Below are 56,978 nucleotides of genomic sequence, written 5' to 3'. Positions count from 1 at the left end.
GCATTGTCCCTGGCTGACTACTGGCAGGGCATGTAACCCATTGCCACATTCTTCTTCAGGTAGGGCAAGGGACAGCCACTGGTCACAGTACTAATCATGGGACCCTCGATGCTCAGGTGGGACTGTGAGCCCACATCCGGGCCCCGTCATATGTCAATGCCACATTCCTCCACTGCACTTTCCCTTCAGCTGGGGAGCAGTGACCTTGGCTCTGGGGAAGTCTATAGCAGCTTGGTGGCACTTCCCCAAATATCCCACTGAGGCTGCTCTTCACAGGGGTAGTGTGTTCACCAGTGTCACTCCCATATACGCAGAGGCCTGCCTCCAGGCCCACACTGCCAGCCCTGCCAGCTTTGCCTCTGGGTTTTCCAGAAGAGCTGATGCCCTGTGAGCCCCCGCTGCTGGCACCGAGATGTCCATGCCATCCTCTTCTGTGCAGCCGCAGTGGGTAAGGCTGCAGCCAGACATGTCAAATACCTCCATCACAGCACTAGTCACAAGGGCAGTTTCCTGAGGTCAGCTGCCACGCCAGCCTCTAGCACCTGAACCACAGGGAGGCCTTGCAGGGGTGGCAGGGCAGTATCCGCTACCTCCGGCCCCACATCTCTGCCCTGGCTCTGAAGTTCTCTGACCTTGTCCTCCATGAAGGCCAAGTCTTTTTCCCAGCAGCCAGTGCTGGTCATCACATACAGGTGCCCCTCAGAAGTGCTGGCCACAATCAAGTCATCTAAGATGTCTCCAGCCTCATTGGTAAACAGCAGCAGTGTCCCCTGGTTTGGCCTTAGCTCTGCAGTAACTCCAGCCACTAGACTTTGCATCAGTTTCACCGGGTCACCACCACATATCTGGGTCTATGTGCAATTAAGCAGATGACACAAGGCTGGAGGGAATGCCTGCAGGAGAAAACCCCGATGGGCCACGATGCTCACAGCCCACTGCATTGTCACCTCTGACGGGTGCAGATGGTGTACAGAGGCCACCACTCTGCCACACACGCTGGGAGATGCAGTTCTTAGAATATTTAAACACCAGCAAAAACTACAGTTATTAAAGGGAAAATTTAATGCATGGGAGATGGGGAACTCTCCTCTAGACTTTCTTTCAACAGCTGCCCAATGAGCATTTTTTTCTTTAAAAAAATTATTTCAGCTCTTTTTTTTAACCCCCATTTATTCCTTTATGTAGGAAGACTGATAGTTAAATGTCTAAAAGACAGACAACAGATAAAGAGCAAGAGAAAAGTAATTTTTTTTAAATCTGGCATCACAGGCTTAATCATGTAAAGTTTCAAAATGACCCCAGCAGCCATCTGACCCTGTTCCTGCAGTTATCTAGTGGAAGGGTAGTGTCAAGAGTGATAGTTAAAGTGTAAGAGTATTCACCTGAGGTTTCCTTCCTAAAATAAAGTGGAGGCCAGACACAGTGGCTCACACCTGTAATGCCAGAGCTTTGGGAGGCCAAGACAGGATGATCCCTTGAGGTCAGGGGTTCAAGACCAACCTGAACACATAGCAAGACCTCATCTCTACAAAAATTTAAAAATTAGCTGAGTGAGGTGATGCATGCCTGTAGTCCTAGCTACTCGGGAGGCTGAGGCGGGAAGATCGCTTGAGCTCAGGAGTTTGAGGTTACAGTGAGCTACGATCGCTTCACTGTACTCCAACCTGGGCAACAGAGTGAGACTCTGTCTTTTTTTAAAAAAACAATTAATAAATTAATTAAAGCAATAAAATAAAGTGAAGATTCAAAGTCCCATGATCTACCGGTCATTGGGAGAAACAGATAATAGGGAAATGATAATATCTGGCACTCACAGAGTTCTACTTACTATGTGCCAGGTGCTGTCCTGAGCACTTTACATCTGCCAACTCATTATTCAGATGAGGAAACTAAAAGAGTCTTTGCTTTCAACCATAGTTATATTGCCTTTTCACAGGCAAGGCAATTGCAGTTATATTGCCATTTTTTTTTTTTTTTTTGAGAAGGAGTTTTTGCTTTTGTTGCCCAGCCTGGAGTGCAGTGGCACAATCTCAGCTCACTGCAACCTCCGCCTCCCAGGTTCAAGTGATTCTCCTGCCTCACCCTCCCAAGTAGCTGGGATTACAGTCATGTGCCACCACGTCCGACCAATTTTTGTATTTTTAGTAGAGATGGGGTTTCTCTATGTTGGTCAGGCTGGTCTCAAACTCAAGACCTCAGGTGATCCGCCCACCTTGCCTCCCAAAGTCCTGGGATTACAGGCGTGAGCCACCACTCGGCCTATATTGCAATTTTCAATTGCATCTGCGATCAGATGCAAAGGAATTGCTAAAGACTCAGTAGTTGAAGGGTATATTCTGAGCCAGGACCAAAGCAAAAAAAAACTACTTTCATTTATAATAAGGGCCCAGACGGGGGAAGTAGACATCTCAAACAGTGTGGTATGAGAGCAGTATAGGATGGCAAAAAGAGGATCCAGGCCATTCTGGAAATAGTTCCCAGACCACAGAAGTTAATTGTTACTGTCAGTGCCTTAGAAAGGAAGAAGTAGCTACTGACATTAGGACTCTAGAATTGGGTAAAATTCAGAACAGGTGCAGTCATTCTTTACTTCTTTTGTCATCTTCATGAAATCCTGAATTAAGAAATTACTCTGGGAATATTTATATGTTGATACCTGCACAAAATAGACCCTACCTGATAATAATCATCTCTATTCTGGTGCCTAGTTTTCTATATTTCCTGGGTGCATGTGTGTGTGTGTGTACATATGTGTTTGTATGTGCATGTGTGTGTATTTGCATGCATGTGTATATGTGCACGTGTGTGTATGCACATGTGTGTGCATTCACATGCATGTGTATAAGTGCATGCGTGTGTGTGTGTGTGTGTCTGTGTGTGTGAATGTTTTCAACATGCATCAAGGGCCTGGACAATAAGTTTGTTTGTTATTTTTTTTTTCTATTTTTGAGATGGAGTCACGCTCTGTCGCCAGGCTGGAGTGCAGTGCAGTGGCACAATCTTGGCTCGCTGCAACCTCTGCCTCCCAGGTTCAAGCCATTCTCCTGCCTCAGCCTCCCAAGTAGCTGGGACTACAGGTACACACCACCATGCCCAGCTAATTTTTGTATTTTTAGTAGAGATGGGGTTTCACCATGTTGGCTAGGATGGTCTTAATCTCTTGACCTCGTGATCTGCCCGCCTCAGCCTCCTAAAGTGCTGGGATTACAAGTGTGAGCCACTGCTCCCGGCTGTGTTTGTTACTTTTAATCTAGAGATAGTAATTCAGCCTTTGAAGTCCCCTAACCAGGAGTATAATCTCCAGGATAGGTTTGAAATGTTTTTCTCAGGTCTCCATGTTCCAGAGGACCTATTACAATTGCTTTGACTATTGCTATCTCGATGTACTAGTTGTTAATATACTTTCAAAACGATAGAAATACTTTTTAGTTGACAAAATGTATGGTGTTTAAAATATATGGATTAGCCAGGCACAGTGGCATGTGTGTGTGATTCTACTCAGGAGGCTGAGGTGGGAGGATTTCTTGAGCACAGGCATTTTTTGTTTATTTGTTTGTTTTTGTTTTGTAGAGATGGCATCTTGCTATGTTACCCAGGCTGGTCTCAAACTCCTGGCCTCTAGCAATCCTCCTACCTTGGCCTCCCAAAACGCTGGGCTTATAGGAATGAACTACCATGCCTAGCCAAGCCCAGAAGTTTGAGTCCTGTCTGGGCAACATTGCAAGACCTCATCTCTAAAAAAATAAATAAACTTAGGCCAGGAATGGTGGCTCACACGTGTAATCTCAGCACTTTGGGAGGCCAAGGCAGGTGGATCACGAGGTCAGGAATTCAAGACCAGCCTGGCCAAGATGGTAAAACCCCATCTCTACTAAAACTATAAAAATTAGCCAGGTGTGGTGGCAGGTGCCAGTAATCCCAGCTATTTGGGAGCCTGAGCCAGGGGAATCACTTCAACCTGGGCAGCAGAGGTTGCAGTGAGCTGAGATCATGCCACTGCACTCCAGCCTGGGCAACAGAGTAAGACTCCGTCTCAAAAAATAAAAATAAATAAATAAGTAAACAAATTTAAAAAATAAAATATGTGGATGAATTAGCAATACTGTAGAAGAATCTGTGCCCTTATATGTATAGGAGTGCATAAAATTTATGAGCCCAGCGGCCTATCTATATCTTTTGGAGTGGTCTTAGTGGCTCAGGTTCTGATTTGGACCCGAAGATTCTGCTACCTATTCTGAATTGTAAGTGAGCTTAACTTGCCCCTAGAATATTATTGCATCTGCCTTAATTCTTTCATGCAAGATACCTGGTAGTGTGCCAATTATGGAGACAAGTGGTTTTCAACCAAATAGTCCATTCTTCCCTTCTTCCTAGGTGCTTGGCTACACCACTCAGCTTACGTAACAGATAGCTGTAGTCCTGTGGCTAAGTTTCACCTGATGGCATGTGAGTAGAAGAATGTATACCTGGATTTTTGGGCTTACACCTTAAGAACATGAATGTGCTTCTTCTGAGTTCTTGTTCCCTTCTTGCCATTTGGTTGGCTAAAACCTTGCTATGCAGACAGCAAAAGACCCAGAGAGTGGTGCAGAATCATGTTGGAAGGAACCTGAGCCCCTGAGTGGCTCATGAAGCAGATGACCCGCCACCTTGGAACATTCACCTCGGGCTGTTGCTTTAAACAACTGTGTTATTATTACAGCAGCTTTTCCTCATCTCAGCTGTTACAGTGACGAAAGGACTGAGCTGAGCTTGTAAGAACAGGATGCCTTCTTGCTAATAATGACAGAAGTAGCAGAATTCCATCTAGGGCTGGATACTAGGGTAACATGCCAACGTTTAATGGGTTTGTGGGGACAACAACACAAAGGCCTACCCTACCTCTTACATTTAGAGGCCTTCAACATCTCCCAATAAGAATCTAACAGGTGTTTTAAAATACAGGCTTTGTTCACAGCTAATATTATACACTACAGTGAAAATGGAAAGCCTTTCTTCTAAGATCAGAACAAGGCAAAGATGTCCATTCTTGCCACCTCTATTCAACATAGTATTGGAAATCCTAGCTACGGCAGTTAGACAAGAGGAAGAAATAAAAGACATCCCCCAAATAAGAAAGCAAGAAGTTAAATTACACCTGTTTGCGAATAACATGTCCGTATATATAGAAAACCCCAGAGACTCCACCAAAAAACTGTTAGGATAAACAAATATAGTAAAGTTGTAGGATCCAAAATCAACACACAGAAATCAGTACACTGAAAACTATAAAAAATTCATTTAGAAGAAGACACAAATACATGGAAGGATATCTCATGCTCATGGACTGGAAGGATCAAAGTTGTTAAAATGCCCACATTACCCAGTGATCTACACAATGGAATACTATTCATCTACGTCTGGGTGCCTGAGACCCCAGAATTATCTGCCCAAATCACCTGTTTACAGGCCTCTTTCCTGATTAATTCCTCCCAGGGGCAGACTGCACAGCTGGAGTACACAACCCTAGTGGCTAGGGATGCCCAGGGGACACATATGTTATGAGGTGGGCGTGGTTAGAACTTAGCTATGCAGCACTAGGTGTCCACACATATCCACAAGGCCCTTTGCAGTGTAGGATGTGTCATAGGTAGAAGTAAGAGAGGAACTGTCTACAGACCAGGCATGGGCAGCCAGGGAGCCAGCTATCGCCATCATTGGGAGACCCCAAGGAGTCTGAGAATTCTAAACATGCACCTGCCCTTCCAGGTCATTATAAAAATATGTTTGTCAGGAATTGAGGGTAGAACATATTTTATTTAACAGTTTGTTATAAATATTTTGACCTGGCTGAGCACTGTGGCTCACACCTGTAATCCCAGCATTTTGGGAGGCCGAGGCAGGCAAGTCACTTGAGGTCAGGAGTTCAAGACCAGCCTGGCCAACATGGTGAAAGCCTGGCTCTACTAAAAATACAAAAAAAAAAAAAAAATAGCTGGGCATGGTGGTGGGCACCTGTAATCCCAGTTACTCAGGAAGCTGAGGCAGGAGAATCACTTGAACACGGGAGGCAGAGGTTGTAGTGAGCCGAGATTGTGCCACTGCACTCCAGCCTGGGTGACAAAGCAAGACTCCATCTCAAAATAAATAAATATTCAGACCAATGTTATGTTGACTTCTAGGTCTCTTGCCCCAGACCTAGAGGTGTTGAGGGAAACAGGCTCTCTGAGGAAAGATGACATTGGTGAGCCCTGGTTTATAGCATTTGCCAATTTATGTGATATAAATACCCATCGATGATTTCCCACTATCCACATGATGTCACTGAAAACGTGGAATTGACGCAATTGGCTCTCCTGAGCCAGTATGAACAGGCCAAAACTCATAAATATTATGGACTAGTGTCTTAGTCTGTTCTTGCAGCTAACAAAACACCTGAGACTGGGTAATTTATAACAATGTGCATTTACTACTCACAGCTCTGGAAACTGGGGAGTCCAAGATCAAAGCACCAGCAGGTTCCGTGTCTATTGAAGGCTCAGTCTCAGCTTCCAAGTTGGAGCCTTGAATACTGTGTCTTCACGTGGTGGAAGGCAGAAGAGCAAAAGGGGCAAATACTGTGTGAAGGCTTTTTTATAAGGTTTAAATCCCATTCACAAGAACAGAGCCCCCATGACTTAATCACTTCCTGAAGGACACACCCCTTGATATTCTATATTGGTGATTAAGTTTCAACATATTATTTTGGGGCACACATTCAGACCATAGCCACTGGACTGGCCCTACATTCTACCCTCTTGCTTGCTTCTTCTCTTCTTAATCAACTTTTTCTCTTCCCTTCTTTTCCACCTCTTTTCCTCTCAGGAACAACATGGCTTCTTCTCCAGAATGATGCACAGTAATTCTGTAACTATCTTCTGTTGCTTGAGTCTGACCTCGGTCTTACCCTTTACCCTCACTGGCTTTTGAAAGGACTTCTTTTTAGGATTCCAGGAATATTTTCATTAATACATAATAATTATACAAATTATAGAAATGAGTGATATTTTGATACATGCATACAATGTATAATGATCAAATCAGAGTATTAGGATATCCATCACTTCAAACATTTATCATTTCTTTGTGTTGGGAAGATTTCAAATATTCTAGCTATTTTGAAATATATGATAAATTATTGTTAACTATAGTAACTTTACTCTGCTGTCAAATACCAGAACTTATTCCTTCTGTCGAGCTGTATCTTTGAATCCATTAACCAACTTCTCTTCATCCCCCTGCCCACTACCCTCCTCAGCCTTCAGTAACTGTCATTCTATTCTCTACCTTCGTGACATCACCTTTTTTATTCCCACATATGGATGAGAACATGTGATATTTGTCTTTGTGTGTTTGGCTTATTTTATTTAACATAATGACCTTCAGTTCCATTCATTTTGCTGTAGATGATGAGATTTCTTTTTTTTTTTTAATGACCAAATAGTATTTCATTGTGTGTGTGTGTGTATGTGTGTGTGTATACATACATATATTTACATCCTTGGTGCCTTTGTCAAAATCAGTTTGCTGTAAATACGTAGATGTATTTCCGGGTTCTCTATTCCAATCCATTGTTCTATATGTTTATGTGTATACCAGTAGCACATTGTTTTGGCTGCCATAGCTTTGTAGTATATTTTGAAGTCAGGTAGTGTGATACCTCCAGCATGATTTTTGTTCAGTATTGCTTTGGCTATTCAGAGTCTTCTGTGGTTCCATACCAATTTTAGGGGTTTTTTTTTCTATTTCTGAAAAGAATGTTGTGGTATTTTGATAAGAATTGCATTGACTCTGTAGATTGCTTTGGTAGTATGGTCATTTTAACAATATTAATTTTTCTGATCCGTGAGCATGGTATGTTGTTCTGTTTCTGTGTCCTCTTCAATTTCTTTCTTCAGTATTTTATAGTTATCCTTGTAGAAGTCTTTTACCTCCTCAGTTAACTTTATTCCTAGGTATGTTATTTATTTCTTTCTTTAGCTATTATAAATGGGATAGCTTTTTTTTTTTTAGTTTAAAATACATTTTATTTTTAGACAACCTGACATAGTTTTCTTGAAAATAGTGCCTCCACTCCAAGTAAATCATAGTCAAAGTAAATGAAGAGCTCAAGATTATATCAGTCCCATCCATCTTAAGTACTGGTGGTGTATGGATGACAAGCAACAGTGAGTTATGATGACAGGTGATAGATCCATAATAATTGCAAATTTGTTAACACTTTCCATTTCTTTTTCTTCTTTTTTTTTTTTTTAAGATGGGGTTTCACCATGATGGCCAGGCTGGTCTTGAACTCCTGACCTCAGGTGATCCATCCACCTTGGCCTCCCAAAGTGCTAGGATTACAGGTGTGAGCCACCGTGCCTGGCGACGCTTTCCATTTCTAAATCATCCTTAAAGAAAATCATATATAGAGTCACATCACCCTCATGGTAGTTCAGTAGGGCAACCATGCCATCCGGATTCATGTTTTCACCTATAAAGGACTGCAGTTTTTGAAATTAGCAAGGGTGTGCTTGATCAGTTCTGAAGCCTCTGTCACTGAAGGTTTTACTCTTTCTGGTCTCTATTTTCAAAATTTGCCTTTGATTGATTTCATGTAACCTTTGATGTACTTTTTGTAGGCTTCTTTTTTGAAGCTGGTTTTCTGTAAGTGAAGTTCCTGACAATATCAACACTAGTAATTACTGTGCTTTAGGTACCTTTGCTCTCGGGGCCTCAGCAGAGTCATTTCCACCAATAAGCACGTCATCAATGTTACCCTGTGTGCTACTGACCATCTTTCCTTCCACCACCAGGCATAGCCAGTCTCCAATCTCCTAAATCTTGTAAATGTTGGAGAACATACTGTAGCTGATGACGTCTGGGTAGATAATCACGACAGCAGCTAAAGGGAGACCATGGTGGTGCTAACTTAGCAGGAGCCTGGAGCTCAGAGGAAGTGCAGGGTAGCCAGAGTGGCCCTGGGTGGGGAACTGGGCGGAAATGCGGGCTTGCTTTCTTGATTTCTTTTTAGTCAGTTAATTAATGATATCTAGAAACACTACTGATTTTTGTATATTGGTTTTGTATCCTTCAACTTTGCTGGATTTAGTTATCATTTCTAGGAGTTTTTTGGTAGAGTCTTTAGATTTTTCTAGGTATAAGACCATGTCTTCTGTAAAGAAGGACACTTTCACTTCTTTTCCAACTTGGATGCCTTTATTTCTTCCTCTTTTCCTAATCGATCTGGCTAGGATTTCCAGCACTATGTTGAATAAGAATAGTAAAGGTGAGTATCATTGCCTTACTCCATTGCTTAGAAGAAAGGCTTTCAGCTTTTCTCCAGTTGGTATGATGTTAGCTGTGGGTTTGTCATATATGGCCTTTATTATTTTGAGATATGCTTCTTTTATGCCTAACTTGTTGAAAATTTTTATCATGAAGGATGTTGAATCTTATCAAATGCTTTTTCTGTGTTTATTGAGATGATCATATGGTTTTTGTCCTTCCTTCAGTTAATGTAATGTATCACATTTATTGATTTGCTTACGTTGAACCATTTTTTGCATTCCTGGGATAAATCCCACTTGATCATGTTGTATTATATTTTTGATGTGTTGTTAGATTTAGTTTGCTGGTATTTTGATGAGGATTTTTACATCTATGTTTCCGAGTGATATTTTTCTCTCTTTTTTTGTTGTATCCTTCTCTGGTTTTAGTATCAGGTAATGCTGGCCTTACAGAATGAGTTAGAAAGATTTTCCTCCCTTTTAATTTTTTGGAATGATTTTAGAAGAATTGGTGTTAGTTCTTTATAAGCTTGATAGAATTCAGCAATAAAGTGGTCCAGTTCTGGGCTTTTCTTTGTGGGGAGGCTTTTTAGTACTGATTTAATCTCATTATTTGTCTGTTCGGGTTTTCTATTTCTTCCTGGTTCAATCTTAGAAGGTGTTGTGTTTCCTGGTATTTAATCAATTTCCTCTTGGTTTTCTGGTTTTTGAGCATATAGTTGTTCATAGTTCTCTCTGAGGACCTTTTGTATTTCTGCGCTATCTGTTGTAATGTCTCCTTTTCCACTTCGGATTATGTTTCTTTGGATCTTATCTATTCTTTTCTTGGTTAATCTAGCTAGCAGTTTATGTTTTGTTTATCTTTGCAAAGAACCAACTTTTTGTTTCGTTGATCTTTTGTCTCTCTCGTTATTTATCATTGTGGTTTGGTGGTTTTCTGTAGTGGTAACATTTGATTCCCTTCTCATTCTCATTTGCGTGTCTGCTATGCCAGTGAGTTTTATATTCTTGTGTATTTTCTTGATGGTAGACATTATCCTTTCACTTCCAGATGTAGGACTGTCTTAAACATTTCCTGTAGGACTGGTCTAGTGGTGATGATTTCCCTTAGTTTAAAGTACTTCTTTTAAACAAACACTTTTCTCTAGAGAATTTCTTAGTGAATCTAAATGTCCTCCAGCTTGTTCCATTGCAAATTGGCTTATATAATTTGGTCTGAAGATAATTTATCTTAGTGAAGATGATGAACTCCAAACAAAGAAGATGTTAAGAGGCCTTTGAAACTATAAAGCTGTCCCACTGCTGTTGTCCCAATTTATCAACCCTTTGCAAATTATGTATGAGTCAACACTACTGCTTACCTGGCTTCTACTTTCTGAGTTAACAGTTAAATAAATGAGTCCAACTTGGAGAAAATCAATTTTCATTTTCTTTTGCAGTTGTCATCTGCAGCAGGACCTCGAGTACTGCCTCTGAGCCTAGGTTCTAAAAGCTAGTTTAAAATTTCCTATTTAAGTTTGTCTGCTGAATATTTTGTGACTAATTCCCTACTTCTCTCATCCTGCAGGGATACTATGTGGATACTTTAACTTCTTGGAATTTTTTAAAGATTGGTGTTATTTTGGTAATAATAGTTGTTTTTATTTTGGTGAATATTTAACTTTTGTCAGGTCTTCATTAGACTTAAACTAGTTGACTTCAATATTAATGGAATGCTTTTAACAGTCAAGAAAATAAAAATAGGCTGAGCGTGATAGCTCATGCCTGGAATCTTAGGATTTTGGGAGACCAAGGCAGGAGGTTTGTATGAGCTCAGAAATTTGAGGCCAGCCTGGGCAACATGGCAAAACCCCATCTTTACTAACAATACAAAAATTAGCCAGGCATGGTGCCATGTGCCTGTAGTCCCAGCTACGCAAGAGGCTGACTATTGCTTGTGCCTGGGAGATTGACGCTATAGTGAGCCAAGATCATGCCACTGTACTCCAGCCTAGGTGACAGAGTGAGTGAGACCCTGTCTCAAAAAACAAAAAGAAAAACAAGCCAAAAACAAACAAATAAATAAAATAAAAACAAATATAAAATTCTAAAATAGTCCTACAGCTCATATTTTAAATGTAAGTCAATAATAAAGTTTCTGTGAACTGTTACCCCTTTGGAAAGAGTTCTTCTTGTGAATATAGGTTTCTTAGTGTATACATCAAGAATAGACAATAAGACAGTTTGTTTCTGCCATCCCAAGCTACCTGAGATAAAAGCCTATGTTTTCTAAAATTTAGTTGCTGGCAAGGAATTTGTCTTATCATACTTCTTCAGAATTTGTTTTCCTAGGCCAGTCGTGCCTGTAATCTCAGCACTTTGGGAGACCAAAGTGGGAGTATCACTTGAGCCCAGGAGTTCAAGCCCAGCCTGGGCAACACAGCAAGATTCTGTCTTTAATGTTTTTTTTAAATAAAAAAATAAAAATAGGTTGCACATATTGATCTCAGTTTGTGTTAGGTGCATATACACAAAAAAATAGTTTCTTCATTTTATTAAAGCCTAATTTTTGTATCATTTCTAGTAATGTAGACACCAACATAAACACTTGATATCAGTCTGTCCTGACAATTACAAATCAACATATCCAGTACTTAAAATTACTATTAAATGAATGTAGGATTGTCAAGTCTTTATTAGAAGTAGTAAGTAAAACATAGGGATTGGTTTAATTTTTCAATACTTGTAATTTTGAAAACAGTAAATAATATTCTATTCCTGCCAATTAGCATAGTCTTTAGCCTGATACACAATTTCGATATATATTATCATTTTAATTGTAAACCCCCTGGAGACAGCAGCTATGTTTATATTTTATTAGTCATCGTACTTAAGGAGTCCCAAAGCTCTCTATTCCTAGTTCATATTTTCTTTTGTTTGTGTGTTTGTTTGTTTGTTTGTTTTTTGGACAAAGGTTAAGAGGAAGCTTTCTTTTTTGCTTAAAGGTTTGTATGCTGGCAGATAGTTAATGGTACAGAAATCCCAGCTTTATTTGGGGGAACAAGAGAGAATACAAGCCGTAGAGGTCTTATTGACAGAAGTGGCAAACAAAGTAGGGGACAATCTTTCATAGCCTCATAAAATTATAGCCCCCAAATGCAATCTAGTGAAATCCACATTCTGTTTCTGAGAAGGTTTTCACAAAGAGCTAATACTAAAGAATTGGGGTTACAGAATATGGTATTATCCATGCCAAATATAAACACATGGACATCTTTATTGGAGGATAAATTTCTTCTACTCAAAGACATCTTAAAGATTTCTATCTCCCAGTCATTATTCTTTCCCGCAATCCCCTCCCAATAATTAGTCCAGAGATAGGTCTGGGTTCCCATGATGGCAGGCTGTTCAAATATCTCAAGATGTCTCACCATGTCATGAATGACACCTTAATCACAGTCTTCAAAGCAGGGGACACAGTGAGAATAAGGATGCCATGTTTCCTGATCTCAAAACAGACTTGAGACTTAAAAGCATGGAAATGACACTTCTGTGAATTACCACTTGGTGCCTGTTCATTTTCTCTTCTGAGCAAAGTCCTCTCTTGTGAAATTCTTATACTTTGCACAGAATATTCAGAATTTCTAGACCTCATTATTGAAGATTTCTTTTGCCATCACAGTCACAAATAAGATTTGTGTTCCTGAGATCAAAGACAGGTCTCACAATGGGTCCCCAGCTCTACTACCAGGACACCAACAGTTGTTCTTGGTCTATCTTATATCAGCAATCTTTGAAATTCATTAGATGAGATCCTTGGTCCTTTGTCACATTAGTCATCCCCAGCACAGGTTAAACCTCAGATTTCTCAACTCTTAAGTGTCCTTGCCCTCAGGGAGGGTGATAGGATGTGGTGTTTCTTTCCAATGTTTTAGGACACATTCACAGCAAAACATGTCCACATTCTGTTGGAATCATTTTGGTCAAATAGTGTGAACAAATCAGCCCTTCCTGATATCTGGTGGATCTGAGGCAACCATGTTCTTTGTACGATGTCTGTAGTCAAAGATCAGAAAATCAACCCTGAACCACAGACCTTGGTAGTTCACAACTATTTTTAAATCATCTCTTACTGCCCTCTTCCTCTTCCTTATCAATGAAGAAATGGTGGAAGTTTTCTGGAGCAGAAGCCATAAGCTAATGAAATGTCATGAGGCTGAACACACTAATGTTAAGGTCTGTGGGCTTTACATACACAGTTCCAAAAGTCTATCATCTCAGAGCATTAGCATCCGGCTTTATTTTTTTTTTATTTTTATTTTTTTTTGTAGAGATGGGGTTTCACCATGTTTGCCAGGCTAGTCTTGAACTCCTGGTCTCAAGTGATCCGCCTGTCTCGGCCTCCCAAAGTGCCATGAACCACTGCACCTGGTCAAGTGTGTCTCTCTCTAAATAACTCTCCTCCCTTTTTTATTCCTCTTCCACATCATCCTGTTTGCAAGATACATTTCATTTCGCAGCACTTCTCCCAAACACTTGTCATCTTCCCTTTGGGAGTCTCTGTCCAGGGAATTTTATTATTTAGGAAAACTCTTTGGACGTGTCTTATCAAAGTCTGATATATATCTAATAATGTCCAACTCTTCCTATCATGAACTCTAGAATAACCTGGTCACTTTTTTTTTTTTTAAAAGATGGAGTTTCACCATATTGGTCAGGCTGGTCTCGAACTCCTGACCTCAGGTGATCTGCCCACCTCAGCCTCCCAAAGTGCTGTGAGCCAGACCGTGCCCGGCCTAACCTGGTCACTTTTTCCCATGGGTGTCTGCCACTTCTACTTCTCAGACCGGTTCCTTCTTGTGGCCAGCATTTGGTACTTACTTCCTTCATTTTCTGTGAAAACTGTCATTTAGTTAAAAAAAAAAATACTGATACCCTGGAGCATGGTATTTGTAGATAAAAAGGACCTCAGAGATCAGCCCCTCTCACTCGTTATATGAGGCATATAAAGTCCTAAGGATGAGATGTTGGCCCAAGGTCATGTAGTTAATAAATATCATGTCTATCAGGTCACTTTGTATGATTGGGCAGGATGTTTATTACCAAAAAGCAACCAGCTGAGGGGTGAGTAGGGACTGAAATCCAGTCTGTGCTCCTCTTGCCTTTCCAAGCTGTGATCCCGCTTAGGGCTGTATGCCACCCTCCACTGCCAGAGAAAAAGGCCTCGCTGTAATTTTCATAAAGGCACTATTTGGCTAACAGTGATGCTAATCCATATGTAAACTTTTCTTCTAATTATTTCAAACCTAAGTACTTGTTAGAAAAAAGTTAATTCGGAAGAAATTTTGCATTTGTATTATAAAGGAATTAGTATCCTGTAAGTTTTATGCTCCTAACAGTTCATACTACATCTTTTTCAAATGCTGTTTGTGAATTCTTAAGCAATCTTGGCATTCACAGATTGGGTTGTTTGTTTGTTTGTTTGTTTTTTAAAGATGGGGTTTCATCATGTTGGCCAGACTGGTCTTGAACTCCTGACCTCAGGTGATCCATTCGCCTCTGCCTTCCAAAATGCTGGGATTCAGATGTGAGCCACCGTGCCCAGCCTTGTTTGTTTGTTTGTTTGTTTGTGAGACAGGATCTCACTATGTTGCCCAGGCTGGTCTCGAACTCCTGGACTCAAGCAGTTCTCCCACCTCAGCCTCCCAAAGTGCTGAGATTACAGGCATGAGCCACTATGCCTGGCCAGATTTTATCATTTTTGCTTCACATCCTCAAATTATGGAGGTGGGGTACACATCCAGGCCAGGGTCTCGGGATCCAGGACTCTGCTTGGGAATGAGAAGGGCTGGCCCAGGGGTATAGGGTGAAACCAAAGAGAGACTTAGGCCCCCACCCACATAAGGGCAGCTTTCTGTCTGATATAAAGGACCTAGTCCAAGGAGACAAGAACTTAATCCCAAGGGTAAAGTCTGGAGTAGAAGACAGGACAGAGAGAGTAGTTCAGAGGCAGAGCCTGGAAAGATTTCCTGAGACAAAGATTTCCTGGGAAGTGTTCTTTAGCATGGGCCTCCTTGTGCTTTGGATAAAACTGGAAAGTTCAAAAGGCCTAGTCAGCCTGCAGAGCTCCGAGTCGATTCAACAATGCCACTGGAGGTCAAGAGGAGGCGATGACATCAGAGACCAACGCCCTGGTTTCAGTGGGACAAAACACTGCAACCAGAGCCCAGCAAGTGCCCACTGGGCCAAACAAAAGCCCACTGTGAACCAGTCACAGCCCCACCAATGCCAGGTGAGTGCATAAACTTTGCCTCTCCCAGAGGCCACCTTGGCTAAGGGAAGGAGAGAGAAGAAAATGCCTAAAACACTGAGCACTTCCCCAAAAGAGATTAGGTCAACCCCAAAGTAGGCTCTGGCTACCTTTACTTGGAAAGTTTATGTTCGGTCATCTACCTTCGCTTCATCACACCATCTCCTCATCAGAGGAAATGGGGCTTTCTGGACAAGAAGAGAATAGTTACAGAAAACAAAAAGGCCACCTACATGTTCAAGCTTTGAGTTCAACTTAACCCCATTACATCTGGTCCCCGACTCCCAGAGGCCATGCTTTGCACATTATTCAGAAGTTACAGAGTTCAAATATAAACTGTAGATGAGTCTTTTGATGTCCTTGATGTTGGCTTTTATGAATAGAAAATGGTTATTCAGAGGTTATTTAGCTTTACAAATTAATATTTAATTGCTTCTGGATTCCCAAAGAAAAAAAATTCTTTTTAATTTAAAAAAGAAATAAAAATTATTATTTAATTCACTAAAGTTACAACTTAAAAATTTCATTTACCTTAAGATTTAAGTTCAACTTAGAATTCTTGCTGTTCTTTCATAAATATAGCAAATTTAAAAACCTCTTGAAGGGCCTAAATATTGTTTGATTCCATTAACAAATGCTATTAAATAAACTCCTTAAAACCTCTTTTTTTTTTTTTTTTTCCCAAGATGGGGTTTCACCATGTTGGTCAGGTTGGTCTTGAACTCCCGACCTCAGGTGATCCGCCCACCCTGGCCTCCAAAGTGCTTGGATTACAGGCGTGAGCCACCGCACCCGGCCTCCTTAAAACCTCTTAAGGTGCACTTATAAATTTAACGTAATTTATTTTCTTAATATCAATAATTATTTAATGTCAAAACTTTCCTGGGAGCCCAAATAATGCATATAGTTCTAGTAGATCAAACATATAAATATGGTGATTTTTAAGTTCTTAAGAGATCTTAGTAAGAATCTGACTTAACATGTAAGTCGCTTACTCCCTTTGGTGTTTAAATAGGAAACAAAAGACTGATCTCTAGTTTCAACAGACCAAATCTTCTTAAACATTACAACTACTTACATTACATAATGTGCAGGTTCTGCATTAACAGAAAAATGTTAATACCATAGGTAATATCCTCTTAAACATGTCTACTCCTAAATCTAAATGTTCCCAAGGTTGAAATATGATTACCCACCGTATTAGTTTGCAAGAACTGCTATAACAAAATACCAAAACTGAGTGGCTTAAACAACAGAAATTTATTTTCTTGTAGTTCTAGAGTCTGGAAAGTCCAAGGAGTCAGCTGGTTTGATTTCTTCTGAGGCTTCTCTTCTTGGCTTGCAGAGAGCAGCCTTCTCACTGTGTCCTCAAGTGGTCTTTCTTCTGTGTATGTACAACCCTGGTGCCTATTTTTGTATCCAAATATCCTCTTTTTCTTTCTTTTTTTTCAGCTGGGGCCTTGCTCTGCTGCCCAGGCTGGAGTGCAGTGGTGCAATCATGGCTCACCGCAGCCTCAACCTCCAGGGCTCAAGCGATCCTACCCACTCAGGTTCCTCAGGTGTACACTACCATGTCCAGCTAATTTTTGTATTTTTTATAGAGATGGGGTTGGATGTTGCCCAGGCAGGTCTCAAACTCCTGACCTCAAATAATTCTCCTACCTCAGCCTCCTAAAGTGTTGGGATTACAAGCATGAGCCACCACCCCCAGCCCAAATTTCTTCTTATTATAAGGACACCAGTTACATTGGATAAGGGCTCACCCTAATGGCCTAATTTTAATTCAGTCACCTCTTTAAAGGCCCAATCTCCAGTCCAGGGATGATAGCTCATACCTGCAATTCCAGCACTTTGGGAGGCTGAGGTGGGCAGATCACCTGAGGTTATGAGTTCGAGACCAGCCTGACCAACATAGTAAAACCCCATATTTACTAAAAATACAAAAATAGCCTGCCATGGTGGCGTGCATCTGTAATCCCAGCTACTTGAGAGGCTGAGTGGGGAGGATCTCTTGAACCTGGGAGGCAGGGGTTGCAGTGAGCCAAGATTGCACCACCGCACTCCAGCCTGGTCAACAGAGTAAGATGCCATCTCAAAATAAATGAAAAACAATAAAAAATAAATAAAGGACTTATCTCCAAATAAAGTCCCATTCTGAGATACTGGAAGTTTGGGCTCCAGCCTAGAGATTTGGAGGGGGAGACACAATTCAGCCCATAACATTCACCAGGGAGACAACTGTGCCAACCCAACAATTTGAGAGATGCCTTTCCAGGACAATGCCTCACTAGGACTTGTCCAATGACTGAATGTTGTTGGTGACCTTGATGGAACATACTGAACCCTCCTTAGAGTGACCCTCTTGGGGTGGTCTTGTAGCTCTTAGAGTCCACATAGTCTACATCTCTATTTCTTACCTTTGCCTCATTACGGAGGACCACACCCCAACCCAGTTGGCTGGGTCAGCATCCCTATTTCTGCAAATCTTTAATATAATGTCTTTAATATAATGTCTAGCTCTGAAGACCATGAGCTAGATGGAATTTTGCAGTTTTTCCATATCCTTCTTTCCTGGTAGAATAACAAAACTCTTTTAGATATTAAATTTATTTCTTTCAAACTTTTTATTCTAATAAAAGCTGAAAGAACAATACAAATGAAGACCCATATAGCCTCTGCTCAGATTCAATGGTTGTTAACATTTGACCATATTTGCTTTCTCTTTCTCTCTCTCTCTGTCTCTTTTTCTCTCTCTGTCTCTCTCTCTGTCTGTGTGTATGTGTGTGTGTGTGTGTCTGTCTGTCTTTCTGTCTGTTTGTGTTTGGGTGAGCCTTTTGAAAGTACATTGCAGAAATTGGCTGGATGTGGTGGTTCAGGCCTGTAATACCTGCACTTTGGGAGGCCAAGGTACACAGATCACAGGGTCAGGAGATCGAAACCATCCTGGCCAACATGGTGAAACCCCATTTCTACTAAAAATACAAAAATTAGCTGGGCGTAGTGGCACCTGCCTGTAATACCAGCTACTTGGGAGGCTGAGGCAGGAGAATCACTTGAACCCAGGAGGTAGAGGTTGCAGTGAGCCAAGATCATACCGCTGCACTCCAGCATGGACAACAGAGCAAGATTCCATCTCAAAAAAAAAAAAAAACAAAGAAAGAAACAAAGTACATTGCAGAAATCAGGACACTTCACCTTTAAATATTAATACATTTATCTCCCAGAAATGTAGACAGTCTCCTACACAAACTATACCATTTTTATACCTAAAAAATTAATAGCAATTTGATAATTTCATCTAATTTACAGTTTCTATTCAAATTTCACAAATCCCACAAATGTCTCTTATAGGTGTATTTTTCCAGAACAGTATCCCATCACACATTTGCATTTGGTTATTATATCTCTTTAGTTCCCCTGCTTTTTTCCCCATAAGATTGGAATGCTCCATTACATGTTAAGGACGCTGTGAGCACTTGGTTAAGATGATGAGTTCCAGGTCTTTCTATAGTAACAGTTATTTTCTCTTTACAATTAGTGAACAATCTGTGGAGTGATTCTTTGTCACCATGGGGAAAGAGAAAGATAATAGATAGATCCTGCAAAAGTTCTTTAGTTTTCTTTACAAAAATAGCAAAATAATTTATTGAGACTTTCTAAATGTTAACATCTGCATTTTATTATACATAACTCAAGGTACTATTTCTCAAATTTGGATAAATATGTCCCCAGAAATATGCTGTAGAAGGCTGAGTTAGGCAAAGTGCACAAGACTGATCAGAACTTACAGGAATGGGCCGGGCGCGGTAGCTCACGCCAGTAATCCCAGCACTCTGGGAGGCCGAGGCAGGCGGATCACCTGAGGTCAGGAGTTCAAGACCAGCCTGACCAACATGGTGAAACCCCATCTTAAAAAAAAACAACTTACAGGAATGATTTTATGTGGTGATATTAACACAATGTAAGAACACTTTCATGCTGAGACAACTGCAGATATAATAGTGGAGTAAAATGTAAAATCCACACATATTTTTTTAAATGAAGCATACAAATTCAAAGAAAATTTGAGCTTAGGGAGTTTAAAATAGCCTGCTTTGAACTATTTCCCCTAACCTCCCCCAGAAGTGCTTTCTACTTTTCTGTCCTCAAAGGTATGTCCATAGGAAAGTGTGAGAAGTGCTGGCATTAGAGTACGTATCTGTATTTTGTCCCTGAAAAACTGGTGGGAACCTTTCTTCTGGAGTATCTGAAGGAATCGCCCCTGTTCCCATGTAAGCTACTCCAATTCTGCTGAAACCCCTCTTCATCACTTTTCAGGGGCGCTTCTGTCAAGCTATTCTGGGCTCATGTCAAATGCACTCGGATGGCTTTCTTGGTTCCTAGTCCTTATTATTATTTGCAGTTTGTTCTTGGTCTTTCTTAATGCAATTGTTCAATGTTTGACTTAAGTATCCTTTATAAGTTGATTTTTCACAAAGTTTTCTCCCTTCAATACTCACTAGACAATGTAAGCAGCCTGTTGTCTCTGGCATCCAGGAATCGCACTTTGCTGTAACGTATGCTTTTCCTTTATCAGCCTTCCCTGTCCTTGCACCCAGCAGAGCACCAATCCAGGAACACACGGTACAGCAAGCTGCCATTGTTGGGGTCATCTGCCCCTTTGGGAAGGGAGCTTAATTGGGCTTCAAAATGAAAATGTATTTCCCTTACTTACAACGCCTTAACCAGTGCTGAATTACCCGACAGTCAGACAAAGTATGCATTTGACCACTGTTAAAGGTAAACCAAGGCACAATAAAATTTTAGAGTTTATTTGAGCAAATGTGATTTGTGAATCAGGAAACACCAAATCAAAGCTGGTTTGGAACAAAGCACATCCCTTTACAGTTGAAAAAAAAAAAAAGCTGATTTGGGCTCTGCCAAGGGAATGCAAAAGGAAGTCTTTTATAGCTCGCACATGAAGGTAAAGTGTCTTAGTTTTGTGTTGCTTCATAGAATACCACAGACTGAGTAATTAATTTAAAGAGAAAAGAAATTTATTTCTCACAGTTCTGGAAATTAGGAAATCCAATATCAAGGTGTCAGCATCTAGCCAGGGCCGTCTTGCTGCATCACCCCATGGCAGAGGGTAGAAGGGCAAGCAAGCCAACTTACAACCTCAAGCATTAATCCATTCACGAGGGTGGAGCCCTCCTAGTTCAGTCATCTCCCAAAGGTTCCACCTCTCAATACTGTTGTGCTGGGGATTAAGTTTCCTACAAATGATCTTGGGGGAACACATTCAAATCATAGCATAAAGTGAAGGAAATATTTGATTGGTTATAGTTATACAGTTGTCTTATTTGGCCTTTGCCGCTGGAAATTTCCTAGAGCCCTGTAAATTAGTTGGTGGCTTCTGATTGGTTGAACTTAAGTTTCATTTTATGTTAATGTAGACATTTACAAGAAATAACCTCAAGCTAAATTTCACCTACATTTGCAAATCAGGCATGGTCACCATTGCCTCAGCTTTGTTTGCTCAGGAAGTCTTCAAGCCTGGTCTCTATTTTAATTTTTAACACCAGTAATAAAGCAGAAGGATCCTAAAATTATTTTTTGTGAGATAATTAAACACTCCCTCAAAACATAAAGTTTGTCAGCCTAGGCAAAGTAAGAGCTTTGTCTGACCACCTTATACTTACGTATGATTTGATGTAGTTTTAATTTTTAATTACATAGCGGGGGAAGAAGGGAGAAGTCACCTCTTCAGTGCTCAAGGTCTCTACTGGTCTTAGTGGGTCTCTGGGCCACGCATGTCCCAACAGCACTGCCAGGCATCCTCCCCTTGCTGGCAACAGCTCAGGTCCACCCTGGCATGATCACGCTCTGGTGTGCACTGAAACCATTAGAAAAGCCACAAGTTTGGGAACATATCTACATTTCCCTCATTGTAATCCTTTGTCAGAAACAGACTTGTGGTCTATTACCTTTGGGGTTACCATGGTTAGGTACTTCTAACAATGAGAACTAAGCTCAGAGTTCATGGTCACCCTTGTTCCTGACCATGGAGAAGGGAGTATGGCAGTGGCTGAGAATTCAGCTCTGGAACAGTGTTCCAAACTGAATCTAGAACCTTGGATGGGGGAAGAAATATATCTTTGTCTTCACTAACCTTAAAATAAAATTTAGCATTTTGTTTCATTATGAGTGTAGAAACCCCAGTAGTTTTAACGAAACTAATGACTTTTCACTAGTACAAATCACAGATATTTTCAGAGCCAGTTCAGTTGTTAGACATGCCTTGAAATATTATTTCACTCACTACTACTTCAAAATTACTGAAGTTTTTAGACTCCCGATCGGTACACAGTCTTCTTATAATTAATGCTATTGAGCAATTATCAGCCTATTTCTCCCATGTTCTGTATGGCTCATTCAGAGATATACACTGTTTCTCTGTAATTCCATATCTACAAAGTTCTCTGTCCATTTATTTAAGAAGAGAAAGCTAAGTACATCTGGAGACACTTAAAACTCTTTCAGCAACTATTTTCCATCATAACATCATTAAAGTGGAACCATGAATTCACAGTCATGTTCTTTTACTATAAGTTGTATTGGTTTGAAACCAGCCTGGCCAACATGGTGAAACCCCGTCTCTATCAAAAAATATAAAAATTAGTTGGGCATGGTGGCACGTGTCTATACTTCCAGCTATTCAGGAGGTTGAGACAGGAGAATTTCTTGAACCCGGAAGGCGGAGCTTGCAGTGAGTTGAGATTGTGCCACTACACTCCAGCCTGGGCAACAAAGCAAAGCTCCATCTCAAAAAAAAATAAAAAGAACAGAAAAGAAAGAAAAAGAAAATTGGAGTTGAACATAAAAAGTCTTAGATAATCCTGGTGTTCCTTGAGAGAAGCCTTGAAAAATGAGATATGAAAGCTGTCATTTCATTTGCAACAAAATATCTTTGTGAAACAAAATTTTTAATACTTGTAATTATCAAAACAAAAAATAAAATAGACTGAATATCTACAATGACAGGCATACTGCATTGTTGTTTTAAAATGTAGGTTTTCGTATGATTTAGGTATGGCAAGGCCAGCAGATCAGGAGATGACTGCCATTGACAAGACAGTTGGTTATTGCCGCGTCCTTTTCCAACCATATTGCGTGACGAGGTCCAGATGTGGAGAAGAGGGTTTCAAGGAAAGCTTCTTCTGGGAAAAGGACGAGGTATGGGGATTAATTTTCTTGGGTATGTGGGAGAATTCTTGGGAGTTGTTTGCCTAATTTACTTTCTTGCTAATCAGAAAATTAATTATTCAGCTAATGTAACACTGAAAAAACCCTCTCCAACAAACACACGACCACCGAATGTCCAGAACGCGTCATAGCATCCTAGATGTACTAGGAAAAAAATTTAACCCCGAAAATACCATTAAGCAATTTATGTTAAATTTACAACAGACAGAAATTCTATAGAAAAAAAGTCACTCCCTCACCCATCCTAAGAATGGAAAAACAAGTGAAGAAGCATGAGTACAAAAATCTACTCCCCACCGTTTAAGGACCACCAAGGGTAGCTTATAAAAGACATGAAATATTGTGGTACCCCCCCTAAGGGAGCCAATGTTAACAGCAAAGTAATTAGGTTCCCAGAACCACCCCTACCCTACACAGGAGTTTATAATAAAAATGGAATAGGAATGATCAACAAAGATGGTATCCAGGTTCCCTATTACACATTAAACTTTATGGAATGCTTAGCACGATCAGGACCCCCCTAGTGCTTGTGCACTAAAGAACAGAATCTATCCATCCTGAAACAAATAAAAAAATACTTTAAGAAGTGCTGCCAAGGAAAAGGAGACCTGTATAAAAAATGAAACAAGACATAAAAAATTTGGGACAGAATAAAAAACACAAAGTGTGGTCAAGGATACACTAAGTTCAGCTTGACATCAGTGTCTATCACCTGATAGATCATGCACTCAATACTCCTTTAATCAAGACCATAAAAGTTACACATTAACGTAGAAATAGGACAAAACAGTAATTAAAAAATTCTTTCCCAGAATTATCTTTGAAACAAATTATTCTGATGAACTTTCTATAAATCAGTAAAACATAAATGATTTTTGTCTACTTAATGTCTAATTCTGTAACCACAAAAGTCTGATGAACTAAATAGCTTTCTGCTTAACCTGTATCTAAGCCAAAAATAAAAGTATAAAAAATCACTGTTACTCGCAATAAATTGGAGCAGATTTCACATAGCCTCCGAGTTCGTGTAGCTCTGCTGCTGCCCGTCGCCAACGCCTAGCCCACCTCAGGGACCCTGTGGACTCTGCTGCGGCTGGACCGCAGCAGGTTATACTCACAGACCCCAAGAGAAGAGGATGTACCATGCCATAGGGGTGCTGAGGGGTGTGACCTGTACAACACCGGGGTCAGTCAGGAGGCAGAGACAGGGGAAAACCTGGGCAAGAGCCTTCTGTGGTCTCCTCAAGAAGGAACAGAGTGGGCAGCAGGGTAAGTAGGCTCCGCATTGGCTGGCTTGAATAATTTCAGTGGGCTCTGGGGTGGAGGGACTGTCTCTAGTTGTCTGGGGCCAGGTACCAGGCCCTGGGATGATTAGGGCAGGCAGACAGTGGCCTAGAGTGTAAGAAAGCAATAAATGAGGTGATTGAGGCCAGGTACAGTGGTGCACACCTGTAATCCCAGCACTTTGGGAGGCCGGCGACGGGCAGATCACTTGAGCTCCAGGAGTTCATGACCAGCCTGGGCAACATGGCAAAACCCCATCTCTACTAAAAATACAGAAATTAGCCAGGCGTGCAGTGAGCTTAAATCACTCCACTGCACTCCAGCCTGGGTGATAGAGTGAGATGCTATCTCAGAAAAAAGGAGGTGATCGAGGTACGGGCTTTGGACTAGCTGGTTTGCATATGAAACACACGCTCCCAGGTGGGTGAATCATTTATCATCTCTAGGTATTGGCTAGCCCTGGGAACGGCCATCTCTCTAGAGTCACAAGGCCCGGATGTCAAATGTCAAATACAGAAACTAGAAAATGTGGTTATTACACTTGACAAAGTTTGTCCCACTTTCTAATCTTCTTATTCAAGTCAAGGAACAATAACCTTCATGCCAATATGTCTTAAAATATAAAATCTAACTTTAATTTGTCTGTATTTCAGACATGCCTTCTCACTAAGACCACATATATATCCCAAATTTATTTTATTTTAATAGGTTGACATTTATTGCTGCATAGCAAATTACTGCAATGCAAGAAATTAAAAACAGCAAACATTTATTATGGGTTTGGAAGGCCGACGCAGCTTAGCCAGGTGGTTCTGAGTCCAGTTGTGTCATGGCTGTAACAAGGTGTCAGCCAGGGCCTCGGTTCTCTAAGGCTGCACAAAGTTGGGGTCTGCTTCCAAACTCTCTCACATGGTTGCTGGAAGGCCTCAGGTCTTAGACACGGGGACCTCTCCACCTTACAGCTGCCTTAGGATGTGGCAACTGGCTTCTCCCAGTGGGAGCAACTCAAGAGAAAGCATTCAATAAGCCACAATTGACCAGGTGCAGTGCCTCATGCCTGTAATCCCAGCACTTCAGGAGGCTGAGGCGGGTGGATTGCCTGAGGTAAGGAGTTTGAGACCAGTCTGGCCAACATGGTGAAACCCTGTCTCTACTAAAAATGCAAAAAAAGTAGCCAGGCGTGGTAGCATGCGCCTGTAATCCCAGCACTTTGGGAGGCCGAGGCGGGTGGATCACTTGAGGCCAGGAGTTCATAGACCAGTCTGGCCAACACAGAAAAATCCCATGTCTACCAAAAATACAAAAATTAGCCAGGCATGGTGGCACATGCCTGTAGTCCCAGCTACTTGGGAGTCTGAAGCAGGAGAATCTCTTGAACCTGAGAGGCAGAGGTTGCAGTGAGCTGAGATCATACTACTGCATGCCAGCCTGGGCAACAGAGAATTGCTTTTCTTTGTACTATGTATTTTATTTTTTGCATTTCAAGATTAAATTCTGAGAAGGGGTCCAAAGGGTTCACCAGCTGTATATAACACAGATAAAGAGTCCCTACTCCAGTAATAGACAGATTTGGGTCCAAACCTTGCTCCACCCACTAGCCATGTGGACCTTGAACAATAACTTCACCTTTGCAGGCATCAGTTGCTCCAACAATGAAATGGACATAGTAAGAGCATGTATTGTAGACTTGTTGTAAGGGTTAAATGAGGTCAGGCAAAACATTAACATTCTGCCCAATTATATTAACAAATGGTAGTTACTATCAATTTAGAAAAGAGTGTGCCTAAATTTTACATGTATGCATAGTGTTCTACTTCACATAATTATAGAAGCCTGGTGTCACGTTTATTAGTGGTTGGGTTCTACTCTTTCTTCCATTGTATATTTTAAATATCTTAACAGATGTGATGAAACTCAACGTGTCTGTACCTGCTCCCTTACCAAAAGCACCAAATAGGCCGGATGTGGTAGCTCACACCTGTAATCCCAGCACTTTGGAAGGCCAAGGCAGGAGGATCACTAGAGGTCAGGAGTTGGAGATCAGCCCAGCCAACATGGTGAAACCCTGTCTCTACTAAAAATACAAAAATTAGCCGGGCGTAGTGGTGTGCACCTGTAATCGCAGCTACTTGGGAGACTGAGGCAGGAATATCACTTAGACCCAGGAGGTGGAGGTTGCAGTGACCCAAGATCACACCACTGCACTACAGCCTGGGCAACAGAGCAACACTCTGTCTCAAAAAAACAAAACAAAATTGAAAAATGCACAACAAAAAATACCAAGTATTATTATATCCAGATGTATTATATTAACACAAACGACATTTTTTTATTTTGATTTCATCCAATTTTATTTTATTTTTATTTTTATGCCTACTAGGATAGCTATTTTTTTTTTTTTTTTTTTTTGAGACGGAGTTTCGCTCTTGTTACCCAGGCTGGAGTGCAATGGCGCGATCTCGGCTCACCACAACCTCCGCCTCCTGGGTTCAGGCAATTCTCCTGCCTCAGCCTCCTGAGTAGCTGGGATTACAGGCACGCGCCACCATGCCCAGCTAATTTTTTGTATTTTTAGTAGAGACGGGGTTTCACCATGTTGCCCAGGATGGTCTTGATCTCTTGACCTCGTGATCCACACGCCTCGGCCTCCCAAAGTGCTGGGATTACAGGCTTGAGCCACCGCACCCGGCAGATAGCTATTTTTTTAATTGCATTTTAGGTTTTGGGGTACATGTGAAGAACATGCAAGATTGTTGCATAGGTACACACACGGCAGTGTGATTGGCTGCCTTCCTCCCCATCACCTATATCTGGCATTTCTCCCCATGCCATCTCTCCCCAACTCCCCACCCCCTGTTGTCCCTTCCCTATATCCCCCTAACAGACCCCAGTGTGTGATGCTCTCTTTCCTGTGTCCATGTGTTCTCATTGTTCAACACCCACCTATGAGTGAGAACATGCGGTGTTTGATTTTCTGTTCTTGTGTCAGTTTGCCGAGAATGATGGTTTCCAGGTTCATCCATGTCCCTAAAAAGGACATGAACTCATCATTTTTGATGGCTGCATAGTATTCCATGGTGTATATGTGCCACATTTTCCCTGTCCAGTCTATATCATCGATGGGCATTTGGGTTGGTTCCAGGTCTTTGCTATTGTAAACAACACAAATGACATTAGCATAAGAACCAAATACTGGGCCAAAACGTCCATAGGGAGGAAATGCATAATCCAGCAACTTTCTCACTGACAAACTCTCAGGCCTGCTGGTTTGCATTTTCAATACATAGGTCACCTGTTACACAGTATGCAGGTGACTATCGTGAAAGATAAGTTGGACTGGAAAAAGATTAAAACCGTTTCTTCTAGCCACCTACTTCTGAGCAGGGGTTCGTTCCTGCTGATGCAGTATAAAAAGGAAGAGGCGGAGAAGGACTGCAGTTACTCTGTTATCACGTGACCTGTGTTTGTGATCACGTTTGACAGAGGGCTTGTGCTATCCAGGAATCTGGTGACCATTCAGGGGCAGCGTGGACACCTGAGAGTCAGGAATAGCTTGCTGCCTCCATTTGTTAGCTTCTGTGAGTCTGGAGACCAGGAAGGCAGGATCTGGAATGGGCGAATGCAGCGTTCTCTCATAGTTTGTGTCGGGTCCAGCCCGCAGACCCTGACCCAGCGAGACATGAACAAATGCACTCAGACACAGCTATCCAGTGAATGAGCAGGCTAGGGGACCAGGCCACTCACAGAAACCAAGGAGGGTACTGTAAAGAGTCAGCAGCCACCGCCCCCAACAAGCCAGCCCCCGTGGGCCTTTAGTACAGATTTAACGACAAAGGCCTAAAGCAAACACCATTTGTGGGTAATAACTTTGCTGACCCCCCAGTAGAGAACAGTTTTGCCCACAGATGTTCAAAGGTCGGTCTGGGGACCACATAAGTAAACAAGCTCTTTAGATAAACTCCCCTACATTCCTTTGTATCTGCTCTATAGCTATCTGCTCAAGAAATGAGATTTAGGCTGCCTTCAGCCATAACTTCTTTCCCAAGGCTTTTGCAAAAACCTCCTAGCCTTCCAAGAAGGTTTGCATCCTTTTCCTGTAATTTCTTCCACCACCCTTACTGAACTCCTACAATTCTGACTTGGAGTCTGGACATAGATAGAAACTGCTGGTTCCACTTGCTAGAGAGCCTCTACCCCAGGTGACCTCTTTCACCCTGTTACCACCAGCACACAAAGGAGGCTATTATTAATATAAATGAGGGGACAGCATCTGTTGCCAGAGAGATTTAGTTAGTCCCCAGCTGGGACCGTGCCACGGGCACATTGCGTGTTAGTTGTGATTTCCCAGAAACAATGAGGGAAGACCGAAAACACGTTGTTCCTCCATAGCCCAGCCCTCCCCTGAAACCTCACTCTCAATTCCCAGTTAGTTTTTCAAAGCAGTACTACAGAATTTGATCTGAAATATCTTGATTAGTACTGGAATTAAAATGAAGCAAATTTACATGGGATCTCTTGGTACTATTTCTTAACAACTGCATATGAATCTATAATTACCTCAAAATAAAAAGTTTAATTTTAAAAAATCAAGCTGCTCAGAATTTACTGTGATAGGAGGAAAGAAAGAAACTAAAAAGGATGAGGAGGGGGAAGAGGAGGAGGGGGAGGGGGAGGAGGAGGGAGAGGGGGAGGAGGAGGAGGGGGAGGAGAAGGAGGAAGAGAGGGGGAGGAGGAGGGGGGGAGGAGGAGGGGGGGGAGGAGGAGGGAGGGGGGAGGAGGAGGAGGGAGGGGGGAGGAGGAGGAGGGAGGGGGGAGGAGGAGGGGGAGGAGGAGAGAAAGAAAGCCCTATTCTGAAAATCAATTTTCTTTTTTTTCTTAAATGGATTTCCTCAATCAAGCTATACCTATGCCAGTGATGTTCTATGCCTGGTGGAAGGTTGTGGAACAGAAATGACACCTGCTCCTTTCCCCTCCTTTCCCCTAACCAATCTGACCAGATCCTTAATAGCAACTGTAAAGAGTATCTCTGGTGTTATAAACGAGAGCTAGTCAAGGCTGCATGCAGTGGCTGACGCCTGTCATCCCAGAAGTTTGGGAGGCTGAGACCGGAGGATCAGTTGTGCCCAGGAGTTTGAGACCAGCCTAGGTAACATAGGGAGACCCCTCTCTATAAAAAAAATTTTTTTAATTATCCAGACGTGTTGGTATGCACCCATAGTCCCAGCTACTTAGGAGACTGAGGCAGGAGGATCACGTGAGCCTGGGAGGTGGAGGCTGCAGTGAGCTATGATTGTACCACTGCACTCTAGCCTGGGTGACAGAATGAGACCCTGTCTCAAAAAAAACAAAAATAAAGAGAGCTGGTCAGAGTTGCTGCCTCCCCTCCAGAAAGAAGGACAGAGAGGAAGATACACATTTCGTGATAAAAACCTTTTAGACTTCTAAATTTTACAGTGTAGATATATGTTACCTAGTCCCAAAATATTATTCCTCAAATCTTACATACCCTTTAAAGTTCTAATTCAAACGAGGCCTTCTTGATTAAGGCTTTCCCATTTTACCACTTAAGAATTCACCATTAGCAGAGGAGAAGTGCTAAAGCCTGACTGCCAGTAGAAAAACCTGAGAGCTTCTTAAAAAATGCCCAAGCTTGGCCGGGCGCGGTGGCTCACGCCTGTAATCCCAGCACTTTGGGAGGCCGAGGCGGGTGGATCATGAGGTCAAGAGATCGAGACCATCCTGGTCAACATGGTGAAACCCCGTCTCTACTAAAAATACAGAAAATTAGCTGGGCATGGTGGCGCGTGCCTGTAATCCCAGCTACTCAGGAGGCTGAGGCAGGAGAATTGCCTGAACCCAGGAGGCGGAGGTTGCGGTGAGCCGAGATCGCGCCATTGCACTCCAGCCTGGGTAACAAGAGCAAAACTCCGTCTCAAAGAAGAAAAAAAAAATGCCCAAGCTCAGTGCCCTCCCCAGACCAGCAGACTGAGAATCTTGTGCAGCAGGAGGTCAATCAGGGGATTTTTCAAAGCTCCTCAGGTAATGTTAGTAGGTACTGGGGGCTGAGAACTTTTGCCCTCACCCTTTATGGAGCCCATATTTAAGCATTCACCCTACGAGTAAACTGAGTAATTGATTAAAAAGTGAAATACACTTTCACACTTTTTATCTCATTTTGTCTCTACAACAATTCGTGAACTGGGCATCATTTTCCCACTGCACAGAGGAGGAAGAGGAGAGTTGAGCTAGAAGTTACCAAGGGTCCCTGTGAGATCTTCAGTTCTGCACTTCCTTATAGTTGATCATCTCCCCTGAGATTAGCAGATTTTGCTCTCCCCACCCAGAGGCTAGCACAGCACCTTTCATTCAAGTAGTTCAACCACAATTACCAACACAGTGAAAAAGTCAGTAGCTCAGCAGGGCACCAGGAAGACACTCCCAGTGACAGAGAGGCCCACAGCCTGGTTCAACTTCCTCACAGGTTTCTCACATTATGGATAATAGTTTATCTTCCTGTTTCTCTCACTTCTTGTTTACCCCTTTCAAAACCACCTCAGTTGCATGTTTGAAATGTACTTTCCCAAGCCTCAGGTTAATCAGGATCCCAGGGGGTGTTCAAGGATATCTTGGGTGTATGTGTGTATCTGTGGGAAAATATACATAAAATTCACCATCTTAGCCCATTTCGTGTGTGGTTTAAGCAACAAGTATTTTCTCACAGTTCTGGAGGTGGAAGTCTGCAATCAGAGCATCAGCATGGTCAGGTGAGGGTCCTCTTCCCAGCTGGCAGGGGCTCACCATCTAAGGTGTCCTCACTTGGCCTATATTTGGCCTTTGCAGAAGACAGGCAGATCTGGAGAATGAGAGATTGTTATAAATTTAATCAGGTGGTGGCCTCAATTGTAACTGCTATTCCTGATGTGGGTTCATTCTGGAGCAAATCAGCCCGTCCCCTGATGCCTAGCAGGCAGCTATTGGTAGGTGAAGTCTTTCTTCTCCATCTCTGCATCTTGTGGCTCACTAACATGCACCTGAGCCCGGTATGCCAGGGCCATGTGCTGCGCCAGTGGGTGGGCTTCCAGCGAGGAACAGAGAGGGGGCACACACCTTTGGGGAGGAGAAAGGGGGCATGGAGGGCGTCTAGTGGCACCATGTCAGGACCCCCCTACTGCACCCATGCCTTGGAGTGGGCCCACCTGCCCAGGACTCATCTTTTTTTTTTTTCTTTTTTAAATTACTTTTTTTTTTTTTTTTTTTAAATAGAGACAGGGTTTCACCATGTTGGCCAGTCTGGTCTTGAGCTCCTTACCTCGTGATCCACCCACCTCGGCCTCCCAAAGTGCTGGGATTACAGGCGTGGGCCACCGCACCTAGCCACCCAGGACCCATCTTAACCATTTTTAAGTGCACCGTTCAGTGGCACTAAACACATTCACATGTTGTGCCATCAGCACCACCATCTGTCTCCAGAACTTTTTAATCTTCCCATACTGAAACGCTTATTAAACAACTTCCCATTCCCCTCTCCTGCAGCCCCTGTTAACCACCATTCCACTTGCTGTTTCTAGGAGTTTGACTTCTTTATTAGATTGATGCAAAAGTCATTGTGGTTCCAACATTTTAAAAATGGCAAAAGCTGCAATTACTTTTTTTTTTTTAAATGGAGTCTTGTTCTTGTGGCCCAGGCTGCAGTGTAATAGTGCAATCTCGGCTCACTGCAACCTCCACCTCCCAGGTTCAAGCAATTCTCCTGCCTCAGCCTCCCGAGTGGCTGGGCTTACAGGCACCCACAACCACGCCCAGCTAATTTTTGTATTTTTTAGTGGAGATGGGGTTTCTCCATGTTGGTCAAGATGGTGTGGAACTCCTGACCTCAAGTGATCCGCCCACCTTGGCCTCCTAAAGTGCTGGGATTACAGCCATAAGCCACTGTGCCGAGCAGGCAATTACTTTTGCACCAACCTAATGGATACCTCATATAGTGGAATCATGCAGTATTTGTCTTTTCTGACTAGCTTACTTTACTTAGCACAGTGTCCCCAAGATGCATCCATGTTGTAGCATATGACAAGATTTCCTTTTTTTTTTTTTTGTACTGATGGGATTTTGCCATGTTGCACAGACTGGTCTAGAACTCCTGGGCTCAAGTGATCTGCCCACCTTGGCTTCCCAAAGTGCTGGGACTACAGGCATGAGCCACCACGCCTGGCCAGATTTCCTTTTTTTTTAAGGCTGAATAACATTTCATTGTATGTATATACCACATTTTCTTTATCCATTCATCCATCAATGGACTTTTAGTCATTTCCACCTCTTGGCTTTTGTGAATAATGCTGCAATGAACATGGGTATACAAATATCTCTTTGAGATTCTGTTTTCAATTCTTTTAGGGAAATACCCAGAAGTGGGATTGATGGATCATACCCTAATTTTATGTTTGTTTTCTGAGGAACCTCCATCATGGCTATACCTTTTTACATTCCTAACAATAATACAATGTAAAAAAGAAAAAAAAAATTCTTTTACTTTGAAAAGTAAAAAAAAGTACTAGAAATTGCTAAATTTCTTTATTAGCTCTAACACTTTACTTTTCTCCACATCCTTGCCAACGGTTGTTATTTTATGTTTGTTTTTTTATAGTGGTCATCCTAACATGTATCAGGTGATATCTCATTGTGGGTTTGATTTGAATTTCCCTAATGCTTAGCAACGAATCTTTTTATGGGTTCTGTGGCCCTTTGTATATCATCTTTGAATAAATGTCTATCCAAGTCCTTTGCCTTTTTTTTTTTTTTTTTGGACAAAGTTTTGTTCTTGTTGCCCAGGCTGGAGTGCAATGGTATGATCTCTGCTCATTGCAACTTCCGCCTCTTGGGTTCAAGCGATTCAACCTCAGCCTCCCGAGTAACTGGAATTACAGGCATGTGCCACATGCCCAGCTAATTTTGTTTTGTTAGTAGAGCTGAGGTTTCTCCATGTTAGTCAGGCTGGTCTCAAACTCCTGACCTCAGGTAATCCACCTGCCTCTGCCTCCCAAAGTGCTGGGATTACAAGCATCAGCCACCATACCCAGCCTGCCTATTTTTTAATCGAATTATTTGTTTTTATGTGGTTGAGTTGTAGGAGTTTTTTAATATATTTTGGATATTAACTTATCAGATCTATGTTTGCAGATATTTCTTCCCATTCTGTGGGTTGCCTTTCCACTCTGTTGATTGTTTCCTTTCCTGCACAGAGTTTTTTTTTTTTTTTTTTACTTTGAAATTACTTTAATTTAGAAATAGAAAACGTCTTGAAAGGAGAAAAAAAACCAGAAAACATACAGGCAAATTTGTATTCTGCGAGCTTCTCACACCCTCACACTTGTTCACCAGCCTCTAAGATGAAAAACTCTCTTCCAAAATATATTCAGCCACCAACAATGATGTTATTAATAGGAATATGGATCAATTTCACAAAGAAGCCAATGAATCCCGTTATGGCAAATCCTATTGCTGTTGCCATGGCAATCTTCTGGAATTCTTTTCTATCAGGTTTAGTGCATCTTTTCACCAGCCGAATGGAGTCCTTTACAAACTGCTGACTTAGCTCAACAAACTGCATTACCTGATCCATGACTGCCTACCCAACCTCCACCCAAAACGCCAGGGACATGTAGCACTGGAGCGGACTGATGGAGGCCCACCGGAACCCTGCACAGAGTTTTTTGCAGCCCCATTTGTCTATTTTTGCTTTTGTCACCTGTGCTTTTGGTGTCATATGCTAGACATCATTGCCAAATCCAATGTCATGAAGATTTCCTCCTATTTTTTTTGTATGAGTTTTATAGCTTCAGGTCTTATATTTAGGTCTTAAATACATTTTCCATTAATTTTTGTATATTCAAGAGTCCAATTTCATTATTTTGCAGGTGGATACCCAGTTTTCCCAGCTCCATTTGTTGAGAAACTATCCTTTCCCCATTGTGTCTTGACACTCTTGCCAAAGATCATTCGATGATACACATGAGAGTTTATTTCTGGGCTCCCTATTCTGTCCCATTGGTCTATATACCTGTTTTTATGTCAGTGACATTCTGTTTTAATTACTCTAGCTCTGCAATGCTTTAAAATCAGCAAGTGTGAGCCTTCCAGCTTTGTTTTCCTTTCTCAAGATTGTTTTGGCTATTTTTGAGATTTTATATGGATTTTAGTATTTTTTCTATTTCTGTAAAGAATAATTCGGAATCTTTGATAAGCATTGTATTGGATCTGTAGATTGCTTTGTGTCGTATGGATATTTTAATGCTTCCAATTCATGAACATGAAATGTGTTTCTGTTTATTTGTGTCTTCTTTAATTTCATTTAGCAGTGTTTTATAGTTTACTGTATGTCTTTCATTTTCTTGGGTATTTTATTTCTTTCACGCTATTGTAAATGGGATTGTTTTATTAATTGTTTTCAGATTACTCATTCTCAGTCTTTAAAAATGCAGTTGATTTTTGTGTGTTGAATTTGTATTGTCCAACTTTGCTAAATTTATTAGTTCAGTTTTTTACTTTTCTGGAATAGTTCCGGTTTTCTACATACAAGGTTATATTATTTGCAAACAGATATAATTTTTTTCTTCCTTTCTGATTTGAGTGCTTTTTATTTCTTTTTCTTGCCTAATTGTTTGGGCTTCTACTACCAATAGTAGGTTGATTAGAAATGTAGAAAATGGACATTCTTGTTTCTAATCTTAGAAAGAAAGCCTTCAGTTTTTCACCGTTGAGTATTATTATTAGCTATAGCCTTTATTTTGTTGAGATAATTTCCTTCCATTCCTAATTTGTTGAATGAGACACAGCTGAGTCTGTCCCTGCTCCTGTACCTGTTCTCAGAAAGAGCCAGCTATGGGTGAAGAGACAGTGTGGAGAGAGGCACACCAAAAAGCTCACAGACTTCAGAGGTTTCTAGTGCTGAGTGGTCAAGTGTCCTGGTCTGTTTATCACTTCCTCTATCAAGCCCTTTCTCAGAAATCACTGTCCTCCCTTATTCAAGGGGAGGAAAAAGAGAGTGAACAACGTTCCAAGTGCTTACATGCATTATCTCAATGAAGCCTCACTAAGTATTACTATCCCCATTTGATAGATGAGAGAACTGAGGCTCATAAAGTTTAAGTAACTTGCACAATCAGTGTCAAATAATTGGACAATTAAAAGTGGTGGAGACTGGACCCCGAAAGGAATCTTTCTAGATGTAATACCCAGGTTCTTCCCACCGTAGCTACCTTTCTTATTCATTCAACAAATGCCTACTATGTGCCTTTCCCTGTGCTAGGAGCTCCGAGAACTATAAGGAGAAGCAAGATATGGCACCTATATTTAAGGAAACCACTAAGAGAGGATATAGATGCCAAATCTGTAATTATAACAGATGGAAAAAAGTGCAAAGCAGGGATTCTAGGGTATAAGTCGAGAGTGCTCACCCAAAGCAACGTCCAGTTCTGCAAGCTCCATTTATGGTAAGTGCCCTATACAGGTGTACCAATTTTAATATTTTATACTGTATTTTTATTGTACTTTTCCTATGTTTAAATACATAGATACTATTGTGTTACAGTTGCCAACAGTATTCAGTACAGTAACATGCTGTATAGGTTTATACCTAGGAGAAACAGGCTATACCATATAGCCTAGGTGTGTAGTAGGCTGTGCTATCTAGGTTTGTGTAAGTGAACTCTATGATGTTCACACAAGGATGAGATTGCTCACCAATGCATTTCTCAGAATGTGTCCCTGTTGCTAAATGATGCATGACTATATTATCATCATTATTATTCTCTGATCAAACTCTCCAACACCTTCCACTCTGACTCAGATAAAAGCTGAAGTCTTTACAATGGCCTATGAAACCCAACATCAGGGGTGTCCAATCTTTTGGCTTCCCTGGGCTACACGGGAAGAAGAATTGTCTTGGGCCACACATAAAATACACTAACACTAACGACAGCTGATGAGCTAAAAAAAAAAAAAAAAAAAAAAATCTCGTAATGTTTTTAAAAAGTTTATGTATTTGTGTTGGCCACATTCAAAGCCATCCTGGACTGCATGAGGCCCGGGGGTTCCCACAGGTTGGACAAGCTTGCCCTACATGTTCTGCCCCCAGTTATCTCCTGCTTCTTTCGCTCGTGTTCTGTCTACTCAAGCCATCCTGACCACTTTGCTCTTGCTTGAAAGTGCCAGGCATGCTTCTACCTCAGGACCTTTGCACTTGCAGTACTTTTACGTGGAGGGCTCTTTCCCAGGTCTCTGCCTGGCTCAACTGCATAATTCCTCCGCATTTCTGCTCAAATGTCACTTTCCTTGTGTAAGGCCGGTTGCCTCACCTGGGGCTCGGACACACCCGCTCCCCTCGTGGGGAGTTCGGACACGCCCCCCTCCCTCGTGGGGAGCTCGGACACGCCCCCTCCCTCGCGGGAGCTCGGACACGCCCCCTTCCCTCTCCGGGAGCTTGAACACACACACCGCCCCCCCCGGGAGCCCGGGGAAAAAGCCCCACTCCCTACTTACTATTTTGTCCTATTCAGGCCCCACTCCATGCCTGCCATTTTGTCTTCTGCAGGCCCCACCCCGTGCCTGCCATTTTGTCTTCCTGCCTACTATTTTGTCCTATCTGGGCCCCACTCCCTGCCTACTATTTTGTCCTATCTGGGCCCCACTCCCCTCCATTTTGTTCCATCCGGGCCCTACTCCCCTCCATCTTGTCCCACTTACCTGGGGAACAACCAATCAGACGCCTCCACTCCCTATAAAACCCCGTGCCTGAGCGGAGTCGGTGCCACTTCCCTGGCCCCCCTTGTCCAGACTGTGGAACCTCACCCGGGAGCCTAAATAAATTCCTTCGCATTGGATTATCTTCGTGCTGGCCTCAGTTTCTTCATTTTAAACGCGGCAAGAACCCAAGAACAAACCTTACACCCTGACTACCCTATCAAAAATTGCAAACCACCCCACTCCAATACTTCCCTATTGCATTTTTCTCCATATTTTCTATTACCACCTAATATGCCATATAATTAGTTTTCCTATTTATCTGTTTCCCTCACTTAAGCTCTACCAGGGTGGAATTTTATTTGCTTCTGTAACCCCAGTATCTACAACAGTGCCTGATACAGAGTAGGGGCTCGATAACTGTTTATTCATTATATCAGTTAATTAATGAATAAATGGCAAGTCTGCACTGACACTCCAACATCTCTGGGTTTATTAAATGTCTCTCATAATTGTGGTGATTATGATTTCTGTATTGACAGACATGCAATTCATCCATTATGTACAATATGCAAACAGTCTGTTGGAGACAGATACACAGTGACATATGAGACACGGCAGTCCCTTGTCTCCAAGAAGCTGTGGTTTGACCAGAAACAGAATATCTGAAATTGAGACAGTTCCCATAAGTCCGGAAACCATGGTTCCCATTGTCTCAGACTGTAGTCTTTGCCATGTCTTAATAACCAAATGTCTGGTCCAGCGGTCCACTGAGCATGTTGCCCATTCTGGGCCTGAGAACATCTAGTGAAGACGGCTAAAGTTCATGTAATTCAGTGAAATTAATAATAGTTAATTAACCATCAGATACACCATGCAAATATCTGAACAAACCTGCTCCCTGGTTTTAATGGAGAAGTGGGTTCTTGCCTCTATTACTGTTAACTTTTGCAATTGTGTCTTGCTAACACTTTCCTGTCAATTTTTCCCATGATTGTGTCAATTTAGGGGAAGAGAGCGAAATTGACATTATTTTCTCAAAATTTGCATCAAGTCAAATGGCACTTTTTCCCCCACAAACAGGACCATACTTGTCCTTTCCCTTGCTTAAAGTAGCAATAACATAGTAAGTGATAGCTCAGGTGTTACTTCCCTGCCCAGGTGTTCATTCTAATTTTTGCACCAAAACGAGTGTAAACAGAAACCTCATAGAGGGTGTATTTCACACTGTGCAAATACTAAAACTGGTTTCAGCTGGTATGGGTAGGGACCAGACGTGCTACCCACAATTCAGTTGAATCCACCTGTGCAATAACAAAATCCTCCCACAGAACAAAACCAACTTGACTGTGTCTGGCTGCAGTCAATAGCATGTAAGAGCAGGGTCCTGAAGCTTTGTTTTCAGAAGGGAAATTCTTGTTTGTCACACCCTCCACCACCCCTATCCCCACCCACACCTCAGCCTAGGCAGGGTTCTTGAGTTTCACTCTCCCAAAGCACCCCTTTGCAAACCTAGCATGTCTGTAGTTGTGTGTTCGTTTGTGATTATCTGCCTTCCCTCACTACAGTATCAGCTCAGTAAGGGACTATTTTCACACTTGTTGCAGGATTCAAATGCCTTGCTCAGTAAGTGCGCAATACACATGTGCATTGATGAGTGACTGACAACCTTCTAGCTGTCCCAAATGTATAGGGAAGAGGACCACTGAATTTAACCAGAACACCCACATCCCATCGAACTCTGCCCGCTTCTAGCTTTGTGACTCTGGAAGTCCCCTAGCCTCTCTGAGCTTCTACTTCTTCATCTGCAAAATAAAAATGATAATGATATTCTCCTCAGAGGCATTTCTAAGGAGTAAATGAGACTATGACTTCTAAGCGCTTAGGCATTCAGTGGACATGAGCCAGATTCATTTAAATGGTAAACATGTTAAGCACTAATGTTATAAAATAACTGTATGGTGGAAAATAAGATGAGATTTTAAAATTGAGGATATGGTCATCTATATATTTGCAATTTAAAATGAGTTTGAGGAAAAAAAGGATACCCATAAGCATGTAGGAAATTGCCGAAGTAGCCTGAAATAAACACGTATTTATTATCTGCTTTATCTTTTCTGGACTACTTTGCTGTAAATGCCTTGTGCCAGAGATCCTGCTTTATTTTCGAGTGCCGAATCCATCCTACACAGTCAATACACATTAACTAAATGGATGACCACCTGATCTGTATCCTCTCTACATTTCCTCCAGCTGTTGAACTGCCCACTCCTTCAAGCACACGGTATTTGACTAATACCTGGAAATTAAGTTGCTTTACCTGGATCCAGTCTTATGATGTTTATGAATCCACTCCTGAATACTGCTTCCTCTTTGTTTAAGGTTGTATCATGTTACTGATCCTGTGAATTAGCCAAATGATTACCCTAATTTCTATGGGAACCTAGTGACTCTGGATTCTGACTTCCAGGGATATGTTAAGGTCACCCACCAGGGCAGAGTTTCTAGGGACCAGCCCAATTAAAAACAAAAGTAACCATCAGGATGACAGTCGGCCTAGGGGAGGAGGAAAAGGAGAGTTGTGGCTTTGTGGCTAGAGCGTTTCAGTTTCGCAAAATGTAAAGGTTCTGGAGATTGGTGGCACAACAGTATAAATATACTTAACATTACTGAACTACACACTAAAAATGATTAAGGTAAATTTTTTGTTTTTTACCACGATTTTAAAAATGTAACTATAAAAGTCTCCACAATACACTGAGGAAGCCACCATGAAATAAAGATACTGCATTTTATTTTATGGCAGAGTATAGAAAGCTTGGGGTGTCCTCTCCAGAATTCTTACAAACATAAGAACAGGTCTGTATGGCCAAATAGAAATAAAATATCTTACAAATAATTTACATTGCAAAGATGAAAGCTGAGCTTAGAAAATGACTGTCAACACTATGAAACAGTGTGTGGAAGTTATTAAATATTTGTACAAAATACCTGAACGCCAATTAACTCTGCTTTTTCACCAGAGACAAATCAAAGTAATTGAACTGAAATTTATTGCAGCGGTTGGGTTTTGAACAAAGGCCCAGCAATGATAAAGCTTCTTTAGCAACAACTACAGACCTGTGGGGGTGAATACACACCTGGTTTCGGCTCACAGAGTTCTACAGTTTTATTCAAGTTACTCTGCTGAAGTAATAAGCCTTTTGTCTTCTTGTTTCACAAGGCAAGGCTACCTAGGGTTCAATGCCTAATGGAAATACAATGGGTTTTCAATACTTACGTACACCTTCTTTAGAAATCAGATACTAGCCTTATCCAACAGCTTTGTCTTTTGTCATATTTAAGCCATTGTTTTAGGCAGCAATGTTCTAAATACAGTTAATTCAGAGTTTTTCAAACTCCTCATTTGCTTTTGCTTCTTAAAGCATTCAGTATTGCTGATCATGCCTCCTTTTTGAAAAGCTCTCTACAGCTTTGCCTCTAGCTGTGGTTTTCTGTTTTTCTTCCTCCTTCTCTGACTCCATACTTCTTGCTGCCTTTGCTCCCTTACTTCTTTCTCCTCTATTCATTCAATGAATATTGACGGAGTGGGGCACTTTGAACGGGGAGCAAAATGGATGTGAGACCTGCTCCCGGGGGTGCAACTGAGAGGAGAGACAGGTGTAGATCAAATCATCACAGTAACGAGTCAACTTGCAATGACCACCCATGCTGGTGACACTAGGCCATGAGTGGTCAAGGAAGGCTGCTGGGGCTGAGATCTGAAGCATGAGTGGGTGTGTATCGATGAGATGAAAAGGCAAGGTCATAACCCCAGTGTTCACTCCTCAGGCAGCCTTCATCCTTCACCAAAAGCCTTAATTTGCATTGTGCTTATTGATTTACAAATCACTTTCACCCATATCTTGTCATGATAATATTTTGGATGGGGAAAGAAGGGCTTTATTAGCCCTTCATTGAATTGAGGACACAAGGTTAGAGCCCTTAAATGGCATACCCAGAGCCACGTGGTCCGTAAGTAGCACCACTGGACTGACCCTAAGTCCTGGGAGTATCATCTCTCTTTCTTGGTGACTCATTCCCTCACCGTCACGACCTCAGCTCTCAACTCAACAGAAAACTCTTAGATCCCCCTCTTTGAAACTAATTGTTCAGATGTACATTTCACATTAGCTGCTAAATATTTCCATCTGACATTCCAATAATGTCACCTAAATAAAATATCTAAAACCATTAGTCTTCTACAAAAGCCAGTTTTGCTTTTGAAATTTCTTACATTTGTTCTCATGGTATTGTTCTGCCAGCCAGTTGGGGCCAAAACCTGGAATTCATTCTCTTCTCCTTCTCATTTCACTCTGGCTCCTGAGTGAGTCACCAAGTCCACTGAGGGTCCCATCACAAAGATATGTCCATCTGTCTCTCCAATTTCATCTGCATTTCTGTTTTTTTTTTTTAGATTTGTTGTATTTTAATGGCTGATCTGTGTAATCACAGAGGCCAGTATGTACAGACAAAGGGGGAGCTTTTATTTCTTAGTCTCTTCCTTTTTGGACAAAGTCTTGATGATCTCCTCCTTCTTGACCTGGAGGCACTCTTCAAGGTGCTTGCGTGCTTCCGTGGTCTTAGACCTACAGGCCTCAGCCTGGTCAGCCAGGAGCTTCTTGCCGGCCTTGTCTGCCTTCAGCTGTGGATGTGTTCCATGAGCCTCCGCTTGTGCTGGGCCTGTCCCGCAGACCTTGGCCGATGGATGAAATGAGTACTCAGAAACAGGTATGCAGTGTAAGAACAGCTAGGTGACTGCCTGGCTCTAGTGGCCAGAGAGCAGCCCCAAGAAGCTGGGGCTACTTGATTTTATTCCACGTAGGCACAATGTCAAAAACCTGGAGCAAACACAACCCGTAGGTAATTAACATTTTTATTGTTCCCCTTTCAGGGAATTTCACATGCACATGATCAAAGGTCAGTTCTGGTCAATATAAGTAGACAAGCGATTTTAAGACAAATTCCCCTGCACTCTCTTGTACTACTCCTTGCCCTCTGCCTCAGGGTTATAGAACAGCTGCCTTCAGCTCTTCTCTCTGGGGGCTCTGCAAAACCTTCCGACCTTTCAGAATGTTTGTGTCCTTTCCCTGTATTTTTTCCCACCACTCTGACTGATCCCCCACATGCTTGTTTGTTTGTTTGTTTGTTTGTTTGTTTTGAGATGGAGTCTTGCTCTGTTGCCAGGTTGGAGTGCAGTGGCCCGATCTCAGCTCACTGCAACCTCTGCCTCTCAGGTTCAAGCGAGTCTCCTGCCTCAAGACTCCTGAGTAGCTGGGACTACAGGCATGCTACCACCCCCGGATAATTTTTGTATTTTAAGTAGAGACAGGGATTCACCACTTGTTTTTGAACGCATTCCCCTTCACCTCCAGGTACAGGCTGTGATACATGTGGTGATCAATCTTCTTAGATTCACAGTATCTTCTGAGCAGCCAGCGCAGAATCCTCGTTCTCATCCACATGACCTTCTCTGGCATTCAGGCATTGGCTACCCTTTCGCTTACCTATGCTCATGTGCCTGCCCTTCTGGTGGGCAAAGGTGTTTTTCCAACATCGAGCCTGAGAATGGACTGTCAGACTTGAGGATGATCAGTCCATCTTTGATCAGCTTCAGATCTGCTGATGGAGTTGGCATTGGCAATTTCATTGGTCTCATTGGGGTCCAACCAGATCTTCTCCTTGCCACAGAGGAGGACACTAGAAGTGAGCCTCTTCTGAAGCCTGAGCATACTCATGGCTGCAGCCACAGGAGGGAAAGGAAAGAGCTCCTCCATTTCTGTTTCTACTCCCTGCGTCAGTGTGTCCTCACAACTGTTGGGCAGCAACCATCTGTTGCCCCTACTCTGTCTATGATACTGTCTTCCCCTCAAGGAGTTTACAGCCAAAGGGGAAGGTCAGATACATCCACAAACACCCGGAGATCACAATCCAAAGCTGAAAATGCTGTGCCATGACATAAATACTTACTAAGTGCCTGACATGTGTCAGGAATTCTTCTAAGCACTGGAATAATAAGAAGACATGCTTTCTGTGCTTGAGGGGGAAAAAAGGACTAGAACATAAGTACCATAAAGTCAGGGATTCTTGTCTGTTTTGGTTCACCACTGTATCCTCAGTCTTTAGAATAATGCTGGACACTTAGTAGGTGCTTAGTAAATATTTGTTGAATGAAAGACTGAATGAGCAAATTTGTAACAGCACTTCCGGCTTCACTTGGCCATGTCTTAGAGGTCCCATCCCTAAAATGCAAACATGAATGGAGGCTGAACTGGTTATTCATTTGCAAGACAGATACCATGTACTCATAATTTTCCCTCCCCGCTCATACTAAGCAATTGTTCTTGACCCCAACATAGGACCATTGGTTATTTTTCTCTTGGGAAGAGTTATTCCCCAGGGAACTTTTGGAGTCCTCATGAGAATAGATTCTTGTAGGCCCACCCCATCAATTCTCCTGAGTAAATGTGGACTGAACATAGACGCCTACAATCCTAAAATAGGATTCCCAACCACATCCCAAAACTTCACCTGGACTCTCACCACCTGAGATAAACCTTATTAACATTTTGATGGTGTTTCCTAGATGCATCTCACTATATGTTCATATATCTATATATGATTTTATATAAAAGGAATGATATTATATGTAAGAGTTAAAGAAAGAGGAAAGAAACATGAAAAGTGTCTCAACAGTCAAAGACAGGTTTATTTTGGAGAATAAACCTGAGAGGGGCTTCTGGCCAATTTCAGTCAGGAGTGTTCTCTCTTAATGACTAAGGGTATTTAAGGATTTCGGAAGAGGGGAGCTTAGCATAGGTTTGGAATGTTTCTAAGTGAGGGAAAGTTTATTTCAGGGTTAGATCATCTCTAGTGGGAGGGGAGGCCATCTCAGGGTTGGCATGTTTGTGGTTGGAGTGGATTTTATCTTAGGGTTGGAATGTTTCTGGTTATGCTGACATTAGCCATCAGGCTGATGTTTTGAGGATGGATGTAGACGGTTTTTTAATCAAGGGGAACTTAAAATGGTGGTGTTTGTCCAAGTTGGCAATGCTCCTGCTCTGTCAACCCAGTCCCTATAGTTATATAAAGGACAAGGAGTGACATTTTCCTTTGGGCTATTTCCTGCTGAGGGGTGGCAGGCAGAGAGTTCTTTGGTCTCAGATTGATTATAGGAGTAACACCATCTATAGCTGTTTTTGGATAATTGTCTGTGAAATGGCCATAATCCTGTCAGTTAAAAATCTTTGAAAAGGTTAATTAAGCAGGGTAACAACATTAGTCCTAGCCATATTATTAGGAGAGGGCCCAGGAATGGGAGACTCGTGTTAGGATTTTGTTCCTAAACCAAGAATGTATTTGGTTATTTTGATATTCCCTTAGCTTTTTAGCCCTTTAAGTTTTTCAGCAGTGTCTCTTACTAGGCCTGATTGGTTGAGATAGAAGCAATGTTCCTCGCCCAATGAGAGGCAGAGGCCCCTTTTTCAGCCCTTATAAGATCTAATCCCTGGGAGTCTAGTTGGTCTTGGACTCTTATAAAGCTTCAGCCTATATCTTCTAATGAACCCTGTAGTTCTGTTGAAAAAGCTTTAAAGTATTTTAAGGAGGTGATCAATCTACTCTCAATGCAAGCCTGGAGGTTATAACTAAGGCAGCCATCAAAGACATGACTTGGATGGCCCTCCTTTTTCTAACATATTGGACAGATGGAACAGGTAAAGACGGATTAGGAGGAACCAGGGGACAGGTTCCGATCCAGTTGGTGAGGAGACAAAGATATGTGTTGATGCCACACAAAAAGAACAAGCCTTTGTCATAAATACAAGTAGAGATGTGGAAAGAAAATAAGTGAATTAAAAATGCGGTGTTTCTTTCCTGTGGTTCATTACTCCAGGTGGACAATGAGGAGGCCAGGGGGACATCCACTATAGTAGAGATACAGGAGGAGTTGTTTTTTACACATTTAATGCAATCGGATGTTGTGCCATTGATATTGAACCACGAAAAAAGGCATCAGAGACAGCACAAGTTAGGCCGGAGGCATTGGTTGAGGGAGCGGCTGTAAATCAAGCTCTGTTTGCCTCAGGCGATACTTGGTAGTCAACCTGGTTAGTTTGAATGGTCAGAGGGGTGTTTGATAGTGCAGTTGTATTAGTTAGAAGTTAAGGACCCTACAGGGAAATTTCCCTCAGAGGCTGAAAAGCAAAGTGGGGCTTGTTGTAAAAGAGGGATGTGTTTAATTATGGGCCTTTCCATGGGAGGGCCTTGGGCTTAAGGCGATATAGGGAGTTACAATAGGTTTGAAATAATTTGTTGGCCTGATTGGCCCTAGAAGTGGGATAATCGCTGACCAGAGCGTCTGCTCTTTCAAAAAAGGAAGCTCCTTTTTGGAGTTTATAGAGTTATGTTTCCTGTTAAAAGGTCATGAAGGGGTACGGGAAGGGCTGTGTAAGCTGAGGAAGACAGCGATAAGCACATCCAGCATTCCCGAGCAAGGGAAGAGTTAGCCTGCAGCAAGAGGGATTGTGTAAGGCTTACAGAACGTTCTAGCTTGAGAGCAGTGAGGAGTGAGGAGTGGTTGTATTGGTGAGGTTGATGTAATTAGGAATTTATATTGAAAGAAACGAGAAAAAAAGAGAAAAAAGTTTTTTGGGTAAGAGTAAAGTCCTGGAAAGTTCCTTGAAGCCATAGATCCCATAGAACAGTAAGGAGCTGATTAGGATATGTAATGGGAGCTTTGTAAGGGTATCAATCCAGGTCTGTAACAAGGGGATATTAAATGTGATGAAAGTTTGGGAAAGAGACTTAAGCGGCTTTTGTTAATTTCTCCTCCTTTTCCCTTGGGATTCAGGTGAGGCAAAAGGAATTGGGTCCTATGGAGACGCAGGAGAAGGCTGAAGGGGGCTTAGACTTGGTAGTTTGGGTATGTGGCGAAGGGAAGTCTGTTTTCTTGAGAGAAGTATAATGAATCCAGCTGGGGAGTCCCTGGAGTTTTGCTGCCATGGGCGTAGTAAGGATGATCTGGTAAGGTCCCTTCCATTTAGGTGTGAGGGGGGATTTGGGGGTAGGACAGGGATCTTTTACCAGAACCCAGTCTCCTGGCTGTAGGAAGGGATAAGGAGTCAGTGACAGGTTGTGGCAGGTGTTTGTCTGCATATTCCCAAATGAAATGGCAGATGCTGTGTAGAAGAGGGGAAATGAGAGGGACTGGTAAAGGTGGGGCTTGACCCTGAGGTGGAGCAAAAGGGGTGAATAGTCTCCCATACGTGAGTTCAACAGAACTGAGTATTAAAGGTTTACGTGGAAGCGTCCACATTTTTAGAAGGGCTAAAGGCAAAAGTGTAACCCCGTCTTTATGTGTTTAGAGTGAGTACCTGATGAGGGTGTATTAGAATGACATTCATTTTTCAACCTTTCCTGAAGATTGAGGTCAATAGGGGATGAGTAGCTTCCAGGTGATTTCTAGGGCTTGTGCAAATGTTTGAATAATGTAAGAAATGAATTCAGGACCATTATCAGATTGAAAATACATAGACACTCTGAACCTGGGGATCATTTCTGTTATTAATTTGGAGATGACAGTAGAAGCTCATTTGCTGGTTGTGGGAAAAGCCTCAACCCATCCTGAAAAGGTATCAACCAGAACTAGAAGAAATTGAACCCTTTTTACTGGGGGCATGAGGGTAAAATCAACTTGCCAATCCTGTCCTGGAAGGTGTCCGCTGGCTTGATGTGTTGGGAAAGAAGGGGGTCCAGTGTTGGAGTGGGGTGAAGGCTTTTGACAAATAGAGCATTGATGGGAAATGGCTTTAACTGTTCCTTTATATCCAGGGTTATGTGTATATGGGAACTTAAGAAATGTTTTACCAGAACCCAGGAAATGGTTAGTGTAGAAGAGGTTGTGAATGTTCTGTAGAAGCGTTGGTTTTTCAAGGTCAGGTAGGACTAGTTTGTTTTATATGAACCAATAAGGGGGTTTGAATTGCGCCCGCCATGATTAGTTGTTACATTTGGTGTTCTGGATCAAAGGAGGGGATATGTTGTATGAGGGGAAATAGGTATTGGGGAATTGGGTGATCGGTTGAGCCGTGTTTTACCCAGTAGTCAGCCTCATGGTTCCCTAAAGAAATGTGGCTTTTGTCTGATTGATGTACTTTGCAATGGATAACAACAACTTTCTCTGGAAGTAGAGCTGCCTTTAATGGATCATGGATGAGTTTTCCATTAATGATAGGGGTTCCATTAGCCATGAGATAGCCCTGCTCACTCCAAATTTGGGCATTGGAGTGGATGATGTTACAGGCATATTTAGAATCAGGGTATACTTTAACTTGCCGGTTTTTTGCTATGGTTAGTGCTCTTATTAGGGCAACTAATTCTGCTTGTTGGGAGGATGTGCCAAACGGCGTGGGGGCAGCCTCTACAACTCTTCTAGGTGGGAGAAAGTGGGTATCATGGTGATATCCTTCAATGGTGGCATATCCTGGTTGAAGGGGAGTGTTTTTTGATGCGCTGCCATTCATAAACCAATCTGGGGCTTCCTTTATGTGAGTGGAAGTAAGGTGATAAAACATGGTGAGAGAACTTTCAGTTAGATCAGAGCATGAGTGTTGGTCAGGCTTGAAAATCAGTGTTGAAGGTAAAAGAGGAGTGGGATTATGGAGGGAGCATCAATGAAGAGAGAAGGTTGAAGGAGGGTTGAATGTAGGGCTTGCATGAGAGGGGATGAGATGGAGGTGAGCACATTATGGCTGAGTATGTCTTATAGACTGTGAGAACAAAATACCCAAAGGGGTTCATAGAATGTGAGTTTTTGTGCCTCAGAAATAAAGAGGCTGTGGCCAACATTTTTAAGAAAGGGGCCAGCTTGCTGGGCGTGGTGGCACTTGCCTGTAGTCCCAGCTACTCGGGAGGCTGAGCTGGAAGGATCACTTGAGCCCAGTCTGGGCTGTAGTGCCATGCTGATCCGGTGTCCGCACTAAGTTTGGCATCAATATGGTGACTTCCCGGGAGCGGGGGACCACCAGGTTGCCTAAGGAGGGGTGAACCGGCCCAGGTCAGAAACGGAGCAGGTCAAAACTCCCGTGCTGATCAGTAGTGGGATCACACCTGTGAATAGCCACTGCACTCCAGCCTGGGCAACATAGTGAGACCTCATCTCTTAAAAAAAAAAAAAAAAAAGGAAAAGATAGGGGCCAGCTTTTTTTTGGAGACGGGGTTTCGCTCTTGTTACCCAGGCTGGAGTGCAATGGCGCGATCTCGGCTCACCGCAACCTCCGCCTCCTGGGTTCAGGCAATTCTCCTGCCTCAGCCTCCCGAGTAGCTGGGACTACAGGCACGCGCCACCATGTCCAGCTAATTTTTTGTATTTTTAGTAGAGACGGGGTTTCACCATGTTGACCAGGATGGTCTCGATCTCTTGACCTCGTGATCCACCCGCCTCGGCCTCCCAAAGTGCTGGGATTACAGGCGTGAGCCACCGTGCCCGGCCGGGGCCAGCTTTTTTAAGTGAAGTCTAGTTGTTTTGAAAAATATGCCACCGGTTGAAGGGAGTCCCCATGGCTTGGGCTGATAGTCCAAGGGCCTGATTGTGAGAACTGTGTAAATCTAGATGAAAAGTTCTTAGGGGATTTGGAAGGCCTAAAGCAGGGGCCTGTAATAAGGCATGTTTTAGGTGAGAGAAAGCATGATAAAGGTCTAGGGTAGGAGTGAGTGGTTGGTCAAGATTTCCTTTTGTGTGTTCATAAAGGGATTTAGCAATCATGGCAAAATTTGCTCTCTGTAACCAGAAATCTCCCACTAATCTGAGGAAGGAAAGCAAGTCCCTTTCTGTTTTAGGAAATGGGATTTGTTGAATACCTTGCTTTTGTGCCAACGGCATTTCTCCGGCATTTGGAGTTATGATATAAGACTTAAATATGAAACTTTTGGAGATGTTAATTGGGCCTTCCTTTTGGATACCTGGCACCTGCATTCAGTCAAAAAATTTAAAAGCTTGGTGTTGAATACAGTGTTCTAGAGAGGGGCTGCAAGAGCCAGACCTTGTCTCAAAAAGAAAATAAAACAAAAAACCTAATTCTTTCTTCTTAAAGGTCACATGATATCCCATATAATGTGGATGTATTACAGTTTGTTCATTCATTTCCTTTGATGGACATTCACTTTGTTTCTAGCTCTTTGCCACTATGGACAATGCTATAGCAAATATGTTTGCATGTATGTTTGTACCAGTGAGATAGATTCCTGAGAGTAGAATTGTTGAGTCAACAGGTATATGCATTTTACTTTTCAGAGAACTTTTGTTTACTGAACAAAAATGTACATAGCATTTATTATATGATAGACACTGTTTTAAGCATTTCTCAAATATTAACTCATTTATTAATCCACATTGCCTTCCAAAAAAGCCTTAATACTTCATGTTTCCACCAGAAGGTATGACGACATTTTTCTCATATCCCACTAGCAACTGACAGTGTGATTCCTTTGAACTTTTGCCAATCAGATGGGTATCAAGCATAGGCTGAGGTCCCCTATCCAAAATGCCTGGAACCAGAAGTATTTCAGATTTGAATTTTTTCAGATTTTGGAATATTTGCATTGCCTTCTGGGTATCACGTGAGCCTTTTAGACATTTTCTATAATATCTTTACACCACAAAGGAGAGAATAAGGGGGAAAAAAACACAGTGAGTAATGCACATACATCTTGGTCCCACGTAAGGCACTGTGGCAAACCTGCAGTTGGCATATCTGGTCTTCACACCTGCCATTCTAAGACCTTTTGTGGGTTTCTTGTGTGGGGGAATCTGGCCATGCACAGAAAAGATACATCACAGCTGATGGGGGCTGGAAGGTCTTGATTACTTTGGAGATGCTGAATAAACCATGTGCTTTGCCTCTGTGTTTTGACTGAGATATGTCATGTGAGGTCGGCATGCAATTTTCCACTTACGGTATCATGCCCACACTCAAAGTTTCTGATTTGGGAACAGTTCAAATTTTCAGATTAGAAATGTTTAACTTGTAATATTTCATTGTTACTTTAGCCCGTATTTCCCTAACTCTAGTGAATTTAATTGTCTCTTCATATGGTTGTGTGCCTTTGGATTTTCATTTCTCTAGCTTGTCAATTCGTATTGGTTGCACATTTTGTGTTGGGTTTTGGGTCATTTTTCCTGTCAGTTTGTAATAGCTCTTCATCTATTTTTGAAAAATCAACACCTTTTCTATCATATGCTTTATTAATATCTTCAAATCTATTGTTATTGACTTTGTTTATGATTGCTGTTTTCTTTTTAAAAAAATTTTATATAATCAAACATGGCTACCTTTACTTTTATCACTTGTAGGTTTCTATTGATCATGGATCATGCAGTTACCTAGATTTCTTGCCTAGAGTTTTAAAATTTATATCTAAACCTTTTATTATTCATCTGCAGTATATTTTCATATACAGTGTAAGATAGAATATTTTTTAATTTTCTTTTCTTCTAGAAAGTAGTCAGTTGTTAGTTAAATGGCCCATTTTTTCCTCCTGAATTAAATTACCACATCTGTCTATGTGAACATCTCCTCGGAATCTAACTCTATAACCATACTGTAGTGGTTTGATTACTGTGGCTTCAGTTTCTGATTATCCGGTAGGGCAAATCTCCCTTACTGCTTTTCGTTCTTATAGTTTTCTTAACTAATAAAAATTGACTTTTTCATAATATAAGATGTCCTACCCAAAAACGTACAAGGCCTTTTCAGCTATTCAAATTTCTTTTTTCTCAAAAACATAGTAAGAGTTTTTCCCCTATATTTTCTGTTACTTACTTGTTAGAACTATTCCTAAATAATTTGTAGTTTTTGTCAACATTATGTATGGATAAATATGTTCCCATTCTTATTTTTAGTTGTTTCCTATTAAAGTAGAAAAAAAATATTGTGGGCTGGGTGCAGTGGCTCATGCCTGTAATCCTGGCACTTTGGGGGGCCAAGGCAGGAGGATCACTTGAAGTGAAGTCAGGAGTTAGAGACCAGCCTGGCCAACATGGTAAAACCCTGTCTCTACAAAAAATACAAAAATTAGCTGGGTATGGTGGCACACGCCTGTGATCCCAGCTACTCAGGAGGCTGAGGCAGGAGAATCGCTTGAACCTGGGAGGTGGAGTTTACAGCGAGTGGAGGTTGTGCCACTGTACTCCAGCCTGGGTGACACACCAAGACTTTGTCTCAAAAAAATAAAAAAGAAGGCAAAATAATTATAAGCCATATTAAGAGAATGCGATAAGATATATGGATGCTACATAGATATACATAAAACAATAGCTTTTTTCTTTTCTTTTCTTTCCTTTTTTTTGAGACTTAGTTTCGCTCTGTCACCCAGGCTGGAGTGCAGTGGTGCGACCTCGGCTCACTGCAACCTCCACCTCCTGGGTTCAAGTGATTCTCCTGCCTCAGTCTCCTAAGTAGCTGGGACTACAGGCGTGTTCCACCATGCCCAGCTAATTTTTTATATTTTTGGTAGAGACGGGTTTTGCTATGTTGACCAGGCTGGTCTCAAACTCCTGGCCTCAAGAGATCCTCCTGCAGGTATCTATCTGTTTCTTGACTAAAATTAAAATGCTTTTACTGTGTCTCTATATAAGATAATATTTACTATTGGTTTTGGGCAGTTTTTGTCAATTTAAATTATTTTTTTACACCTACTTAGAATTTTTATTAGGAATGGCTGCCGAATTTTAGCAATTATCATTTGAACATCTGCTGAGGTTTTTCTTCTGTAGTTTATCAGTGTCATGGATTACGTTACCGGGAGTTGGATATTGAACCACTCTTGCAGTTGTGGAATAAACCTTGCTGTTCATTGTCTTTTACTCTTTTGATATAATGAAGACCTATGTAAGCTAATATTTCATTTACAATTTTTATTTCTAAATCATAAGTAAAATTAGTCTATAATTAGCATTGTAATTAACAAATATTAATCTATCCTTTTTTCTTTCTTATATTTTGGTATTAAAATTGTATTGGCTTCCTCTGACAGTGGAAATTAAAAAAAAGAAAAGAATAAAAGTAAAAATAAAATTGTATTGGCTTCAAAATGTGAATTTAAAAGATTTTTATATTTTGTCCCATGGGGTGCTAAGAAAAAATAAAATAAAATGAAAGATTTTTATATGGCTTGGAGTGGCTAAACCTGCATTTCTAATCAGCATCTAGGTGGTATTAATACTACCAGTCCTTGGACACACTTAAGTAGCAAGGGTTTAAATAATTTAACATCGGGCCACGTGCCCTGGCTGATGCCTTTAGTTCCAGCTACTTGGAAGGCTGAGGCAGGAGGATCAATTGAGGTCAGAGTTTGAGACTGCAGTATGCAATGATCAGGCCTGTGAATAGCCACTGCATTCTAGCCTGGGCCACATAGCCAGACCCTGTCTCTTAAAAATAAAATCACTTTACATTGGAATTATCAGACCTTTAGAGGTAAATTCTCAGACCTTTAGAGCTGAGCTGAAACTCAGCTACATATGTACAACTGTTATATATCCATTTTAAAACAAAAAAAAAGTACAACTGTTATATATCAGTTAAAAAAGAAAAAACAAACTCAGCTATAAGGCCATCTGGCCCTAAGGTCTTTTCAATAGTAAACGTCCAATCACTTTACCATTACTTCTGTAATAAGTGGTCCATTCATATAATAACTGGTCCATTCATGTTTTCCCGCTCTTCTTGAATTAATTTAAATAGTCTGTATTTTGCCAAAAAAAAAATCATAAGTTTCCTATAGCTTTTTATATTCATTGTCATAGCATTGCCTGTGGTGAGTCACTTGAATCTTTTAATTGCTCATGTACCCATGGTTATGACTTCAGCTTCCTAATCTCTTTTTTCTTTATTCCCTCTTCAAACTTATAAGCTGTTTATCTATTTTATTTATTTATTTTTAAATATTAGGACACAGATGCTAGAGCATGTTTACCTGTTTTTTTAGTCTATTCAATAAACATTTGGAGTTATTTTCAGTAGATTTTACATATTTATCCCTTCTACTCTTATTTATTCTTTCTTTTTTCTGTGTCATTAATTCTAAATTTAACTTTTGTCAATTTCCATTTCCAGGTTTCTGTTTCTAAATTTTTGAGAGGAATAGTTAGTTCCTTTAATTTTTGGTTTTATTTTTAAATTGTGAGGCATTGGAGAACTCTAAAGGTTATCTGAGTACCGTTCTCAGGGTCCTGTCTGGTGCAACAGAAAGTGATATCCTTTTCATTGGTTTCTAGATACTTAGCAACTCCCCTTTAATTTCCTTTTTGATCCAAGACTTATCTAAGAGTTTGTTTTTTAATTTCTAACCACAAAAGGTTTTTTAGGCCATTTTTTATGATGTATGTATTTTTCAGTTTTTGATCAGAGAATATGACCTATAAATTCTGTTGTTGTTGTTGTTAAAGCTTTCTTTGTGACCAAGCATATCAAAAATGTTTATACAACGTTTTCATTTTTATGAAAAAAAAATCTTTTTTTCCCAAGCTCTATGTTCATGTAGAAAAAAAAAAATTCTATTTATGAGATGCAAGAAGTCTTTATATGTGCTACATCAAATTGTTTGATTATTCAGTTCATCTGAGTAATTTTTTGACTAGTATAACAGTGTATTATTTTGTTGGTCTGGGTGCTTTTTGACTATTAATTCTGGGTAATTGTGAGAAAGGAATTTTGAAATATTTATTATAATCATACATTTATAAAGCTCTTCTTGCCTTTATGATTTTAGCTGCTAAGTTCTTGATGCCCAGGATTGCTGTGTCATCTTTATTATTTGTGCCTTATATCATGTGGGATGTTCCTTTCACCATACTCTCAGTGCTTTTAGCCTCAAGTTTCCTTGGTCTGATACTAATGTTGCCACACTTGCCTTCGTTTTTCATTTGCGTAATATGTCTTTGCCTATTATTTTATTTTCAGCCTTTTATTAGCACTTTGTTTCAAGTATAAATCACTATTTCCAATGACCCACATCACCTTAATGTTTTCCTAATACTTCCAAGCTTTAGCTTTCTAACACTGAGCTCATTTTCTCTGTGAAACCTTTTTCTTGTCTTTATTTTTCAGCAGAGTGGTGATGGAAAGCTTTTGCTGAGACGCACCTAATCACTCTTGTTCTGAATCACTATTCAGCTACGGTACCCAGATACTCTTCTGCTGGGCAGTCTGTCTCCCACTCAGCCTGGGAGCTCAGATGGTGTTCCCTCATGCCACTCCAGGGATGGACATGTGACTGCAGACTGGCCAACTAGACATCGCCTTCTTCTAGCCTCACAGGACCCACACAGAACTAATGCTGTGCAATCGGACTCCAGAAAATGGCCCTTCTCTTTCAGAAGAGGCACAGAGCACAGCCCTTGTTGAAAATCAGACTGCTGGGCTCAAATCCTGGCTCTGTCTCTTATTTGAAATTTTAGGCTAGTTACTTAAACTATTTCCATGTTCCTACCTTTAAAGTAGCACCTATCTCACAGGATTGCTGTGAAAATGATATATGAATATGTGTTAAAATGTAGAGCAGTGCCTCTGGCATAGTAGCAAATACAGGTGATAACTGTGGCTATCATCTTCCCTTGCCCAGGATCTGGGAGGACAAGGCTGAAGCTATTGACAGTACAGGGTACGTGAAGTTGAGAAGAAACGAAACCAGCATAAAGGAGAGCAGAGCGAGAAGAGACCCCGGGGCCCCGAACACAGGTTTGACTTCCTAGAAAAAGTTCATCCTAAAACTGTCTGTACTCAGGATTTTTCAGTTACATAAGCCTTTTTGCTTAATATTCTGTGACTTGCATCAGAAAGAGTCCTTACTGATACAACCGTTGGCCGATGTGCCTGGCCAGAGGTGTGGGAACCATCTTCACTTCCTCCCTTTTCCTCACTGTGCACATCTGGTGTGGCAAGTCTCTACTTCCTCAATTTCTTTTCACCCTGGTTCCTTTTTCACTCCTCTAATTAGAAGGGAGGGGTGGAAGGGAGGGTAGGGGAATGAATATTTGCTGAGTACCTGTTAAATACTTACAGACTGTGCTAGGACTTGTGAACTTTTTAACCCTAACAACAACCCTATGAGGAATCTAAAGCCCAGAGACAGTGACTAGCTAGTCCAAGGTCACACAGTGGTGATACCAATTCCGGAGACCACATTTGATGACACTATGTCATACTGTCTAGACAAACATTTGCTGAATGGCTGATACCTACAAGGGCAATGCCTACAGAACTTGCTCCAGTCAATGCCCTACATGGCATTGGCCTACTCAGTCTTTTCTGAAGATGGCAATGACCCTAAAGCAGCCTAATCATTGTCAGGAGTCACACACACAACGGTCCTGTCCTGTTTTTCTCAGGGAGTCATCAACCACTAAATCTACCTATTCTCTGCCCAAAGCTTGCTGAGCCTGTTTACAGAGAAAGGAGTCACACCAGCCAGGTTGGGCCATGCCACATCCATCAATCACAGAGAGACAAACACATGGCCTGGAGATTTTCCCAGCATGAATTCACACACACACACATGCACACACACACACACTGTAGTCTACCAATCTGACTCCTTAAAAATCTAGCTCTCTACTGAGACTTTCCTGAATGGCCCTGTAAAAATATTTCTACCACCATTCCTTGGCTCTTCACAATGTCCATTAGAAAGTGTATTGCTTTTCCTCAAGTCTGCTGAGCTCACGCTGGGATGGCGGCCCTTGACCCAGAGGATCCTCCCCACAGCCAGCACCTGTTCTTCCTTTGGGTCTGGGCTTCAGGGAGGCCTTTCCTGCTCATACCACCTAAGATAGGCCCTACTTCCTTCTACCACCCTATTCAGAATCTCAGCCCATTGATAGCTTCCTCTGAAGCCTTTAGAACAGCATGCAACTATTTGTTTCACTTGTGTGCTTACTGCAGGTTTGTTTGTATTCAAATATGTCTGTCTTGTGTCCTTCTCCTTTATTAGAATGGAATCAAATGGGCATCTTGAACGTAGAAAACCTGCTTGTTGCCATTGTATCCCTAGCACCTCACATAGGCTGTAAGGTCTTTTCGGCTGACGGACAGCACCATGGATGCCATGTTAATCTCTGTGACCTGCATGGGCACTCCAGATGAGTTCCTGGAAAACCTGAAGTAACTGGAAGACCATGAAAAGAGGAAGAAATGATCAACCCCTGCTTAACTTTGAGACATTCTCTATTGTTTCTTATTCCTGCCCCAATTGATAAGGCCATTGGACTTTGTAGCCGACCTTGGTCAACCTTGTGACTCCACACCCTTTGACCCCCTCCCAGCTTGCAAACCTATGACCCCTCCCAGTTTGCAGAAAACCACCCTAAACTGTAACTCTGTAAATTTCCACTGCCCACACCAAACCTATAAACCAACTCCTATCCCACCATCCTTCACTGACTCCCTTTTTGGACTCAGCCCTCCCACACCTGAGTGAATAAACAGCCATGTTGCTCACACAAAGCCTGTTTGCGGATGTGGGTCTCTTCATTCAGAACGTGCATTTTAACGTAGGCTTCTTGTGTATATATAGTAGGTGCTCAATATGTGCTTGTTGAATTAGTGAAAAAAAGAATCTGAGACTTGGAACCCAAAGGGCTGATTTTATCCCAACCACCAATGACCTGGTGGGTCCCTTTTAAACTGCATGATTGGAACAAATGAGTGAAATCCCCAAACTCTGGAACCTTCTCCATTTGATAGACTTTGGTTTGTCTCTGAATGATTTTGACATTCTTTTTCTATTTTATGTGGCTGGCTTAGACCACAGTTCTAAAGGCATTTTATTTTATTTTATTTGTTTATTTATTTATTTATTTTTGAGACAGAGTCTCACTCTGTTGCTCATGCTGGAGTGCAGTGGTGCACTCTCACCTCACTGCAGCCATGACCTCCGAAACTGAAGCAATCCTCCTGCCTTAGCCTCCTGAGTAGCTGGAACCACAAGCATGCACCACTACACATGGCTAATTTAAACATTTTTTTTTTTTTTTAGAGATAGAGTCTCACCATGTTGCCCAGGCTGGTGTTTAACTCTTGGGCTCAAACAAGCCTCTC

At 41.6% G+C, this 56,978-nt stretch overlaps 1 protein-coding gene, 1 long non-coding RNA gene and 3 pseudogenes across 3 annotated transcripts; 1 reads left to right on the top strand and 4 right to left on the bottom strand.

The window, feature by feature from the left end:
• LOC105713272 (aminomethyltransferase, mitochondrial-like) overlaps positions 1-1,150 on the bottom strand; it is a 1,307-nt pseudogene extending 157 nt beyond the window's left edge.
• A 4,991-nt stretch (positions 1,151-6,141) lies between these two features.
• On the bottom strand, positions 6,142-11,951 carry LOC135271458 (translationally-controlled tumor protein-like; annotated as a pseudogene).
• Positions 11,952-33,220: 21,269 nt separating this feature from the next.
• LOC110568024 (protein transport protein Sec61 subunit gamma) lies at positions 33,221-34,228 on the bottom strand. The gene has a single exon (XM_021669615.2). It carries the CDS (start codon positions 33,722-33,724, stop codon positions 33,518-33,520), a length of 207 nt encoding a protein of 68 aa, XP_021525290.2. The 5' UTR covers positions 33,725-34,228; the 3' UTR covers positions 33,221-33,517.
• A 6,376-nt stretch (positions 34,229-40,604) lies between these two features.
• LOC135269950 (large ribosomal subunit protein eL19-like) lies at positions 40,605-42,620 on the bottom strand (annotated as a pseudogene).
• Positions 42,621-43,484: 864 nt separating this feature from the next.
• LOC135271463 (uncharacterized) lies at positions 43,485-56,379 on the top strand. Of its 2 annotated transcripts, none has more exons than XR_010339617.1 (3): positions 43,485-45,409; positions 54,505-54,620; positions 55,873-56,379. It is a non-coding gene; the product is annotated as an uncharacterized LOC135271463 (long non-coding RNA). The 2 variants fall into 2 exon arrangements; XR_010339619.1 differs by lacking the exon at positions 43,485-45,409 and adding an exon at positions 45,456-45,535.
• Positions 56,380-56,978: the final 599 nt, after the last annotated feature.

This window comes from Aotus nancymaae, unplaced genomic scaffold, assembly GCF_030222135.1.
Source record: "Aotus nancymaae isolate 86718 unplaced genomic scaffold, 86718_ANA_hifiasm-v0.15.2.pri h1tg000006l, whole genome shotgun sequence".
NCBI lineage: Eukaryota > Metazoa > Chordata > Mammalia > Primates > Aotidae > Aotus > Aotus nancymaae.
The sequence above is the reverse complement of the archived record's forward strand: the minus strand, read 5'-3'. Positions and strand labels throughout refer to the sequence as shown.

What these genes read in the sequence shown, in the direction of transcription:
- LOC110568024 (XM_021669615.2), bottom strand. Translation starts at nt 33,724, where the DNA reads ATGGATCAGGTAATGCAGTTTGTTGAGCTAAGTCAGCAGTTTGTAAAG.